Source organism: Anoplopoma fimbria, chromosome 10 (genome assembly GCF_027596085.1).
Source record: "Anoplopoma fimbria isolate UVic2021 breed Golden Eagle Sablefish chromosome 10, Afim_UVic_2022, whole genome shotgun sequence".
NCBI lineage: Eukaryota > Metazoa > Chordata > Actinopteri > Perciformes > Anoplopomatidae > Anoplopoma > Anoplopoma fimbria.
Genome location: NC_072458.1, coordinates 3763682 through 3835770, shown reverse-complemented (window position 1 = coordinate 3835770; position 72089 = coordinate 3763682). Strand labels below are relative to the sequence as shown.

The 72089-nt window shown below is 41.6% G+C and overlaps 4 protein-coding genes across 6 annotated transcripts in view; 1 reads left to right on the top strand and 3 right to left on the bottom strand.

Moving 5' to 3' along the window:
• The window catches only part of elmo1 (engulfment and cell motility 1 (ced-12 homolog, C. elegans)), a 101240-nt gene extending 83631 nt beyond the window's left edge, over nucleotides 1-17609 (bottom strand). Inside the window, exons 1-2 of one of the 2 annotated variants that reach the window (XM_054605820.1) lie at nucleotides 17568-17599; nucleotides 17435-17459 (exon numbers count right to left, since the gene is read on the bottom strand). The gene's annotated coding sequence lies outside the window, so the exon portion shown is untranslated. Of the gene's footprint in view, nucleotides 1-17434; nucleotides 17460-17567 lie in introns of both variants that reach the window. The other variant, XM_054605821.1, reaches the window with a different exon arrangement.
• Nucleotides 17610-20966: 3357 nt separating this feature from the next.
• On the bottom strand, nucleotides 20967-28622 carry rp9 (RP9 pre-mRNA splicing factor). The gene is made up of 6 exons (XM_054606160.1): nucleotides 28283-28622; nucleotides 28042-28072; nucleotides 27143-27272; nucleotides 24948-25039; nucleotides 24379-24440; nucleotides 20967-22016 (listed from the first exon to the last, which is right to left on the bottom strand). The coding sequence occupies exons 1-6, from the start codon at nucleotides 28426-28428 to the stop codon at nucleotides 21827-21829; spliced, it is 651 nt and encodes a 216-aa protein (XP_054462135.1). The 5' UTR covers nucleotides 28429-28622; the 3' UTR covers nucleotides 20967-21826.
• A 1824-nt stretch (nucleotides 28623-30446) lies between these two features.
• Nucleotides 30447-49644, bottom strand: c10h18orf21 (chromosome 10 C18orf21 homolog). 2 transcript variants are annotated; one of them, XM_054606359.1, is made up of 6 exons: nucleotides 49584-49644; nucleotides 49358-49481; nucleotides 43772-43794; nucleotides 43230-43450; nucleotides 31903-32096; nucleotides 30447-31576 (listed from the first exon to the last, which is right to left on the bottom strand). In XM_054606359.1, exons 2-6 carry the CDS (start codon nucleotides 49450-49452, stop codon nucleotides 31411-31413), a joined length of 699 nt encoding a protein of 232 aa, XP_054462334.1. In that variant the 5' UTR covers nucleotides 49453-49481; nucleotides 49584-49644; the 3' UTR covers nucleotides 30447-31410. The 2 variants fall into 2 exon arrangements, with proteins under 2 accessions (XP_054462334.1, XP_054462335.1); XM_054606360.1 differs by having other exon boundaries at nucleotides 49569-49604.
• A 20675-nt stretch (nucleotides 49645-70319) lies between these two features.
• The window catches only part of poc1bl (POC1 centriolar protein homolog B (Chlamydomonas), like), a 16904-nt gene continuing 15134 nt past the window's right edge, over nucleotides 70320-72089 (top strand). The window contains exon 1 of the mRNA XM_054605909.1: nucleotides 70320-70414. The gene's annotated coding sequence lies outside the window, so the exon portion shown is untranslated. The remainder of the gene's footprint in view (nucleotides 70415-72089) is intronic.

Genomic DNA, 72089 nt, shown 5'->3' with positions numbered 1-72089 from the left:
CAATTTGGATTTTTATTCTAATGGATCTGGTGTTTACAGCATCCAACATCAGATTTACAAAATACTAAAAAGTGAGCAGACAAACATGAGGATACATTGTTCACAAATAAGGTTCCCCACTGCTCCCTGATCAATCAACTCGTGATATTTTGGGATATTTAAGTGCTTATGAAACATTACCTGCAACATTAAAAATACCCCGGTGTGTATATTTTAATCCTCTGCACTCAACAGCCGGTGCATTCAAGAGTGTTATGTAAGGTGACCATTACACATGTTGTTTTTCCTCCATTGCCTCCCTGACTGGAAACACAATAGGCTATGTGCTCTGTTCAAACACAATCTCCTTTCTCTTTAGATTTAAAAATAACAAGCCATCCTCCCCCATTACATAACTCAATATCAGTCAGCATCAAGGTCGGCGGTGAGAGCTTAAAAACAGAAAAGAGGAGCACAATTAGGTGTTTACCCTGGAAGCCTTTTCACTGCCAGTAAGGAAAATAAAAAAAAGAGTGTGTGTGTGTGTGTGTGTGTGTGTGTGTGTGTGTGTGTGTGTGTGTGTGTGTGTGTGTGTGTGTGTGTGTGTGTGTGTGTGTGAGCCCACAGGCTGAGAGAGTCACTGACAGTGTGACCTTCTGCTCTCGGGCTTCTCAGTCCTGTTGAAAGCAGCCTATCCAGTCAAACACTCACTCTCCACAGTGTATTTTGATCTCTTTCTTGAATCTTAATTTCCTTCCAAACTGCCAGATATAAAAAATATTGAGTTACAGAAATACTGCCTAATTCAATGAGGTCTTCAAACCTCGATTGCAACTTAGAGAGTTTTCTGCAGCAGCGGGAGACATTGCAGGGATTGTTGGATTCTAGCTGTGATGAGAGCAACCGATGTACCATATTGTGAACATGCTGACTTGTGCAATCAGCAAAGAGACATTAGTGTCTATTTTAGTTGTTAGCGGGCTGGGATCCTTAGAAAATGGACTTGAAAAATCACAAATAATACGGCTAGAGTTACCATGATGGACACCACACCATAGACTTCCTCCCAATAAATTCTGCGCACTCAACCACTTGTCCATTCTGATCTTCACCAGAAGGCTTTTATGGACCTCGGTTTAAATTCTCAGGCTGATAACAGTGGTCTCTAAACCTTAATTACCTCAGCTGGAGATGTGGGTTTGGTAGATAAAAATGTCTGATAGGTTATGTGTGTCCCTGAAAGACTCCACAGTGGCTGGTCTGGCTGCAGGCCCCTGGGGTCTTTGGTGTAATCATCTTACATAGCTGGACCATTAGGAGGAAGCTGGAGAGGAGAGCCTGGATGCCTGAAGGAATAATACTAAAAGCAGCAGCAGTTTATATGAATAGAAACACCATGCAGACTATGGAGGGGATTCAACTAAATGTTTATTGTGGTATAAATTTACTCCAGGAATGACACTGGTACCATTAAAGTGTTGTATTACAGATGCATTTCTTATAAAAGATAAGAAAATCTCAAGGTAATCCAGAGAATGATAATGCTCCAGGCTGACTTTTATTATAGTGTAGTATCTCTAGCAGATAGATCGATACTCTCATATCAGTCTGATCAAAGCTGACTGAGCAAAATTGACTGGAAATAGGGGGATCAGTTGGTTCTGTCAAAAGGTAACAAAAACCCACCTACCAGCATCTCTTAAACCCACTAATTAACAAGTTATATCTCAGTTGTATAAGGTGAAAAAAGTGACAAGATGCCAGGAAATCACATCACAGTTTAAGGGGTGATGGTAGGTGGATTCTGTTACTTCTGGACGTTTGTATGCTAAGCTAAGTTAACCTGCTGATGCCTGAAGCCTTATATTAAACACACAGATATGAGAGGGGTATCGATCTTCTCATCTGACTCTCGACAAGGAAGTCCTTAACATTATATTTTTATTCAGTCAAAGCTCAGTCTAATAAATGCGACATATTCTAATAATATGCAACAAAGTATTCAAATCTTTGTAAATTAACAAAATATGTTGGAGTTATGGGCAATACAAATTATATATTTTATATTTATATTCTTAAATTAATATTGTTTATTCATAAACTATTTTAAAATAAAACCAAAGAACTATCTTCTCAATAATACCACATGTTAGATAAAAAAAGATTGATGAACATTAATAAAGACATTTCCCAACTGTGGGTTCAACTTTCCCGTCTTTGTCATCAAAATCGAAGCTTAAGTAAATTTTTGCGATATCACGAAATAGCAAGCGACTGCTAAAGAGAAACACAACAAACGTGCCCCTTGTTTCTAAAGACACAACGCTTTGTGAAGTAGAAAAATCACGCTGCATCAAAGTGAAATTCTTCAAAAGCAGCAGAGAGTGGGGGGAGAGACGAGGAACGGTTTGACCAGAGCTTCACCATGACTGATCACGGCGGACAACAGTGATTAGAGCCTCTGGGGCCACGCTTCAAGGAACAAGCCCTCCTGAAAAAGTTCACTGGACCCCTCTGTGTGTGGTTGTGTGTGTGTGTGTAAGAATGTATAGAGGGGATGGGTAGGGACCACACAAAAACCCTGCCAGGTCATGTGACCAAGGCGGGGATGAATGGTGCTTTTTGGTTGGTCGGAGAGGGAAGTCATGGAAACAGGTCTATAGTCCCATTGTCTAACCGTGAAGCCTGTAAGTATGCGTATGCGTGTGTGTGTGTGTGTGTGTGTGTGTGTGTGTGTGTGTGTGTGTGTGTGTGTGTGTGTGACTGTGTGCGCTGGAGAAGGCGGGAGGCGTTGTAGCATCAAGAGGGACCAGCACTGCATTCTTCATTCACAAGCAGAAAAACGCCTCCATCATAAAGTGACCTTGACTACTCTAACAGAACAGTAAGCACATCGGAGCATCTCTCTCTCTCTCTCTCTCTCTCTCTCTCTCACTCACCACATCTTATTCCAAGTGGGTGCATTTCAGAGAAGGCGAACAACAGCATAAACATAAACTAGCTTTTGTCTATAAAAAAACACTGACAGTTCATGTTATGAAGCTGGGCCCTCATTGAAAAAAACAGACATCAAGTTATGACCAGGTCCAGTTTCCACATTGTGTAACTAAATCAAACTACGTTACCGCGGGGCAGATCAATAACTCTTCTCCAACACAGTGTCATCATAGACATTTTTTTACCACCACAGGCCTGCAAGTCTGGCTCATACAAATGCAGTTACAGAAATGAAAAAGAATCCTTACAAAAGCAGCAGTTGGAAAATCTAATTGCTTTACCCTCAGTTAAAAAAAATCCTTAAGAAAAAAATCCACTTATTCACCATGTTCTAACCAGCCCCTACCATTCAATTCAGCAGGGTCAAGCACAAGTGTTGACCAAGAGTTTAGAATTGAAAAAAGCTACAATCCCACTTCCTCAAAGTGCTAAAATTACACCCAAGACAGCAGCGGAGGGAAAAAAAGAACCAGACAAAAGGCGCTGATGGAATAGATGCTCACACAACCACAAGTGTATACACAAGCAATGGACAAAAGACGTAAACTCCCCACTGCGAGGCTTCTCATTCATAAAACACAGACAGTGGTTATCACATCCCAGCTAACTGTATACAGCTCTTGAGGGATCTTCCGTCCTTTAACTGGATTAGCGCTGTTCATGAGGAAGATAATAATGGCACATCTCATGTGTGCTAATTGAAAAACCAAACGGGCAGGTGCTTCGGGAAGTTACTTGCGCACACACCCACAGAAAGAGCAGAGCACTCTGCCGACCAGGCATGAGCTGTGTGGAAGTCCCAGAATAGAGCAGCGAGGATTATGCAAGAACAATACTGTAGCTAAAGGCTCAGTTTCACTCGATTTGGAGAGAAAGGAGAACTTTTCTATGGCAGAGTGCGGTAATTACTGTAAGTGTTAGGCCGCATATGTTATGGTGTCAGTCTTGTTAAACATGTCTCTTTTCTAAATGTATGAACACAGATGCGAGGGATGGTAACCAGGGGGGAAATGCGGGGCCTCATCCATACCACTTTATGAGTGCCTTTATCTCCTTGTCTTTCTTTTTTAACATATTTAATTTCCAGACCAAGATAGGAAATTCATCAGAAAATTGCATAAAAACAAGAAAAAATGATGTATGATATTTAAACATGAAGTCTCCGTAGGCACTTTGCTTCAGCTTCACTCCCCTACAAACTTATAAAATACTCTGCTTGGTAGTGATATCGTACGTACACTTCTTAAACTGAGATTTATAGTTTGCAAAAGATAAATGTTAAAACAGACTTGTCAAACTCTGCAGTTACATTACTCTGCACAGTGAAAGTCAAACACCTAAGAAAAAGATAATCAAAACACATTTTTGAGTTGAGAGGAACTTTATATTTAATTGGGAAATAGTGTTTTACTGTAAATGAAGTAAACACCAATTTATTTTTTTTTTTATAGATGAATTATGTTGCATGGTTAAGTTTTGGAGTCTGGGGAGACAGTTTATGTTTCAATTTGGCAAATCTACAACTTTGTAAAAAATACAAAGACTACTTGATACACTGAGTATTTTATGTGCCAAAAGTACTACAAAAAGCATTACAGTTATAACTACAGTGTAAGTGAGGTTTAAAGCTAAAAGGCTCCTGGTTCGTGATGGCGAGAAAGCTCTTTCAGACCTGCTTTGTTACATTATAGGAGCTTAACTCTGCTCACAGTGCTGGCAGGGCTGGCATGTGCTCCATCGGGTTAAATGGGATGTGAAGGATTGGGCATCCCGGGTCAGGGAATTTCCATTGCAAATGATTGCTGAGCCGCCAAGGCCAGGCTTTCAGTTTGTCCAGCGTTTAGACAAACATACACAATCAGGATTGCCTTCAGACGATTTGGTATCGGGGAAAGTCGTCCACACAGGATGGTGGTGTGGATTCTGCTACCACCAGCATTGCATTGCAGTGCAGGTTTTTTCAATGAAACTCAAATAAACAGAGAGTTTCTGATACGTTTAGTGCCTTGCAAATACAGGGTCACCTCAGTATGATTAGGTCTAAACAAGCACTGAACACTGCTGCTATAGCAGTACTTCAGCATCTCTCATGATTCTTAGTAACGTTGTCAGTTATGGTCATGATTGGATCCAATTATCAATGTTTGCGGTTACTTGATTGTATAAACATTCAGTGTTAATCTGCTTTGCTGCAATTATGGCAAAACGTTTTTAATGTCATTTTTCATCTTTGAATCCAAAGTTCAAGACGACCCATTTTCTGGTACGAGCATGTTTTGTTTAGAAATGAAGTTGGTCTTCCAGTTACTCTTCCTAAAAGACACACACACATGCACACACACACTTTATGTTTCTGATCATTCTGCCTGGGCCACACATGTTTGTCACGCAACAACAGTTTCAGTCTTTTGGTAATTTCGCCTCTGGTGGAAATTAGATGTGCTTGTTTTGATGGGATGGTGCTCCATGCAAATACTGCACCATCATTTTCATGTAAGAACGAGACGGCACAAAGTTATTAATAGAAATAGAAATAAATAAACCACCCTGGCCTCGTGTGTTCAGTTCTATCATTATTATAAGTGCTAAAGCAACGTTAATATCACGTTTTTAAAGTGAGCTTCAGGCCTTTTAGCATTCTCATGTGTGAATATTAGTGGTGATGTGATTTTTTTTTTTTTTTTTTTACACAAAGTTGGGATTAAAAATGATGATACACATTGTATTTGATGGGAACAACAGCACATTCTTTAATTAAAAAATCCTAAATGTTTGAAAAAGTTTGGCTTTTTTAAACATGCTTATAGTTAAGCAGGAAGAAAAATGGTTTGAATGCACCCTACATAAATACATCATCTGAAAATCCATGATTGCTCTTAGCCCGCCTGCTGATGAAAACACGGAGCTCCTTAGCCCTGCAGGTCTTTCTGTTCCATCCCGCTTGTGCAATCACACAACATTTTACAGTATGTGACATTTTTGCACAATCGATAATTTGATCTGCTGTGAACTCCTGCTGCAGCGCTGAACACGTCACATACATCTCTTAATGGAAACATGGTCTCCACTTAGCTAAATTCAACAGCTCAGAGGATTACCATCTCTGCTGAAGCATGTAATAACCAAAAGGTCATATCATCATAACTCAACAAACCATAATCCGCCTCTGCCTCTTTAATGGCTTTTAAAGTGTGTCAAGGCCCAAATCACTGCTACTAGTCACATTTTTTAATGAACATGCCCTCCTCCAAAGTGCCAGTCTGCCAGTCACTCTGCCCGGCTCTGAATGCCGTGTCACTCTATCCCCTGTTGGGTTACGCTAGCCTAGATCGAGATGTGCGAAAAGCCTGAGAACATTTGAGATTGATTTGTGGCTATTTTTACATGTCCTACTTGAACTAAATGGTTCAGATACTCACAGGAAGAAGTCAGGAGCTGAAAAAGCTTATTGAACTCCTGAAAAAAAAGAAATAACTGGAAAGCTAAATGGTGGCAAGAGTGGATGCTTTAGTGTAGAGCGTTCAGAGAGGAAAAAAGCACCTTTTAATAGCAGGGAGGAATAAGCGATGGATTACACCTTGTACCCATTGGTCTATTATTTAAAGGCTACTGGCATGAAGGATTGAAAATGTACGTGAGGAGAAAGATAAATGCCCATGTGAACGCGCACAACAGACAGGTTTAATAAAGGAAAAATGGAATAAGCTGTGACCTTGCACCTTGATAAACTTGATGCCCATAGAAGCAGCGTATCCTCCAGGAGGACCACTGCACACCATCACCATGCAAAAAAAGGAGTCCTCTTATTAAACCATAACTCAGGAGAGAACAGGGGCCCTGAACAACACTCATTACCTAAGCATATAGCAAACAGGCTCCTGTTCAATGTTGCTGGCGCTACAATTATGTTCGCACTGATGACTATCATCACAAGCGTAATAAGTGCTCCACCGGTGCACTGACATTATGGGAGATGGTTATGGGCTATCTTTTGGAAATCTCCTGCTGCCATCCCTAGCTCTCTGTGGTATAGAGTCACACGCACACACACAGACACACACACACACACACACACACACACACGCACTGAGGAGAGTGTTAGTGTAATGCTAGACTGTGTATCTGGTCTAGGTGCTGTGAAAGAATTCAGTCACTTCACAGATCAGCCATCTACTCGCTGCGACTGGCACAAGCGAGTGGGAACAAAGGAGTCACTGTGGCTGTCACACTCGCTCCTCGTTACACTCACCCTTTGCTCTGCCAGCTGTCCCCCCCCTCCCACAGACACCCCCTTTCCCTTTCCCAGCTGTGGCTATACATCAAGCTAACCCCTTAATTCCACGCATACAAACACACCCATCGCCACACATGTCTTGGGTGGCTTCACCAAAAAAAACAAAAAAACTCTTCCTCCCTGTCGGGTGCTCTTTGCCTATCCGCCATAGTGACTGAGAGCACTGTTAGAGGCACAATGTTATTCATCACCACCACCAGCGGCTCATCAGTATCACACCACTGCACGCAGACACAACACATGAGCTCATGCTTGCTACGAATATTAAACTGGCGCCGTTATTCAAAAGTATTCTCTCTTATTCTGTCTTTCTTGCCTTCTAGAGCACTGTCTCACAGATTCTTGTTATTGTTCTTTTGCTCAGTCCTGTTTACTGAGACTCTACTTCATGCATGCCACGCCCTGTCACCACAACACCCTCCCCTCTCTGACAGATGCCCCATGCCCAATCTTTGGGCTCACCCATTCATTTGCTAACCCCTAAACACTGCCCTCAGCCTTCCTATTATTTATTTAACCCCCGGGACTTCTTCTTTTTTTTTTTTTAAACCATATGCTACACCCATGCCCTCCCCTCCCTATGTTTACCCACTGTCAGGCTCCAGCTCTGCCTGTCTGGGCAGTCACGAGCCAGTGCCGATGCCAGCTCAGCCTCCACCCTAACAGTGTGGTGGCTGGCCGCGGGTAAAACACTTTCATCCCTCCTGCGTGCCTAGCCCGGTTCCTTTCGAAGCCATTCATTGAGGCTTTGCCTTATTATTGTCAAGTTATAGTAAAACTGTGGGTGGGGGCTTCGCTTGTGGTACAGAGGCAGCAACAAGAAATGTGGCTGAACTCGGGCTATTTATGGACTGGGGCATAGGATTCAAAGAACTTCCAAATGTTGCCTTTTATGGGTTAATTGCATGTAAACCACATTTATTTGAAACAGAGAGATGGGGAAAGAGGGGGGGGAAGAAAGGGGAAAAGAAAAACACAAGTGGAGGGCATTCCTCAGGCCAGGCTTTCATTGCTGTGGGTACGATGTCATTGGATGATGTAATCGGTGCATAGCAGCCCTCCATACATCTATTCACGAAGTACATGATACAGAAATCCGACATGACACTTTTCACTTGTCAGCCTGCCCTGTAATAGATACTGAAAAACATCAACAACTAACCACATTACAGCGGGTGGTGCCTGCACGTCTTGACCTTTCGCTTCACACTTTCTGTAAACAGGAAATGGGTCGCTTCACATGCAGATGTTGGCAGAAAGTGGCTCTGCTTCCACGTTTAGTTCAGAAGCGGCGGGTTCCGTTACTAAAATCTACTTCTGGAACCACCTACTTTGTATATATCACAAACTTTGTGATACGTTATGCATCCGGTAGCTGTCCCGTTGTTTTGAAAATGCCATTGGTATTTCCTGTGCCTTTCTTCCACGGCACTGTCTGGGCTGTAAAATGCTTCCAGACAAGTTGGACACACACACACAAATACATGCACACACAAAAATACAAACACAGAGTGTTAAGCTTCCCCTCCAGACAACAAAAGAACAGACACAGCAACAAGCCCTGAAGGCAACATTAAAACCCAGCTAGTCCGCCACTACAATACCCCTCTTCTCTCAATAGGGAGCCGTGCTAAACCCAGCTGAGCTGAGCTGTACCGTGTTATTCTTCAGTTTCTAGCTGGGGATAAGATAAGGGGCTAGGCACACTGACAACGTGTTACATCCACAGGAAATGGGAAAACACTGATGTCAGGCCAGCATGGACCAGCCGGGGTGACACAGGGTGAGGCAGGTGGTTTACAGATGGGGAATCTGCCTGGGCCAGAAAAAGCAACAGAATCTCGAGCTCAACACAATGGCACGGCTGAATCTCAGAGACAACAAAGCATTCCTTGATGTTTGGTCTCAGATGGTGGGGAAAACCTGTGTCTATAGAAACAACAACATAGCTGTCAGGAATGAGAAGAAGCTAAAAAAAAAAACACTGATAGGCACGAACAGGAGGAAGAAAACACAAACTGGATGTCCTATGGGTGTCTTCACAACAGAAAAAACTATTTACTACACAGCGTTAGTGTTGGAAAAGAGCAAACGGCCTCACAGGTTGTTGCCGTTACTCAGCTCCCAACCGCAAGCAGAAAAGAGACTGATGAATTGTCTGTATGCGTTTAGGAATGTCCATTCATACGTGTCTGGAAAATAAATAAAAAAAACTATTTTAAAACCTCCATTTTCAAACACTGTAGACACAAAACAGACACAAGGGCAAGTTGAAAGATCGCTCCTTGCACAGAGTGAAGAAAATAAGCGCCATTCCTTAGCTCTCTGGTCAAGCTTAACTCGTTTGAGGGCATCAACATCCCCCTTGAATCAGGATGTGGACGGCCGAAAAGAAGTCTTCCTCAAGCATCGGTTGTTTTCCAGATGAATTACAGCCTCAGATCACACCTTCTTGTTGCCAACAGGTGATGAAAGGCAGCGCCAGGGTGTGAGAGTGATTATGGCTTGTTTTTACTGGCTGGTTGGAGCCAACAGAAACACACTTCAGGCTGCTTACTGAGCTTAAAAGTAGCAGCAGGAGAGAGACGACCGCTGGAGCCTTGTGTCGGTCGATATATATTCCAGATGCCCTGTTGAACGCTGCTGCTGGTGGTTAACGTGTGGGGCAGCGAGGGTCAGGAACTGAGCAATACGTACATACAGAGTTGTTCTGATGAGAACATATAAGTGAAAGATGGAGGGGAGGCAGGAAAAGTGATAGCAGGATGGAGAATGCGAGACAAAAATGATAAATGAAAGAAAGACGCATCAGTTAGTGAAGTCGTACAAGGGAGACGAGAGAGAGAGAGAGAGAGAGAGAGAGAGAGGGAGATATCAACGTGTCGTGTTTCCGGATGCCCTTCTGTGTTGTGATGTATTCAGAGACTCAGAGGCAGCCCCCACATGAAGCAGCACACCTTCAATCCAAGGCTTGCGGTTCCCCAGCCAGAGAGAGCGAGCTGAGCTGAGCTGAGCTGAGCTGAGCTGGTGACCTTGGCGTGCTGCGAGAGGCCCTCCACTCCTCCTCAATCTCCTCTCTCTAGAGGAAGCCTTGAGTAGTCTCACGGAAAAAACGCTGCTGCGGCACGTTGACGTCGTGACAGAATGGGTTCAAATCCCTAATCTCAGCCCGTACATTAATAATGCAATACGTTAAAATACGTTATCGCACATCTCTCTTCAGTCTACCCTCGAGTATTCCTATTGGAAATAACTTGGAATGAGCAAGCTTGTTGCAGCCTTAAGCACACAAGTGCATGGGGACAGTATCTGAAAAGGAGGGGTTTTGTAGTGAAGCTTGCGAGGCAGCACCATCATCAACAATAGCAACGATTACACACACAGCTTCATATTTTGCCGGTGTCTTTTGTGTATTTTTGCTTTCCTTTCAGTCACAGCAAGGAATAAATCAAGCCTTAACAGAGTCATTTTCTAGCCAATACGCAAATCCAAGCAAATTGAGACTCCACAATAACACTTAGACTGACTCTTAAAAACAGAGGCGGAAAAGGAGAGCCGGGGAGCACAGGAACAAGGAAAAGAGAGAGATAGAGGCAAGAGAGTGCATGTTGGCAATTTAAGGACAAATAAGAAACAAACAAGTAAGTCTGTAGGGTTTCTTAGAAACAGTGTCAGCCCCCCCCCCCCACCACCACACACACAGAAAAACAACAGGCTAGTTTTATATCCGGTCCACCTCACTGAACCTCCAGTCATCCGTATGTGCTGTCCGCTCTCATCATGGGACGGCGTCGCTGACGAGATCAACATTGCGTGTGCACCTGTGAGACGCAGAGAGACAGCGTGGGGCCGACCTCTGATTGGAGCCTTTCTGGCTTCAACATGTGACTGAAAGCTCTCAAACACACAGGCACAAACATCTTTATCTATATACACTAGGGCCGGGCAATATGGAGAAAATCTAATATCACAATATGTTTGACCAAATTCCTGAAAATGGATATTGTGACAATACTGCAGAGATGACCAGTGCTGCTTTAACTAAATATTCACACAATGATGTTCTTGGTAAATAATCATCAGTGATATGGCTAAAACGATTAGGTTAGTAAAGGCAGATAATAGAACAGCTGGAGCAGTCTGATAAGTTCAGAACATGACATCACTTATATGTTGTGCAGCCTTAAAAATCAGGAAAAGACAACATCCAATATCATATCAACATATATCTATACATATGCCCTTATCTCTATATATCTATTTTTACATTGTAGTCTTAAAACCCAACCAATTCTGCCTCAGATTTAGCTCATCTCCTTCTGGAGCCACGAAACGCTTTATTTAACTTTATTCACATATGCAGTAGTACACACCAAGACACAGAAAATTGCTGGATTTCCCATCAATGAGTTTAGAAGATGAAGGTAAAAAGTGAACCTGCCAGCAATTGTAAGTTATCTTGATATGATGATGCCTGTCCCCTTCATGTGCACTCCACTTCACCTACCTTGTTACTTTAATGTAAGTGAAGCAGAGCAGTAAATCTAATTTCCCCAATTTGTTATTGTTATTCCAGGCTTTTTTCACTGTGTATATACTGCAGAATGTGATTCGTATTTTCTGTACTGCAAAAAATAAAAATAAAAAAATAAAATAAAAGAGAAAAGAAATTCTGTGACATTTGATTTCTTTTCACAGCAAGCAAGCATCATAAAGCACAACATAAATGCTGCGGGGGACATGACACCTCCTGTCTGCCCTTACAATCTGATACACATTATAAGTTAGTGTGAGCTGAACCGTAGGCTAACAGTTCATAAACTTTCTCTGCAACACAAAGTGTGAAAAACTATTAATAACACTGCGGCAATGTAGTGCAGTGAATAAGCACACACACACACACACACACACACGCACACACACACACACACACACACACACACACACACACACGCACACACGCACACGCACACACACACACACGCACACACAAAAAATCCCTCGCCAGCCCACATCAGACATCAAACAGAAAACTCATTACCACAGGAGACATAACCTTCGATGAACCAATAGTCCAACACAGATACCAAAAGTCAAGTGGACAGTTTTGGGAGAGCAGTGCGGAAAACTAGGGCACCTCCATTGACTCACACTCACTGAAGACAGTAGTGGACGAGGCTGTCGACGGAAACGCACATTGTAGGGCCAACATTGACTCAGACTCAAACCTCTGGTCTCTTAGAGATCACGGAGAGATTTAGCAATGATCCAGGAATCCACCTGATAGAGCATTGACAGACCACCTGATCATATTTTCAATTACGTGTAGAAAGAGGAAGAAAAAAAATGCAACGGATGTGTGGATGGAAGGATTCATGGATTCATGGATCAATACACACATAGATGTAGGAGTGATGGACAGCATCCATCCATGTACGAACAGAAACGGGGATCTTGCGATTACCAATAATATACACACCACCTAGAGGGCTGAGAGACACACATACATGAACACTAACACATACACATGCACAAGGGGGTAAGCTATAAATAGGTTGCAGATGAAAAAAAACAACAACTGTTTAGCACCTGGGTTGAATTAAAGCATCAGCATACAGCTACTGAGAGAATGATGCAGGCAAGCCTCGGAGAAAAATAACAACTGACACAGCAACACAGATGTCTGCAGCACATGTGCAAACATGCCATAAATCCTATACTGTATGATGGTAATGCCACTGACACATAAGCACAATCCAACTACAACCGCTGCAAACAGTCTTGTAACACCCGCACACCATCTTGACAATCCTCACAAAGTAACCACTTCTGAGAGTTAAGTCAGTTCAAGCCTCTCACGCAGCTGGCATGGGGACATACTGGTAACAACCGAGGGTCTACCTGACCGTTTATGCTACAGGGTCAGTAGTCTCTGAGGCTGAGACGCGAGAGAAAGAAATACCCACAAATGCACGGAGAGCAAGAGAGCCGTCTAACCTCTCACTCAATATTTACAGAGCTCTGCGGCAGCATCACAGCTGGAATGCAGCGGGCAGAGCGAACACGCACAGGGAACCATATCAGTTTCTGGGTCATCTAGGGCTGCTTCACTCCGCATAAAGTCTAGACTCGGACTGAAAAACACGCCTGCGGATGCTCCCCACTTAAACTGATTCATATTCCAAGAAAAGATGGACTGCGCGCGGGCAACAAAGCATATACATTTATAGAAGCACGGGGCATTCATGAGCGTATTCCCATGCGCAAGCGCTGCAAGATCGCGGTTCGTCATAAAGCAACAACTTCTTTCCATCAGTTTCTCTCATTTATGGTATTTTCTTTTAATAAGTGAAGAGCTGCTTGGCTTTGAATTCAGCCCAAGGCCATAATCAGTAAACTGAGGAGCAGAACATGGCAGGAGTACCTCTGAGATCTCTCTCACCCACCTATGTTTGTCTGGCTGTCTGGCACCTTCCCGTCGCACCTTCAGTACCTACCTGCTGTTTTAATTAACTTCGTACCACAGGGAGCAATTATGCAAGGCAACATTCATCTAATTTGGAACAGCAAATTAATCTAACCTGAAGCTGTTGATAGACAGGCGCAGCAGTTTGTACAGCAAACAAGAATACCAGTACTTTAAATTACGAGTCGTTTTTTTTCAAAAAGCAGTGGCTGTTAGCAGCAAAATTAAAGACATAAAGTGGCAGAGAGACGACAGGAAACTTTGGGCCCTGATTTTTTTCCTTTTGGTGTAACTTTAATGTTGCAATCCTGAGCTTTTAGGAAAATAAGGGGGGAAATGAGTTCATTAAGATGGACAGATAGCAGGCCGAGCATACATCGAGGAGAAAAACAATTTACATACCTCCGTTTCCCTCGGGGAGCAAGAACTGAGAGTGAGGAAGTAGATGTGAGAGTGTGCTGCAATGTGAGCGTGAGCAATTGAGGAAAAAGAAGTGCAAAGAGAGAGGGGGATAGAGAGAGAGATGCTGAAATGAGAGCGACAGTCAGATTGCATGTGTGAGAAAGCGAGTGTAAGAGAGTAAGCTAATGAGAGAAAGATAACAAGCTGCAACGGGAGGGAGGGATGGGAGGGGAGGGGGAGGGGAGGGGGAGGGAGCTCCGACAGGCAAGAGGAGACAGAAATTGGCAAGGTTGCTCTTCAGGAGGTGGTGAGAGGATGCCAAACAGTAGGAAGTGTCAAACAGATGCGATCGGGATCTCGTATGTGATGCAACTCAATGAGCGAGGGCAGACACTCATCCTCCACCAAGAAAAGCACTCGAATGCCTCGTGTCCATCTCTGCCTCTTTCCTCTAATCTGATTCCCTGGATTTTGTTTCACTATTTTAAACCAAAACATAAAAGCACTGAAGTTAAACTCCATCGGTTTATTCGGCCTTTGACTAATGGTGCAACTCGAGGCTGCTGTATTTTTACCATCTCACTTTTCATTTGCTCCCGTGCTGCAACGCTCCAATTCTATCTAGGATTTTTAAGACCCTGTAGGGATGAAGGAAATATTTATTTGGGAAAGCCAGCTAACAAGAAATGGTGTTATGCTGTGGCCAATAAAACTTGTTTTTGCATGTGTGTGTGCATTCCTTTTGACACGTAGGTCCCTCCAGTGGCTGTTAAACTGAAATATAGCGCCTCTGGCACGCTTACCGGACAGCTACCGACCGACGCTGTGCACACACTAAACTTCAAGTAACGGTTAAACGGGAGGGAGCACTTAAGCTAGCAGTTTGTTCCAAAGTATCAGTTGAAAATTGCCTTCTTTGACTGCTTGAGCTGCTCCAGACCTGGATGTAAAAAACTAAAACATCAATCTCTAACCGACTATCAACCACGATTACATAGACAGCATGCAAAATAGGCCAAAACCTCACAATGCAACACAGAATCTCTCAGTTGAAGTATGTCTCCCTTATAGAAACTCACATGAAATAACACTTCATATCCTCATGGAAACTACAAAAAGGAAGAACCAGACAATACGTTCTGTGCCAGAGAGGCACTTGAAACTGAAACCCCATACAGCCCTGTCATCAAGCTCTTGAGAGCTGCCCGTATATGTTCGTGTCAGAGACACGGCTGCACATGTGACCGTGCTTCCAGGCTAAGTTTGCATGTGCTTACTGTGGCGTTGACACGGTGATGCCGGCGAGCGTGCGGCTCCATCACTACAGGGACGTCTAACAGGGCGTGTAAGTGGGCTCTCGCTTCATCAGAAGCCGCCCGGAGGGGCAGAGAGGGACCCAGAGAGGATGTCAGCGTGAACCGATGATGAGAGCCACAGTCCAATGCTGCTGTGGTCTCTTACTGGATGCTGAGTGATCACAGAGGAAATATTGAGGAACTGTTCTCAATGCAGGGTCTACAAACAACCAGGGGGGGCCCTTTAAGGACCACTGTTGGACTAAAGGCATGAAGAAAAATAGTTGCATTTTCAAGTCAATATACAGCCCAATATCACAAATCACACATTTGTCATTCACAGCAGTGAACACCAGGAAATGTTTCAGTGGATGGGATGCCTTCATGAAATTGTTCAAAAGTATTTCACTACAGAGAAAACACAGTGGCTGTGCTGGAACAGTGGCTGCAAAAGGAATCCATAAATGACATAGTAATCCTGAAATTATTGATGTTTAGCCTCCGCTTCTCTTTTTCCCCCCAGTAGGTTTGGTCAAGCTTACATTTGTACTGCTACCTCACAAAGTGGCAGAATTTGAAACATTCAACCATTTGGTCATCACTCTAAGCTATCTATTTTGACCACATTTTGAAATACTTTAAATTGCAGCATGAACTGACTCAACTGGTTGGAGGGTAACCGGGTGTGTCATAGCTGTGAGGTTATTGTTGCCATAAATTTACTGTAATTCAGCATTACATCAATTTGTAAACTCATTTGCATGTTTATTTTCCTCCAAAACACAAGAATGCAGATAGTTTTCTTTCAAATCAAATCATTTTCTGTTACTAAATCAGTTGAGCTACTCCACAATGTTTTAATGAACTCCCCTGGTAAAAGCAGAAGCACCCCCTGCGGTACACCAACACCAACACATGGTTGGAAATAGCTGATGTACCATGTTAATATTTCTGTGATACTGTTAGAATAAGAATAAAATGTCCAAGAAGAGAGCTACTTAAGGTAATGTCTTTTTTTAAATGGAGGTGGTCTAATACAGTGGTTCCATACCGGAGAGTCAGGGGCTGCAGACTGATGCTGAGGGGTTAGTGCAACAATTAGTTCAGGATAACAGAGCAGCAACACAGTGAAGAAAAAACTTGCTTCAACCCCAAAGACTTATGCAACCATCTGTCTTTAAGGGGTCATGCTTTGATTTAAGGGGCTGCGAGCCACAAAAGTTTGCTTAACACTGATCTGACGCACATGAATCAGGGGCCACATGACAACTTCTGGGAGCCCCTGATGTACAGGTTAGAATAGAGAGAGTACTGGACCTCTGCTAAGTGGATGAACTGTTGCCAGATGTTAACGCATCTTGATATCTTCGGAGGACAGTACAGAGCTCAATGAAACAGTGGAGCTTTCTCTCCTGATCACAGGCCCACCGTGGCCATGCGAGCTGGGCTTAAAAGCAGATCTTTAATTAGCAGTGAAACGGAGCCATCTATAAAAAAAAAAAAAAATCTTCTGTTTTGCATCAAGTGAACAGCATGCGTTGAACAAACAAGCCTGAAGCAGCAGCAGCCTCGGCGTCTTGCACAAGTACAATCTGCCGCAAACACAACACAACTTGCAGCTTTAACAAAACATGATAATTTGCACTGCAGTTCAATGTGTGTGTGTCTCTGCATGTGTGTGTGTGTGTGTGTGTGTGTGTGTGTGTGTGTGTGTGTGTGTGGGCTGCTGCGACGCTTTTTAAAAATCAGACATGTCAATAGAAAAAAGAGCAGCGCCCAAAAGTAAAGACATGGAGAGAGAGAGGGGTGATAGAAAGGGTGAGAAAGGGTGAGATGAAACACCAGTATTGTCTCGCTGCCATGTAACAAGACGAAGCGAAACCCCCCCCCCCCCCCACACACACACACACACACATCGTGAATCCTCAACATTGAACGCAACACGCAAAGGAAGTAGAGCCTAAACACAACGCAGGAGAATAAGAAAGCGTGCTGACAAACCTGCCGGCCGAGGACTCTTCTTCCACTAAAAAAAAAAAAAAAAAAAAAAAAAAAAAAAAAAAAAAAGCGCTGATGTCCGGAGTTTGTGTGTGTGTGTGTGTGTGTTGAGAATGTGTGTTTGTGTGTCACTCACATTGGTGTTTCCTCCCTCTCTCTCTCTCTCTCTCTCTCTCTCTCCCTCCCTATAGAGAGATAGTGCTGATGTTTCCACTTCCTCTTCTCTTCTCTTCTCCTGCCGTCTGCTGGCTGCTCTGCTGCCCGACAGAGGATGCATGAAGCCCGGCTGCTCTCACTGAGTCACCGGGTGACGGAGTGAACGGTGACATTTTCACCCGATTTAAGTGAAGCAGTCCGGAGGTTTTGTTTTGTTTTTTAGCAGCTCTGAAGTCAGTCAAACTTCCAACCAGATCTGCTGTCTGGTGATAAGTGCGTTTGACAGCTTTTTCTCCATGAGCTGTGAGTAATGTGTAAAGTTATAACACCTTTTAAATCAGTTATAATAAAAAAAAACAAGGAAACAAGCGTGAGTGACGTCACCCAGCCCCCCTGAGGTTCAACCTGTAGGCTCATCCCTAAAATGTGTTTATTGTTATAATATTTCATGTTAAAAAATATTTAGATAAAATCTTCTAAATATGGCAAAAAAAAGAAATAAGAAAAATATATAAGACAAACATAAAATGTGACAGAGTTCACTAATTCAATTTGGGAGGTTACAATATTGACATTTCTCATTAATTCAAATCTATATATTATCTTAAACAAATATTAAACTTGAACTAAGTGTTCAATCAACACTGAGCCAGACTACTTCCCAACCACACCTCAGTTCTGCAGTGTGCATGAGGGAAAGCACTGTTTGGACCTGAACTGCTACTTAACCAAAAATCTAAGGATCATTTTTTAAAAACCGAATATCTATGCAATACTTTATATATATATTATATTCTGATCAGAGTAGCATTAAGGTTTCAAGAACATATAACAATATGTGTTCTCTGAGCTAACATACAAGGTAAATTATAAAGTGCATGTTCTGAAATGCAATTTGAACAATTTGCATAGAGAATAACATGTGCAGCTAAGTTTTTTAAAAGTTAGCTTTTTGTTGACGGGTTTCTGAGAATGAGGTAATATCAGAGACTGTATATAAGAAGGGTGATGTGTATTAAATGTTACAGCTGACCCTGAGCTCCCCTAGTGGATAGCAGCCTTGCCTACAATGTCTCAACAAAAGGAGACTTGAGAATAATAAATAGATAAATAAATGTACAATAAATTAAATTGGAATAAACCAAACAAACGATGATGACGCCACGTCTTTTCTCTCTGTGATGGGCGACACAAAGATGTGACTGCCTCCAATCTTGCAGCCAGGAGGCAAAGGCAAACAGGAACAATGACTTCAATAATTCATGGTTATTGAGCGCTCTCTAGCCTCCACACACAAACACAGAGAATTGTTTGCAGGGTAATAAAATGACCTTCTAATGGTCCATTATGTCTGGAACCGCTTTGATATAGCTCGACATTGGTCCTACACAGCATTATGATCCAGTTTCCATGGTTTTTTATTGTACGGGACAGGATATAGGACTATGTCACTGAGCCACGAGGCCACTTCCCTTTAATTTGGTCAGTGATTCTGATATTAAAACCTGAGTGTGTGCTTATGAGTGAAAAGAGAGAGTGATGAGTGTATAGGAGTCAGTCCTGCAGCCCATCTTTGTCTCCACCCAGCAGGAGCAGCAGGAGGAGGATTAATACAGGAGTCCTATCCCTCCTGATAAATAATCTGGGCAGAGATCTTTCTTTTTCTCTGTTTGCTCTTCTCTCTGTGAAAAACACAGGATACAAACCTCTGTCTATTCAAACGACAGCCTGTGTCCTCCTATTAAATAGTTAATTTGACAACGTACATGGGAAGTACAACGGAAGGCAAATTGATTATTTGACTCAGTGTGACAACAATTAATCGTAGGAAGCGATTTTGTTTGTTCTACCCCTAAGGGTCGCATTTGATTGGATGCTTTCAACATCCAAACAGTTCAAATTGTGCATAAATAATGTCTATATTAGGGAACATCAGCGAACAAACAAAACAAGATCATTACTTGAGTTATGCTGACTTTTGCTTCTCTGACTTCAGCTTCAGAGCGCTACATCAGAAGGCTTAAAGAGGATGTAACCTTTTTATCTGAGACTGCAAAGAGGCAGAGGAGTGGTTTTAAGCCAGCCCATATGGTCAGTTCATATGTTAAGTAGGCCTACTGCATGGTGCGTTCTATAAAGTGCAGACTCACAATGCAGCACGCTCTTACCTCTGCATCCAATAAAATGCAGTGTCACTCTTGTTTCTTGTATCTCGAAAAGTAAAATCTTCTTCCCTTATGCATGGACTTTAACCTGCTTGTGTAACTCACTTGGCTTTGATCACTCCTTGTTTCACAACCTCTGCACATCTGGTGTGAAGAAGAGATCACGTTACTAAAAAAAAAAGAGGAAACCTTGTTTCTGCATCTTTTCCGTTGGGCAAACATGTTTATTATTAACGAGTTAAGCACATTGCTCAAGTCTCACAAGACTTAGTTTTCTGCAAATATGTTGAGCCTCTAACACAATCTTCACAGCGAGTCTGGCCTGGCGCTCTATCTGACCTGTCCCTCGTCCAAGAAGACATAGTGTTTCAATAAAGACTCTCCGCTGACCAAATTCTCTCTACGTGGCGCAAACCTCCCTCTGAGCAGCTTGTGACTGAATCTCATCTGGGAGATTCATTGTTCTACTCAGAAGGAGAGAAGTCAATGTGGAACAGACTGTTTCAATGAGGCGGATTTATCTTAGGTTGTTGGTCAAAGCACCAAAAGAAAAAGGGGGGGGGATGGACAGAGCCGCAACGGAAAAAGATGAGAAAGAGGAGAGAGCTCTCAATCATCCGAGTAAAACGCTCTCGTGGCTGTATCATCCGTCATTCGCTGATGCAATTGTAAATTCCTCACAAACACATACACTCCCTACAGCACTTGAGCTACTTGGAAAGCTTAAGACACAAATCTAAATGGAAATCTGGTTGGCTTGTTCCCTGTAGGTCTGCTGTAATTGTCTCTCTAACAGGGTCATTAGAAAAAAGGGAACGCTTCAAGTTCATTTCCACAGGGATTTCTGTTCACAATGTGCTGCTTATGACAGAGAGGAGCACCAAACTCCATCAAATGTGGCCTTAAGGGTACGTCTTGTGCGAAGTAGCTACCTCGAGATGCTAGTCTGATTTGTTGATGGTAGCTCAGCGCAGAAAGTGGGCAAACGTTCTGATTGTCTAGGTTACAAACTGTGAGAAGATTCTTGAGAAGCACTCTGAAGTATCCTCAGATTGATAGCAGGACAAAATCAAAAGGAAAAAAAGTGTTTCTTCACCTCTCAGAAAGGTCACTGCAGTGCGGCGCCGTGCACTTTTTAACGTTCAGACTTCTGCGCGTTAAGTTCCAATGCATCGTCCTCAAAAGATTAAGTCGTCATAAATATTTTTTTCAAAAAAAAGAGTCTCGTACACATTAATTCAAGGCCAGCATAGTTAACATCTTTGTTTTTGCAGCCTTCAGCGGGGTAAACATTGGAGAAAGAGAGCCATCTTTATTCTCAGAATAAGGGGGCACATTCACATACTTTCCTTCCCATCTCTGTGGCTTTTTTTTTTTCTTTTTTTCCCCCAGAGCAAATAAGCATATTCCAACCTCAAATCATTCCAAATATTTATGTACAGTCACAAGCATTCAAACATTCAGGCTTGTGTGGAAGACAAACTATAACTGCACGAATTCAGGCTGTTCCCCCCAACCACCACCACCACCACCACCACCACCACATCTCTGCATTAAACGCACTCTACAATCAAAGTATTTAATACCAGCGAGATTGGCAGGGATTCAGAAGTATGGTGGAAAATACAATCTCTTAATAACACGCTGTATTTGCTGACATGCTATCTCATTGGACCCCGCAAAAGAACATTATCTCTCTCACCAGCGGGCTCATTTCATATCACTTAAGATTCATTAGGCATGCGGCTAATGCTTTTTGACACACGCATGCACAAACTTACTTAAGCAGCGCGGCCATATGGCACCGTGTTATACGATCCAACAGAGAGAGGATGCAAATGCGAGTCGTCACCCTGGAGAGAATTAAACGGCTGGGAGAAGTCACAGTGGACTTACAGTCTCAACCAGCAGAGAGAAGGCTTAAAGGGGTCGTCAGAGTGCAGTTCTTACTGAGGCCCTCTGCAGCACACACTTCACTACTGCGTATAATCTACCATTGCTGTTACTTCATGCAGTCTTGTCCTGTTTTCACAGCATGTGGTATAGAAGTACATGTAGCACATGTTCCAAACGCTCAATCGGAATCGGAGCAGTCAGAGGTTTTGGAGGACTTGTGCTTTCGTTTCCCTTTTCTCTTCTTGTCTTTCTTCTTTTTGTCCTTCCTCTTTTTCCTTTTCTTGCTGCGATGGTGGTCCGACGAGGAAGAGGAGCTGTCTGAACTGGAGGAAGTGGTGTCTTGAAGCATCTGCTGCAGCTGTTGGATCCTTGAAACAGGAAGGGGCAGAGAGGAGAGGAGAGGAGAAGAAGGATGTGGGATTAGCGTCAAGTACCAGGGATGAAAACTCAACCGATGCACACTCGGATGCACGAGTCTGGCAAGCTTCTGAAGTGTCCTTGAGCAGGGACACTGCCGTTGTCCTAGTACCGGCATTTCTGGACTGTTAGCCGAGTGCCTACTTCTGTTACATATTGCCAGTCATTTTCTCGACAGTGCCCAATTACCCGATAAAACTGCAGGTGTGTGGACAATTTTTAGAACACACTGGTTAATGAGGTCATCCTGTCGATGAAAAACACGGAACTCGAGCTCAGATAATATATTAGATAACTTAAGATAAGTAAGATAACTGAACCTGTATATTCTGCATAGTTTTGACTGGCCCGGAGAGAAGGTAGTTACTTGAATATCTGTTGAATATCTACAGCTAAATATGATTTAAGAAGGGTGAATCAAATCAACACAGAATGGGTGAGGAAGAACCACACTGCTCAGTGAAATGTGAAACATTTGTCAGAAAGAAAAGAAAGAGATGAACACTATTAGAGGCCACCGGAGAACATGACCTTTAATTAGTTTAGAGCAGTGCGCCGGCACACCGAGAGCGAAGATATCAGAAATGTACAAGTCATCCAGAAACTGTTAACTATTCAGCCATGAAAGTGTTTCTCTGAGAAAAGGTTGTCGTGCTCTTGTGAAGGGTCCATCATTCCTCATTACTGCGGCGTTGATCTCACGGAGCGGCGTGATCTCACGGAGCGGCGTGATCTCACGGAGCGGGATCTCATCAGAGCACTCGGGATGTCATGCTACTCTTTAAAGCGTCCCTCTGATCCTCAAAGTGAACTCTTCATAACCTAAAGTTAAATTATAAAAAGGTTTCTTCCCTCAGCCCAAACACTTTGGTTTCCTCAGATGCACATTTGAAAAAAAAATCCTGCAAACTGTCAGCAGTGAGTTTATCAGAGACTCAATGTTTCAGTCGCTGAACTTCGTCAGGCATCAAATTCATGATGTGCATAAACACATCTTAATACTATAACTGTAATAACCAACTCTCACACTATTACCACAAAGAGTATATATACAAATATGTGAAATACAAATGATAATAGTAGAAATAGAAAAGAAAGGTATAAAAGAATAAATGGACTATGCAAAATATGCCATTTTGAGAACACATATCATAAAATAACCAAGTCAAATATCCAACTGGGAATATCTTCATAACCTTAAAACAAGTGCCAAATGAATATAGATGCAAGTTATTCTGGTAGCTACCTCATTTCAACAATTTCATCATTAAATGTTTTCAAGGACAACTTAAGGCACAATGTGCAATTGGAAAGTGAGCTGGGAGAGGTTATGCCTGATTTATATTTCAGAGTAAAAGCTTTGCGTCGAGCCTCCGCAGTGTCGCAGAGATGTTTTGTGGAGCTCTCACAGAGCTGCAGAGACGCACCGTGCACCTCCTAATAAACGTGACTGTATACCAGGCACCTCGGACGCCACACAAGTTTGATTGGACATCAGAGCCGGAGGTGGGTTTCAGGGACAAGTACCTCAAATTCTGTTTCAACAACAACAACAACAACCACCGGATTTTCATTCGAGGAACAGGAGCTCCTCCTGATCATCCAAATCATGGAATTGTGTCTGGCCAAAGTTACATAGAAATTTTGAATCACACCTAACAAATAAATTAAAGATAACCTGACAAAGGATTTAAAAACCAAAAAAAGGAAACTACATTCTACACGCAATCCACATGTATGCCTGGCTTGCACAAGAGGTGCCTGCACCAGCCCTCACAGAACGCATAGACTCACAGCAGCACGAGTAGAAATCCGGCATTAGACCGGTTTTTTGCTTCCTTTTCAGAGATGATGCCAAAGTTAATGTGGCACAGACGCACAACTCAGACTTCAAAGCAACACTGGCCTTTGAATAACCTTTCTGTAATGAATGCATAAACACACACAAGCCTCTGCGTGCTACTGATCTGCATTCACACACACACACACACACACACACACACACACACACACACACACACACACACACACACACACACACACACACACACACACACACACACACACACACACACACACACACACACACACCTCAAATTCAAACACCCTGACATCAAACACTATTTGCTAGAAACCGGCACAGAGAACCAGCCACCATGAGAGAGTTTCCTGGTCATCTGAGATTGTCCCACTGCGCTGTGGTCAGTTGTCTGTCCTTTCAAAATTTAAGGTTAAAAGTCTGACTCCTATTCAGGGAAATTGTTGCAACAGATACAAACAACATGCATGATTTCAAAACTTTTGTATGTGTACCTGGTTTCTTTTTCATTCCTTTTGTTTTCCCGAATGATGTCGTACATCGGGTCTTCATGAGCCTAAAGAAAAATTCAAAATGCAGTCTGACATTACCTACTATGAAGAAAGAGTAAAAATCATACCTAGTTAAAATAAGAGTGGCTACTATTCACATTACATACAGCAAATTATCCCCTCAACACATTCCTACTATTGTACTGATTCTAGTGTTATGTGTGAGCATTTTTTTTAAAAACCTCCCTATGACAATATGAGGTATGAAAATATGACACAGTTGCATTTATGGTAATCATTGCAGAGGCTGTGTTTTCCTGCAGACGGCTTTGCTCCATTACAGGCTCATTGGAGTAGGCTGGGTGAAGAAGTCTGCTACCCACATGTTCCTCAGTGTAAACTTAATATGATCCAAATCTATTTGTAACCTCAGCACAGCTCCCAGACACAAACATCTGTCTCTGTCACAGCTCCTTGACCTCGCCTCAACCCATTCTACCCCTTCATTCTTTGATACCTTCAGTAAACAACTATGGGTGGGCTCTTTTCTTGTAAGCAGGTAACAGACTCACCACTCTGAACTGCTCTAGTTTCTGGTTGCCTTTGATGAAGAACGGACACTCCCTGTCTCCCGTCCTGTGGCCGTAGCGCTTACATCTCCAACCTGCGGCAAAGGAAACAAATAAAAATCTGTAAAGTTGGGAAAAAATGAATTGACAGTGACGGGAACATCATTGTTATAAGAAATATGGGCATGGAGGTACATAATAGACCTTGGGAACAGTAGTTTAAAGAATAATCTTGAAAGGTTTTGACAACACACAGAGAGGGAGAGCGACTTCATTCTCTGCTCAGGTAGACACTTATCCTATTTATCTTTATACAGTAAATAGATGTTTGCTGCTACTTTAAAACGCACTGAATTTCAAATTTAGCATATTTAATTCAAGCATCCCTACAAGCTCTTTCTTGAGCTTCTAACCACAATTAACAGCTGTCATCTGCAAACAGAGTGAGCTCAGTTGTTGAGGGGTAAGTTCAGTTGTTGCATACAACCATACATACACAAACAAACACATACACATATATATATATATATATACATATATATATATATATATATATATATATATAAACCCACACACACAAAATGTCACATGACTTAAGGGCTATACTTGCTGAGAGCTGAACCAACCCAATGACAATTGAGGAAACTCTGTTCAGTGATAAAGGCTCGGATTTGCAGTTGAAAGTATGTGACCCCTGGGTTGAGATTGTATTAACTGTAGTTTAGTTCTTAACTTCCCTCCTTCACAGGAGCATACAGGTTAATAGAAAAAAAGACATTTATTTTGGGGAGTAATTCAAAAAGCCAAAGGAATCTTTACAAAATGTTTGCCTCACTAAAAAAAGAAAGACCTTCTTCAACAAATCATAATTCGTCACTTGAGGCTTCATTGAAAAGTAAAGAATTTGAGTCAAAATGAAACAATCTTAGTGACTTAAGAGACTATAAAGTGAGACGATGAAGTCTCCGTTTATCCTCTAAAAGGTACTTTTGTTTTCATGTCCCTATCAGTCACTCTGATGTCTCTCCTTTTCTTAAAACAGGATGATATGTTCAAACATTCTCTCAAAGGATTAAGCAGAGTGAGCGATGCTCGGATTCTGCAGAACAAATGCCAACTTGTGTACAGGGCCTGTGTGTATGTGCGCCGACTCCCTGAGTCCCTGGCTGTTCATGCAGCATGAAAATGAGTGGGACGAAGGAATGAATGGACACTGACAATAAGGAAAGTCTTTGTCTAATCAAAAAGACAGAAGGTAATCTCCACCAACACCAGTATTAATCTCTAGCTACAGACAAAACAACAGACGTGGTTTTAATTGTTAAGTTCTTGTGGTTACATTTGTCACTCTGAAAGGTTACTCATATCTACAGTTGCTGTTACTTCTACAGCTGATATGAACTTTGTTTATATACAGGGTGCCTCCACAATCTATCAGCACAGGTTGAGACCTTTCAACAGCTAGGTGTTACTGGTTTTTTTTTTTTTTGTCCAGTTAGAAAGGAGCTTTAGAGGATTAAAAACTGCATTCAAAACCATATAACCACTTAACCACGACACTGTCGGAAAGAATTTTAAGATGAGAGATGTTAAGAATTAAAAGGAATTTAAGTTCAAAGGACCAAAGAAAAAGAGGCATCAAGTTCACAGCGCTGTATCATAAGACAGATCACCGTCTCTTTTCAAATTGTAGAATTAAAGATAAGCTTCCAACTGTGACACTCAACCCTTTACTTCTGTGTCGAGTGTCCCTGGAGTTTCTGGAAAGTACAGTTACGAACTTAATCTTTGCAGATGCAACATTAAAACGTCACATGTATTCAGAGTCGCTGCCCATCTTTCGGCGCAGGCTGAAAACTCACCTCTTCAAGAAGTACTACCCTGAGCCTTCCACTTAGCACTGACTGTATTCGTATTAGTTTGTTGCACTTATTGTATTCGTATTAGTTTGTTGCACTTATTGTATTCGTATTAGTTTGTTTCTGCACTGTACTTTTGCTCTGGTTTATGCTCTTAGATGCTTGTTTAAGAAAGGAGATGCACTTATGACTTCTGGTGACTAGTAGTTCTCTTGAATACCTATGTTGAATACACTTGTTATAAGTCGCTTTGGATAAAAGCTAAATGACTGTAATGTAATGTATTCCTCTCATAGCAAACCCCAGCTGTTAATGCTGAAGGAGTGTTACTGTACTCACACTGCATCACCTTCACCTCCTTCCCCAGAGGCATCCACAGACCCCTGGTGGGGGCGCTTGCCAGGAAGGTCCTTGCTTCTTCATTTCCTGGTTCAGCAGGAATACAGTCCTCTGGTTTGTCCTCGTGCTCCTGCAAAGGCAACTGTCACCACTGAGCAAGTCTTTTGAGGAAATAATGACTGCACGTGTCAAGTCCCCCAAAAACAGACCTGTTTCTTTATATGCTGCTTGGCATGCACTAAATGTAATCTATCTTTATTTTGTTGTATAGTATGTGTATTTATTGTCTGTGTCTGTGTAGTTGTATAGTAGTTGTGTATGTGTATTTATTGTTTGTGTAGTTGTATAGTATGTGTATTTATTGTCTGTGTAGTTGTATAGTATGTGTATTTATTGTCTGTGTAGTTGTATAGTATGTGTATTTATTGTCTGTGTAGTTGTCTGTATTTATTGTCTGTGTGTATAGTATGTGTATTTATTGTCTGTGTAGTTGTATAGTATGTGTATTTATTGTCTGTGTAGTTGTATAGTATGTGTATTTATTGTCTGTGTAGTTGTATAGTATGTGTATTTATTGTCTGTGTAGTTGTATAGTATGTGTATTTATTGTCTGTGTAGTTGTATAGTATGTGTATTTATTGTCTGTGTAGTTGTATAGTATGTGTATTTACTGTCTGTGTAGTTGTATAGTATGTGTATTTATTGTCTGTGTAGTTGTATAGTATGTGTATTTATTGTCTGTGTAGTTGTATAGTATGTGTATTTATTGTCTGTGTAGTTGTATAGTATGTGTATTTATTGTCTGTGTAGTTGTATAGTATGTGTATTTATTGTCTGTGTAGTTGAGCTGCTGCAACACTTCCATGGGGATCAATAAAGGAATATAAATGTAACGTTACCTTTATGAGCCCTGGTGGAGGCTTCTCATAGCTGCACGACAGAAAGACAATACTGACGTTAATCCTTACGTAAAGGCAGAATGAACTGTTTCAAACTAAGCCACAAGTAAATCTCGCGTTAACTGCTGAAACATGCATCAGTATACAATAAGTCAGAGTGTAAGAATAGTTCAAATCACGAGAGGATTAATGGTGAATTAGTTCCAGTTCATGCATTGCTTTTTGCAGAAATATAACTCACAACGTCTCGACGTGTTTCAGCTGCTGGACTTCTTGGTTGAGTTTTTTGGTGTGTGTTTTGAGTTTCTCCAGATCCTGTTTGGAGGACTTGTGCCTCTTGTGTTCTCGTCGGTCGTCCTTCTCTCTTCTTCGCTTTTTGTCCGACATTGTCCTGATATTGACCCCGGAAAAAGCATTAACTTATAAATAATGCTGCATTGGAGATTTTAATTTGTTGGCTTTAAGGAAGGCGTCGGCCAAACGTGCTAACCAGCAGCTAACTAGCAGACATTTCTCTGGTGCTGCTGTACTTCCTGTGCAGCCGGATTGGTTAATTAAAGTCCAGCGCCACCTGCAGGACGCGGGCGGTGCTACACGTGAAGTGCTGCTGGGTTGATGGCTGACTGGTCACGTTTCAGTGTCTCTAAATATGAGAAAGATCACACTTATTTCCAGTCATCATATACAGTACCGGTCAAAAGTTTGGACACACCTTCTCATTCAACTACTTTGAAGAATGTAAAATATAAAACATATTCTGGTTTGTTGAGCATTTGTTTGTTTACCACATAATTCCATATGTGTTCCTTCATAGTTTGGATGTCTTCAATATTAATCTACAATGTGGAAAAAAATAAAAAATAAAGAAAAAACATTGAATGAGAAGGTGTGTCCAAACTTGACTGGTACTGTAATATATGTATATATATATATTAATATATACCTATTATAGTACCAGTCAAAAGTTTGGACACACCTTCTCATTCAACTACTTTGAATGTAAAATATAAAACATATTCTGGTTTGTTGAGCATTTGTTTGTTACCACATAATTCCATATGTGTTCCTTCATAGTTTGGATGTCTTCAATATTAATCTACAATGTGGAAAAAAATAAAAAATAAAGAAAAACCATTGAATGAGAAGGTGTGTCCAAACTTTTGACTGGTACTGTAATTACGTTAAGTACTTAATTGCACCTTTCTGTTATCTTTAACACGCTCTCATCCATGCTGTGGTGAAAGGTAACTTTACTCTAGCAGTGAATGTACACTTTTGAGGTACTTTATTTCCATTTTCTGCAACTTCATAGCTCTACTGTACTACATTTTAGAGGCAAATGTACTCTTTACTCCACTACATTTATTTGATCATTTAAGGTTATTTGCAGACTAATTCTATTATGGTGTATTTAGTGGATAACAATGAGACTTTATTGATTCATTGGTGAAAGTCTCGAGCTACCTCGCAGGATATATGTCAATAATAAGACCAACCTTTACCAGATGCAACATTAAAGTGTCTTCAATAGATATTCACTAATACATTATTTTGAAATAGGCCATTCTCCATAACTTTTATAGCAGTATGTTTTGGTGCTAATACTTTTTTACTTTTACTGAAGTAACATTTTAAATACATGACTTTCACTGTGGTATTGCAAAGTAGAATATCTGAGGATTTCTTCCATCCCAGCATTCATGCTTTGCACCGTCATTTTTTTATTTCTTTACATGGAATTTGTTCTATTTTATTTGACTATGTATATAATTTCAATTTAACATTACATTACATTACAGTCATTTAGCAGACGCTTTTATCCAAAGCGACTTACAGGAAGTGTATTCAACATAGGTATTCAAGAGAACTACTAGTCACCAGAAGTCATAAGTGCATCTCCTTTCTTAAACAAGCATCTTAAAGCATAAGCCAGAGCAAAAGTATAGTGCAGAGGCAAATTACTACGAAAACAATAATTGCAACAGACTAATACGAATATAATAAGTGCTACAAACTACTACGAATAGGATAAGTGCAGTAAACAAATACGAATTCAATAAGTGCAGCGAACTGATACGAATACAGTAAGTGCAACAACTAATACGAATGCAATAAGTGCTACGAGGAAGGCTCAGGGTAGTACTTCTTGAAGAGGTGAGTTTTCAGCCTGCGCCTAAAGATGGGCAGCGACTCTGCTGTCCTGACGTCAGTGGGGAGTTCATTCCACCACTGAGGGGCCAGGACAGAAAAAAGCTGTGACCGGGTGGATCGGCCGCAGGGACCTCTGAGCGACGGGGCAACCAGTCGCCCCGAGGCAGCAGAGCAAATATTTTCTGTATGTCTCAGGTCTATCTTAAGTGTATAGAAAGCAGCTGTATTTAAGAATTAACAGAACAGTTTTGCAGACTGAAAAGGTTTTATTTCAGAGAATCACAGTGTTGGTGGAATACAAATAGGTGAGGTATTTCTGGATTCAAACACATAATGTACATTGAACAGCTAATGAAAACAGGTAGGTAATCAGGCAGTAAAAAAAACAATCAGTAAATATATTCAAATTCATGTTCTTAACAAAAAGATGAAACAACCTTAACCTTTCAAAAACCTATGGCCAAAAAAGTGTATTAAAAGAAAATGTACAGCCTTAACAACATTGAAGTCTATCTGCACAGGGTTTAGGCAGATTTGCCTATTTTTTGTAAACAGCAACTGGTGAGTCTCATTTTAGATGATAATTACAAATATCTTCACTGATGGCTATGCACGGTTTAAAAATCATTTGCATGCAGTTACAAAAATCCAATGACGTATTGGATTTGTCAATCTGGTCACGTTTAGCCAACCTCATACCAAATGAATTCACACAAACACATCTCCCCACTGGAGAGAGCCAAAAAATAAAGTAAATAAATTAAAATACAAAAGTTTTGACATCAAGTAATATGAATACAAAAAAGCTTTCTATATTTGTATCATATACATGTATACTTGTAACAAGTAAGTAAACCAGCTTGTCATGCCACAGACGCCACCGCAGAACACCGATGGGTTTGCTGCGCTGTCTCAGTTATTTGATAAACACTGAATAATTCCTCAATCCTTCCTCTTAAAATAACGTCCACAGTTAAGGAGATTAAAAGAAGCATGTGCTAAATTTAACAAAGAAGCATTTTCCTCCAACTGGCTCAGCAGAAGATGCAGTAGTGCCATTCCAAACAGCCCAGCAATAGCTTTGTTGGTGGGCAAGATGTAACCCTTCCCACACCGGCTCGGAAACCAAAGTTCCCCCTTAGCCTTTGGTATTACCAGGTTACACATTCGGGTCTGACCCCTTGTTTTTAAGAGTTTACATAAAGACAAGGAGGATACTCAAAGTGAGGAAAGAAAATCTTTCAAGCCCCCCTTCTTGCTCTGGTGGTCCTCTCGCATTAGTAGCTTGCTGAGACGCTGGACGACCCAATTTTTAGCTTTGGAGGGAGTCTTGGAGGAAGATGAGCCTGAGCCTGAGCCTGAGCCTGAAGTGGTAGAGGAGGACCTGGAGAGAGAGAAAGTTGGGAAGAAACGGAAAAAGTAGGAGGGATGAAAAGTTAAGATAGGGAAATTTAAGATTTTGTTGGTTGGCAGGAAATGTTAAAAGTGTGCTGTCAACAAGGTTATGACCTGGCATGCATGGGTACCAACACCTTCCACCCGTACAGCTAGCTGCAGTTCTCTTAATGAAATGTAATCATTCAAATTCTGACAGGCTTGACACATTATCCGCTCGGATGTCTGTGACACCGACCAAGTTTAGTTGACGGAGGTTATTTGTTGAACTGTAGCTCAGCGGATATTAATACCTGACACCTTAAAATAACTTACCTAGGAGTATGAGCAGGAGTCTTGTCTTTGCCAGGAGCCTTGGGGGTTGTCATGTTGGCTCTGTGGGTTGACTGCGGGGTCTTGTGTTTGCCGGCGCTCCCCGGTGTGCTGTGGCTCTTAGCGAGGGTAGCTATGAACTCCCTGTTCATTCCTTTGTGTCTGGATGTCTTACTGCAGGTGTGGCAGGTGGCCATCTGGGATAAGGAGAGGAAAGGAACATATTCATTAACATTGCATGGCCCCGCATCTGAATTCCCCTCATACATAATGAGGTTTTGAGGTGAAGGCCTACAAGGCACACAAAAAAAGAAAAAAAATAATCTGAAAGTTTTCTTCAAGGTCCTTCAAAGGCAGTAAAACCAGAGCGGTCTGACTTTCTCAGGGGCACACAGGAGTTTGGTTGTGACTCTAGATCGATTGCAGTGACAGAATGCCTCCAGGGATGCTGGAAACAGGACTTGCAGCAGTTGTGGTCAGGAAAGGGGGGGCTGAAATGAGAAGTGCCCAGATGCCCTGTGGGACACGGTCCAGCCCAAAGCCTAACACATGTCAGACACATCTATGGCTGAGGAATAGTTCACAATGGAGTGCAGGAAGCAAATTCATGAGAGGAGACGAACCACTTGACAGCTGAGGCTTTTCCCATTGGCGCTTCCAAAGATCCCCTTCAATGTTTGTACAGATTTGAAAATATCTGGATTAGTTAAAGCGGAATGGGAAACATTGAGTTAGCCTATGAGAGGCCAAGGGGGGGGGGCTGTTGCCATGCAGTTTCACCCATTCAGGGTACGGGTGCTATAAGAGCCGTCAGACAACTTTTTCAGTTAATCTCTATGAACCTTTTTCTTTTTTTTTAAGCAGCAACTACTTTCTTTAGTCAAGTTTACCCTTTACTTCACTTTACATAATGAATTTCAAACAACTTCCTGACACAGATTACACAAGAGCCTATATTAGGTAATGAACACAGACACTTGTGAGAGTGACGAGACGCAGCTGCTGCTTTACGAGATCCTCATTCTTCAAGACAACAGTTAGCCTCCAAGATCTTGTGTCCCAATAAAAAGGTGTAGTGCATGTGAGTAGACACTGACTGGGATACACTAAGGTGCCATCTGTCACGGGGTTAATGACAGACATTATGCTGCAACCCCAAAAAGATGAAGAACGAAAACAGCAGCAACAAACTCACTCTTCACATCCATAACATTTGAGCCATGATCTTATGCAATTGCTGTCCAGTATTCACAACAAAGACACAACTATAAGCTCAAGTGATGACAAAAAATTGGAGACAATCACATCATCTCAGAGATGAGTGTACATGCAAGACAAGCTACATGGCTACATTCTGGCTACAGAATCCCATTAATTACATAAGCCATCCAGAGTTGCACAATGTTGAAACTGGTCAGAACAGACCACCAGTTCAGGTGTCAGCAAGTCTGAGCCGAGCTGCTGACAGTCCAGAATGCTGATGAGATGGAAAACTCACCGACACGAAGGCAGCCATTTCAGATTCTGACAGGTGTCTATTGGTGGCGGAGAGTTGGGTTTCGATGCACCGGGAGTACAGAGTTCCTCTTTCTTCCTACGGGACTGCGTATGAAATGTTTACTACATTGTCCAGCTTTATACAAACCAAGCCCAGCAAGTGACCCGCCCATCTTTGCATAGGGGTGTGGCTGAAAGGAGCAACCAATGCAACGGGGTCGACTTCTCTGCGGGACAGCCAGCACTCTGCTGCTGATTTGTCAAACTAAGCTGGACTCATTTAGACACATCGTTGTTTGCAAACTGATTTAAACCACATGGGGAAAAAAAAAAAGTCAGACCCTCACTAAGCTTCTCCAAACACAGGCAGTATGGTTGAAAGGTATTGTTGGAATCCAGAAAGATAAAAAAAAGAAAAAAGAAAATCCATGTAGAATATGTCATGAAATTGTTTCTTTATCAAAAAAACAATTGGACAGAATTCAAGAAGGATATATTATGCTATTTATAATGCAGCACACAAACAAAAGATTGGATGAAAAGCTGTGAGAAAATACTATACAAGCCACTGTCATAGTCATCAGAGAGGTGTGATGGTTCTGCCTTGTATATATTGTTAAGGTGTAGCTGAATAGAGAAGTCATTACAAACAGAGGCCAGTGTGGTGATTTGATTTTCAACACCGCCCATCCAAAAGAACTGATTGCCTAATACATTTCAGCCCAAAAAGATTGCACTGATTATAAACAACAACGTTTGGCGCCATCATTTCCAAATGAATGCAGCAAGGTGTTTTATTGTCTAAACATCTAATCATCTTCTCTATGGATAAGGTATATTCCATGTTCTGTTTCCTGTATGGTTCCTGACCTATCTGGATAATTTAAGTGGTAGAATCACTTTCTAACTCCTAAATAGGCAAGCCTCAATTTCAGCAGATGATGCATCACACTGAAGAGAACGGTCAACAGAAAAAGCCTTCTTGTTATCTCTCCTGACCTCGAAATAACTGGCACACGGTTAAACTTAGCAAAGCTCAAACGAATTGTGATCACAATCGTTGTTTAAAAAAAGTCTTAACAACTCAAAGCAACTATGTTGAAGATGCAGATAAAGCTGGAGCAGCTGGTTTTAATCCATAAAGGATGAATTTAGCTGGAGATCGTAAAGCTGTTCAAACGTATCGTTCAGGGACACACTGTGTCTAATGGGGCTTAACATTGCAAAGACATGGCAGAGGATGTCATATGAGCGCCACTTTTTGGTTATCTAGAGGTATTTCAGAGAAACAGACCTATAGAGAGTCAAGTGGCACTACCCTGGATGATCTGGGTTCACGTGTATAGGAGTAAGTATCTATCCTGCTGTAGTGTCCTCAAGCCCAATATTGAATTTCTAATGATTCACTTTAGCATTAATACTACACAACTGAATCACAGTTAAAATAACATTTGCAAGTCACAGACCACAGTCAATTTTGGAATTTCTTGCATTTAGAAAATCTCCAATTGAGTTCCTACATGCATTAACTTGAAGAGTTTGAACTTAACTGCCTGTTATATTCTTCTGCAACTGCTAAATGTCCTCCTTTAGATCATTAAAGTGTCATCCAATCAAATCTTATCAGAATAATACTTAACAGGACCTTTTTGTTCCCCGGGCTATGAATGCTGCTATACCCGCAATTGAAACACATACTGTAGGTGATCAGGGCTGTGGACATTTAGGTGACTCTAACATAGATAGACAGCTGGCTGCAGATGGATGTTTAGGACTATAGTGACCTGCTGCTGTTTATCCCAATGCTTTATCCTCCAGTTACCGCTATCGGCCCCACTATCATCACTAAAAAGACAGGCTCTAAGAAAGGAGATGTTGTGCGCGCGTAAAAGCTCAGTGGAGAGACAAAGTGTCACTGTCCATTCCGAAACAACGATGATGGTGTGGCAACTGTATGGTGGCGACAATTCGTGAAAACCCAGAATGAAATCGCCACCCATCACGTGTCGCCGCGTAATTTACACTAATCCTTTGACGTGTAAACTCTTGGAGGGACCGGTGCCACAAACAGATGTGATTTCTTGTCTGTTGATCCTGGGAGCAGACACAGTGGCCAGTCAAGCATATGGCAAGAGACGAGCTGGAGCTTCTGGGTAGGAAGAGGATAAACAACCACCAAAACACAGCCGGGGGAATATTAAGGACAGCTGCTTTTGGCAGAATGTCTGTTGCTGATAAATATCGGTTCATCATATGGTCAGAAGAAAAAAGCGTGACTTGTTACTATGATATTAAAACAAAATCCACCATACAGGAAACCAGTGAATAGCAATTAAATATTGCCTCTAGCCTGCGTATACAGTATATATTCTAAAGAGGAGCATTATGCGTGCTTGTGTTTATGAACCGACGCAGACAGCCACAGTAACAGACAGACTTAACTTTGATCACTTACATATACATCTCGTTTATTTGGTTCTGGAAAATGCACAGTGCATAGAATATCAGCTCGTGCCGTTTATCCTGCAAATCATAAAAAAGATCAAACGTAAACACCTCACTAACAGCCCACTTCAACATTCTTAAGAGAAAATAAACCATTCTGTTAATTCTTATGGTGTCTGTGCACTGAAGGGGTTTAAAGGCAAAGAGTGCTTGCCAGCGTGCCGACAAATCACCATCAAGGCTTTAATCTACGAGCTTTGACCTAAGACATGCACTCTGTGTAAGTGTACACTAATGTACAGAGATACAAGGATGGTGTTTCAGCAAAATAGTGCAAGATAACTCCAAACACAACAACTCTCTTTGAGGCTCCTGCAGCTCCGTGTTATGCAACTGGAGCGGTGCCCAGTTGCCCACAATGAAACCCAATATTGTGGCAAATAAGAAGACTGGAGTCACGAGTTAAACACAGCAGAGCTTGTCTTGTCTGAACCTAATCAACACAGAAATCATCGCCTCTGCTGTCCTGGACCTGCCGGGTCTTTTGTAACGAACCCTCACACATCTTTATTACTGCCACCATTCGATCACTCACACATGCAACATTGGATGTGAGAATTAAAAAGGAAAAAAATGCATGTGAAACACACATACACAGACACACAAACCCACATAAATCAATTCTACAGATGGACTCTTTCTTCTATTAATAGCCCCTGCTCCATAAATACCTCCCTTCCTGCTGCTAGAGGTCAGCCAGGGTTGATTCATTTGACCTAGGCCGACTGACACCACCCAAGAGGGGAGAGATGAGCAGAGTTACAGGAGGAGTGACATAATTAGGTGCCAACAAGAATCTTTGAATAGATCAAAAAGCATAAAAAAAAGTTTGAAACTGTTGAATGTTAATTAAGTGCAGCTTTCAGAATGCCAAAAGCACAAATATCTGCGTGCACTCTGCGCGGCACTGATCCGAGAACACATCGATACGACACAATAAAGTGGAAAGCAGAAGAGCAACTGGGGGATCAATACGAGGCCGGCTGTGATGTTGCAGCCAGCCACTTAGTCACACTGTCACACAGAGACACCCGATCTGAATGCAGAGCCGCAACACACTGCCATTTAAAAATATAAGACTGTCATATCAGTTTCTCTCTTTGTTTTGGTCTCTGTTGGTGATAAAGGTCACATTTCATCCAGCATCACACCAGCAGGTTTGGCTCAAAACAAACCAGAGCAAAGGCTGCAGGAAATATCTCAACATTTTAAATGATTGTTTATATCGCATAGTAACTCAGTGTTTGCTAAGCTTAACTTACCTGGCCCCGCCGAGCCTGCAAGCTCCTCCCCAGCCCCACCCTCCCGTCCAAATATGGTTACTTTTGGCTCCAAAGAAACAAGATGGCGGCAGACAAAATGCCAAACTCAAGGCTTCGAAACAGTAGTCCATAAACCAATGGGTGAAGTCCCAGTGGCTACGTCCACTTCTATTATACATTCCATGGTTTATCCCCTTGTCAGCATTTGGGGCCTCACTATCATCAGCTGGCAAAACACTGAAGCAATGATATGATAGGCTCAAAAAAAAAAACACCAACTTTACTCAATGAAGGTGTGTGCGTGTGCCTTTTCACGTAAAAGCACAAAAAGAGATCATAGACCATATATTAGAAGCGGACGTAGTCACCGTGACGGCACACAGTGGTTTAACTGCCATTTTGAAGCTTCAATTTGTCATTTTAGATGTCGCCATCTTGTTTTTTTGCAACCAGAGGTGACACAAGAGAGTGGAGCAATTGAACGCTGAATACAAATTTAGGCAACCAAAAATGTTAAAAATGAACTTTCATGAACTGTAAACCTACTGTGAAATGGATACATTTGTTGCTGACAACGCCGTAAAACGCCCTAAAGCATACCATGCTTTATCGTCCATACCACTTGAAATGGGACCATCATTTTCTAATGAAGTCATTCTGTATTGAAGAAGACCTGAAAATAGTGATTGTCACCATAAACTCACGTTGAAAATTGTTTACTGAGGTAATAAATCCAGAGAGCAGTAGGGTCATTGTCTCATAGACTTGCCAATAGAGATAATGCAGGTTTAACGCACTTTTGCATTGGTTTCATTATTCAGACCAGGAGTTTGCCGCCTGTAAGACAGACTCAACAATATGTCACTGTACAATCCAAAACCTCTTGATGGTATGGCTGCTGTAAAGTGACAAGTCATGACAACATGAAATCAAATCCTAACCGTCACGTGTATCTAATTTAGGCTTACGCTAATCCTTTGACATGTAGTGTATGAACTTGGAAGAACACGTGAGCAGGTGCCAAAGAGAGATTTGATTTCTGTTCTGTCAAGTAGGATTTATCCAAGTCAACTAGATCATATAAAATAATGATGAATGAACGCCTGGAAGGCAATAAATCAGCAATATCACACAGTGAAAAGACGCTTCATAAGGTTCCTTTAGATATAACATCAAAAACATCCTACCAAAAACAATGATAACAAATGGTTCTTATATCATCTGTGGAAGCGTCCTCCAGGACATGCTGTCAAGGTTTGGTTTGAATCTGGAAATGTGCCCAAGACCTTAAAGGCCTTGTGTATTTGCATTCATGACACTTTGAAATGTAAAATTAAATGTTTCCATCGTGCGCAAACCAAAGAGTCTTTGACATTGTCACAAAGAGACAAATGTCACCTGTGGGTGATATGATGAGGTGGACCTGAACTATAAGGTGACTTTAACTTAAAGTATTACATTGTGGGAATAGAAGTTCCCCAATGATTAAGATTTAGAAAACAGAACCTTGCGTATGGTGCCTTTATAAGTCTGACAATAATCATAAATAATATAGTTTTAGCTATGAATCTACACACAGTTTTATGCACCTGGCCCCTGGATGGACCAGCTGTACTTCTCTGAGGCAGAGTCCTGGGGTTTGAGGAGAAAAAAATACAACTCAGAGACAGATCTAGATTTAGAGCTCCTCTGTGGCCATTATACTGTAAAAGCAAACTAATGGCACATGTGTGTCTTTATGACAGATTTGCGATGTATGCCATTAATGCGAATGTCTGCTGTCAGAATCGGCTACAGGAGCGATATACTGCAAATGCTGGTGAGTGGAGGATCCAAAAACTGAACCATGACACCAATGCCAACTTACAACTGATCCTTCAGAGGGGATTACCAAGTTCCAGAATAGGAAAACAGTGGTGAGGAAACAGAGCTAATTGACAGATGACGAGCTGTTATAGAGCAGCATCAAGTTCTCTATGGGGGGTTTTATGTGACATGCTGGGCCACAAACATGTTGACAGCTGAGAGAAAGCAGTGTTCATCGTGTGTGTCGGTGTTAAACAAACCAATGTGCATGCATTCTGAATATGTGTGTTTTCAAGTGTGTATAAATGACTTTCTATGACTGCTGTACTGTTTGTATATTTTCTAAGGAACTTGCTTCAAGTACTTCAGATCACACAAATTCCGTACACACGTGAGACACGAGGGAACCACTCCAGCAAGTCTTCTGTGTTTGTATCTAAAGAAGCTCACTGTTGCTGTTTCAGACTCCCTCCTGGTCTTTGTCTTCCCAAACACGTCCCCCTCTTGTCATCCTGCCCGACCTCGAGGTGCCGAAGATTCCTGTTCCCTGAGAGCAAACAGCATCAAGACATCTATGTGTCCTGTTTCCTGTCATCTCCTTAAGAGGAACATTCCCAAACGACATTACTCCAGTAAAAGACAAACATGACAGAGGGATGTGGTGAAGAGATGGCCAAGAATGGAGGGAGGAGAGAAGAAAGATGAGGATGATATGAGGGGGACGGGGGGACGGGGGGGCGGTCAGTTAGGAGAGATGAGGTAAAATGCAAGAGAAGAAGAAGGAGGGGAGGGATTGAGGGGTGCAAGAAGAAAAAAACCCCCCCAGAAGAATAGGGGATGAGATGTGGCTAGTGAGGTCAAGAAGAAGTGGTGACATAAATTATAACAAGAGGCTGGCCTCATGTCAGAAAGAGATGGCCCTTCTGAGAAAAGGAAAAGATAATTTCAACCACTTATGTTCTGTTTTTTCAGGCCTGGTTCATCTGTCATTCTGAACGCAAGTGTTGTTTTCAGAGTGAAAAACAGGTGTTGTGTAATAGCAGCATTGTGACTGCGCATTCAGTAAACGTGCCTATCCACCTGTCTCGGGAAAAATATGCTATTCTTCTGGTGAACTACCAGGCAAAAAAAACAAAACTATACTTTGTTGCTTGTAACAAACAACTCGGCTGGGAAGCATATAAATCTAGGGCTCCAGGAGGAAGAACAGAAGAACGGAGGAGGAGGAGGAGAAAGTGCTATCTTTCACTCCATTTAGGGACTGTGCTTCTCTGGCGGTGCTACAATCCAACTTATTTCCATATCGTGAATAAACACGCCTGATTTATAATAGCCCAAAGACACAGCTTCACAGAGCTGATGGAAGCATATCATGCGCTGGCATCCACCCAGAGAGAGAACCATCGATTCATCCTGAAGGGAGACGATGGACAGAAATGACTGGGATTTACATCCTGGAGTACAAATACTGCACACCATCCACATGTATGAGTGTGGATAACTCCTGGTAATGTGTATGCTTTTAAATATATATTTTTTTGGTTTTCATTATTAATCAACACATATTTGTTGTTAACAAGTTAACTACTGCTACTGTTAACAAGGAACAGTAGAAAAAAAATGACTTTGTTTGGAAGACCAAATATTTCACTAACAACAGCCAGAAAGACTTCAATGTTCAATGTGGTCTGGAGAAACAACTTAGACTAATCAACATACAATATTTAAAAAAAACAGTCTCTAAAATAAACTAGCTCTTCAAAGAACACCGGAACACCGCTCATCCAGAGCAACATCCCAGAATAGTTTTGACACCTGGAAGAAGACTGAGAACACAAGCGTCTGCAGATACTCACACCTTGTTATGTATAAACGTCTGCCTCGGCCTGAACAATACATTTATACGACAGCATGTTCGGATTGTTTCATCGATAAATCTTTGCACATTTTCTTGCGAGTGTCACATGACTAACGGTAAGAAGAGCAGAACATTGTGTACACAGCCGGAGCACTGTCTGTGGAAACAAAATCAACAGCAGCTTCTTGTGAAAAAGCCAAAAAAAACTGGCACCTCTATTACATCAGATTTTCTGTTTATCCAAACCACCACATGCTTCTATCTCTAAAGAGGAGATGAGTGGATGCTGAGCTCATTATATTCAGGCTCTCTTCGTGCTGCGTTCTGTTCATCAACAGCAAAGCAGCCGACATGCCTCCTCTTATCTCACCACTCCACCACGCTGCATTTTAAGGGCATCGCTGCTTTACTTGTTGCCCCTTGAACTGCCGGTATACGACGGGCCGGTGACCTTTCAAACAGAGGGGTAAAAATACCTCGGAGGATCTGCTCGGGGTTGTATTGTTTTAATAGGAAGTCTCGTGATGAGCCAGCGTCAACATTCTCCACCGTGACCAAACCACTGGTGATGAACGGGTGAGAGGCGAGGTGCACAGTCACGGCTGAGTGTCTGTAAGAGAGGCCTTCAGGGTACGACACACCACATAGTTATGTTTGACTGAAGGTGTGTTTGAGGAGCCACGCAGGTTTAGGTTTATGGATGTGAAGTCCAGGATTGGGTTCCACCGGTTATTCATAAATCCATCAGCAGGTTTGTGTGTCAAGTCCTGCCTCAGGTCTTAGAAGCTACTATGTAGTTATAAACTGAGAGGGGCGTCTTCTGAAAGTCCATGTGAAATGACTCTGCACAACTATATATTTATTATTAATAACAATTGAGGGTTGATAACATTTCTGATGTAATCAAATTTCACAATTAAATCAAGATTCACAAAATCCGTGTTGGTGCGGCTTTGAGGCCGGTTCAGATGCAGTGAATTATTGCTACTATCGGTCAGATTGATGCTATATTTTATTTCATATATTTTAGAATAATTTGGTAATATTTTGGTATATTATTTCGTTATTATATAAAAGATTCTCTCAAAACACCGTCTCTCGATGACTCCCCCAGCAGACCCTGGATCTGACCTTCACCACAGTCCACAGAACAAGAACAGGAAGGAACAAAAAGCCACCGATTCACACAAATTCATGTAACAAGACGACACCTTTTTCTCTCGCAGTCTATCATTTCACTTCTGTTCGCCTGTCTAATCCATCTTCCTTTCCTCTCTCTTGCTTTGATTCCCTTTTTCTGTTTCACTCTCTTATTCTCCTCCGCTTCTCTCACGACTACATTTTATTGCGGCTCCCTCTCTCCATCTCTGTCTTCCCTCTCTGACCTCAGAGTCAACTGATTTATAGTGCAGAGTGGGTTCAGAGTGCCTCGCGGTGAACACCTGCATATTAAATGAACCTGACCGGATTTTAATGAGGCAGCAGCATTTCCACTCGAGCTGTCTTCGTTAGGGCTGATGTCTGATCACCGGAGGGGCTCTTCAGAAGTTCTCTCCCGTCGCTGCTCTCTCTGATGCAGGGGAAACTGACTCTAACGCCACGAACACCGGTTTCATTAGAGCGGGAAGGTAAAAACGAGCTTTGCACTCCGTCTGCGCCGGGTGCCATCCACAGAGAGGACAGTCAAAAAGGACAACTACATCACTTTAGGGGGCTGTGGGAGGGAACAGGGTGAGCGTTCACAAAGCACTGTCTGGCAAAATGAGTTCTCTTACAGGTAAGTTTAATGGAACCACTGCAAAGACTGTGCCATAAGGAAACCAGGCACCTTCTGAGGAATTAATATAAATGACTTCATAAATATAAATGGCAACAAAGGCTGGAGGCAATACACTAAGAGACAATGCAGGGGCTTGTTGAGTTATAATAAATAATGATGTGATACATCTTTGAACATCCCTCGGATATTATTTTGTGCCTCTCCTCCATAGGTCAGAGGTCAACACTAGCTAAAGAATAAGTGTTCAGCTCAAAGACTGAAAGTGGCTGATAAATACGTGTTGATGACCAGTAGAGCACAACCGATACTTCAGAGGAACAATATATAATCACCCAACGGAGGCTAATCACAGGAATGACCAACAAAATACGTAAATATTCAAATAAAATTGAGATAATCTGCTAAAATGTTTGTTGTAAATTAGACAATTACTTTTCCACCAGGTATTATTCCTAAATACTAACATCAGCATATATCAGTCGGCCCCTTCCCTTATTTTTGCACCACTTAAATAAGGGACACATTTCAGGCATATGCTCCTGGTGTTTTTTCTGCCATGACAATATGCTGCAGTGCAATGCAATACAACTCTCTGTGGTGTCGTAGTGTTTTGTCTTCTCACCAGTACTGAGGAGGACCTTTGGAAGCGTTGCAGCAGATTTCTCTGCACCAGACTGAGCCGTTTTCCCCTGGCCTTCCTGAGCAGGACACTCTGCTCCCACGCTGATGGACGCCGCTTGGGCCGCAGCCGCATCCGGTGATTGTCAGGCTGCAGCCACTGATAACAGTACGGACACACAGAGGTGCTCTGCAGCAGCCTGGAGGATTTCTGCTTCGCTGGTGCTGAGAAGAGGAGAGAAAAAGATCCTGAACACTAAATGGCAAAACTCCCTATTGATGAGGTTTTGTTTGACATGGACCCGTGTTTGGTTCTGTGTGTTTGGTCCAAACAGGCCGTCTGCTACAGAGAGCAGGCTGACTCAGTGTGTCCGGCCGTTTAGTGACATTTATCAACCTTGACGAGTCTGTGACAAGGTCTGACTTACTACTGCATTCAGCTCTCTGTGGCTATTACATTCTGGAGCTTCACTGATGAAATGTGCAAAAATTCTAATTGTTATTAAAAAGTAAGATTTGCAAGGATGTGCAGGTGTCTTAACTTACCCTTAGCCTTCATAGGCCACTGCCTAGAGAGGGGAAAAAGGAGACAAGTTCAGACATTTTGAAGAGATACTTAAAAAACATTAGTACGAGATAACTATGAAGTAATAATTACAGCGTCTCTTAAATAGATAATATTGTTGGTTCTCTATAATACTGTTAAGTAGTTGAACGTGCATATCATTATTTCAAAATGCCCTTTGAATTAAAAAAAAAAAAAAAAAAGCAGTTGGTGAAAAATACTGGCAGTTACAACGTTAAAATACATGCAAATAAACACATTACTAGATGGAAAGACCAGTTTGGTAAGTAACAGTTTGTCACGGACAGCCTGTCTGTTCCCATTATGCGTACTGGAAAACATGCAACCAGAAAAGTAATCCCACACACACACACACACACACACACACACACACACACACACACACACACACACACACACACACACACACACACACACACACACACACACACACACACACACACACACACACACACACACACACACACACACACACACACACACACACACACACACACAGGGCTACCTCTGTAACCACTAGGACGCCTCCAACTTTGGAACGCTCATAATGAGATATTTGTGAAAACATTTTCACTAAGCCACCGCTAAGTCCCACTAAAATTAGCCCCCGGCTTAAATCAATAGAGGGAAATTTGCTGTCCAGCTGCACGTGTGACAGAGAGAGGCGGCGACGGGTCTGGCTCTTTATGGCGATGAGGAGGGGGCGAGGGGGGGGCGGCTTTTATCTGGAAGTGACCCGCTGGCAGTTTGTTGACACTCTCCACTTGCATTCTCAACCACCCCGTGTGTGAGACGGTGCATAATATTGCTGGATGGATGACGTCGTCTGTAGCGCAGGGTGGAGAGAGATTTGCGACATAACTGCCATCACTCATCCCACAGCCTGAGTCACTGTCCCTTGATCCCCCCACCCCCATCTCAATTTAATAATCAGTGGCTGGATTTAACTGTCAGATTATATAAAGTACTCTCATAAAATACTGGAAATCTGATATAAAACGCCAATATAAAAGTCAGCAGGTTTTGGATACATTACTGATAGTTATAATAACCTTTCTAGAAAACACTGATCATTAGGGTGCACTTAACACCACTGACAAATACATTCTGGCTACATAAAACGATACATTCTTCATCGCTTTGCAGTACTGAAAAAGCTAATTATCTGACAAAGCTATGAACAGACTCCAGTGTAGAGAAACTGGATTCTTGGGAATTTGGTTTCCCCGCTGCACCACCGATTAGCCAACTCTCAGAAACTGCACACCGCAAATACCTCTTCCACCGCACTGATCTTATTATCATACTTGTCGTGCATCTCCTTTCGAGAGCACACTTAGTTGTGGTGATGAACACTGACGAAGCGGGCCGTCCACATGAACTGCTGACAACTGGGAGATGCAATCAAGAGAGCCATAAAAAGATGCAACGCTTTGGAGGGTAATTGGGGGGGGGGCTGCTGTGTTGGCTTCGATGTAATAATGTAATTAAAGACAGAAGTGCTGGCTGAGGCAAAGAGCATGATGGACATTTCATTGCTACCATCAGGGAAAACAGTGCTATTGCTGGGATAGTCTGAAAAATCCTTCACTGATCGCTTGTAACTCATAGATATTTAGACACAGCAGTCGGGCTCTGTTGGTGGTGTGGTCAGCGACAATTAGTGACTACTCTAGATACTGTGTCCTTCTAGAGCGTAGACTGGCAATGGTTCCCATTTATCAGCTGGATGTGACAGAGAAAGAGGCCAGCAGCTGCCTCCCAGTCTAGAGCTCACATGTAAGGTTGGTGACGTCTGCTGGCTCCTGCTGAGAGCGGCCGTAAGACGAGAGATACAGTGAGAGGGTGAAAGGTGAAAGTAGTTTGTAAGGGGGGGAGACAAAGAGCTCTCAAAAGATGTTGCAAGTGGGACGGAAAAATGTAGTGAAAGATTTCGACAAATATCAAAAGGTCATGACTTTCCCCTTAAGGATGAATGTTAAAAACGTTGGCGATCCCCTGACATTTAATTCAGCTCCAACATCAGGTCAGAATGTGACTCCTTTGTCCTTTGTACTTTGTGTTTGGGGCTAGAAACTAGCATGCTTACATGCTAAACTAAGATGGTACACATGGTAAACATTTTACCCGCTAGTTCTGTTCTGATTCTCATTATTATTATGCGCAGCCCCACGGATCTGCTAGCATGTATTTGGGATAAAACAGGCAATTTAAACATGGCAGCTTGGGAAATCATAACGGTAAATTGTCACTTTTTCCCTGACATTTTATTAATTTTTCACCAAAGTTCTTCATTAAATGAGAAAATACTCAGTCCTTCCTATTGTCAAACAAGAGTATACAAAACCATGTGGTTATTTTATATAGACAATTTTTTTATTGAATTACCAGAAAACATGCTATATTGTGATCGAAATAAGAAATGACGTATATGGTGAGAATATTTTGGCCATATCGCCCAGCCGTACTGTAACTACCCTACCCTGCTTTAATCTGCACTCATTCATCACAGCTCCAAAGCCTTTGGATATTGGATTATTACTGATATATATCCGTATCAATGTAGATAATACACTCGTCTCTATGAAAAAACAAGACAAGAGCATTCCAGGCTAATTAAAAGAAGAGTCACTGTGACATTGTTCGTCCAGCAGACATCCTACATATTTCGGTTATCAGCTATGAGCTCCAGTTACCAAACGCACAACTATGATTATTAACTTACTGGAAAGCAGCTTCACTAGTCCGGCAACAGGAGTCACAATAAAGTGACATCAGCTCATATACAAGGACATAAACTCACACATGAAACACGCCGTCACGTTCACTGAATACAATCCTAGACACACACAAATACACAAAAAAATCCAACTAAAATAATTTGTGAAAGCCTTTACTAAAAGTCGTTATTGATACATTTGATCTTAAACCAAAAAATTATGCAAACATACACACAGACCCATTCAGTCATCATCGGCCTGACAGAAGGTGAAGACAGTGGCAGAAGGCCGTAACACGATCTCCAACAAATATGTGTAGTAGTGTGTGTGTGTGTGTGTGTGTGTGTGTGTGTGTGTGTGTGTGTGTGTGTGTGTGTGTGTGTGTGTGTGTGTGTGTGTGAGTACAGACAGGCACCCACGACACAAACACTCTGGTGACGCATGACCAAAACCTGAACTGGAGTAAGAGAAGACACTGGAAACCCCCAGAGGAACACAGAGGCAGTTGTGGTTCATTAGAACTAAAAACATCCTCAACACACAGAGAGAGAGAGAGATGTATGCCAGCTATTTGAGTGGATGCGGAACAAAAACATTTTAATTTCCCTTCAGTTAACTGATCAACTGTGGCCAGGACCTCTATCTGAAAGGTTCATTCAGGCATTTTTTTTTAAATGTATGCAGTGATTTCCCTCCTGACATACCATCCAAATTACTACTCAGGCTGAGGATCAAACTCAGTAGTAAATTAGCTCATCATACTTAGGGTGAGTTTTAGCTATGGCTGAGGACCGTGTCTTCTCTGCCAGGCACTTTGGCATGAAACCAAGTCGTTCTTGCAGCCATATTGGTCCAAAACATTCAGACTCATGTCTTGCCTGAAGGACAGCTGGTTACAGTTAAATGTGGTCAAAATGTTCTATAAAACCACGGCTCATCATAGCCAGGGAATCTGTGGAACAGATCATTGTAATAAAGTAGCAGTGGGCTCACACACATCCGTAAAAAAATAATCCCTGACTTGCGGTGCCACTATTAAAACCTCTGTTTTTGTTGCCATTCACGGTTCTGCCCGCAGAATTCCTGGCCCGGGTGAAAGTGAAACCAAGACGGAGGATACAGGAACATGGCAGGAACCCAACTCAAACAGGAGCCACAAGAGTCCACACACACACTTTTACACACTTCACTGGCATTAATACCCATATAAACTATGATAGAGCTCATTCACAATAAGAGAGACCAAGTGTTAAGAGTTCTCCTGAAAATGACTTTACTATCGACACAATAAGGCAATCGCCACTGTGTGGGATAAGCCATCAGAGGAAAATGGTATAAATTCCTATGTTTGCAAAAGCAACAAAACTGAGGCAATGAACTGTAAAGTGATGACGCAAATTAGAAACTGGCATTCATTACTTTTGTGTTTCATTCTTATAGGGATGAAAAGACTTGACTTGTAGAGGTAAAGGCCGTTGGGAAACACTTGACAACCTTCTAAAAGACACAAGAGATGAGGTCTAGTTCACATACTGATAAAAGGGATAGTCTTTGCTGGCAGCACTTTATTTTCACCGTGTTGTTCTCATTTTATGCTTGTTAGTCAGGTGCCGAGACCTCACCAATGAAATCTACTTCACTTTGCAAATGCGCGACACTGAATGACAGCGAAGTTAAATTGAATTTATCAGTTTCAATAGCTCACATATACAGCACAAACTCATTCACTACAACTGCACTACTCACTTCACTACTCCTTTCTCTAAAAGGAAATAGCCACTGGAAGTACACAAACAGTCAACAAGAAGCACTATTCACCGTTTAAACAAACAAACAATATCTTGATTGCAGCGTCACTAAAGAAAAAAGTAAGCAAAGGCCAAATCTTACTCATAGACTTGTGGAGGTACAAACCGGTGATAAACCAAGCTGTGAATATAATCAGTCACTGATGATCTGTCAACACGATGGATGTGACACAAAAGGAGTGAAAAATATGAGCATTCTAAAACAATTGTGCATGTTAAACTATTTGAGCAGTGGTTAAATGTTAATAGAACAACCACAGCATAGTCCCACCAACAAAGTTCCCAGCTATCCCGTGCAAAGTGATTGACAGGTCTTTTAGATGGTCAGCCATCATCGGCTGTCAGGTTGCACAACCAGCTCTGCTCCCAGTAGACCACATGACACTAAAAACCTGTGCCATACAAATACACTGTGCAATACAATAGTTATAATAGTTTCTGTCTGTATATATAATATTTCAGTTACTGTGGATTCTTTACTGTTTTTTATTGCTTATTTATAATACTTATTTTTTATCTTTTTTGTTTGCACTATCCTCTATGCTGCTGTAATCCTGACTAATAAAGGATTATATTATCTCATCTTATCTTAATACATTGTGCACCAGACACCAATTCAATCTATTACAGATGTTAGACGTTTAGAGACTATTAACAGTCATTATTAATTGTTAACATGACAGTAAAGCCAGCCTGTTGGCCTGCTGATTTTTCATTTCTATGTCAAACTAGTCAGTTTAATGTGTAAGTAGTTCTATAATATGTGGATGTGTCATCTACTGTGTGTCCCTCGATTTTTCTTGTATTTCACCACTAGCTCTCATATCATTCCTCTTGGACAAAAGTCAATAAAGGCATCAGTTCTAACGTTGCCATCAGTCCATAAACACAGTGATCACTGGTAGAGCTCCTCCACCTAGCGCCGACAGGCCGCTACTACAACAATAAAGGAGGGACAGTTAGGAGCACAGAGGTGGAAGTGACATCTCAGGTAGTCATTTAAACACAGTGTTCTTACAGGAGGAACCGTGACAGCTCCGGACATGTGTCTTTATACAGCAGGGAGGCGTCCAACAGGAACATGGATGATGCTTCTTCACCAATAGTCTTCATGTCGATGCAGGGTGTAGTTCAGGTTACTACTGCGACACGTGGAGAAGAAAAAAAAACTGGAACTTCTTAAAACTTCTTCTGAAAACTATCAATGGTGGAAATGGAGGTTAACATACAGTTCTCACACATACTAGTTGGAGCTGTACCGCCCGGATGTGCTGAATAGGTCTAAATAGTTCATCCAGATGAAGCTGTAGAAAGGCTGCTGTGCAGGTTTCTGCAAATCCACGCTGTGTCGCAAGATAATGACGCTGCTCTCGCCGCGGTGCATTGTGGGAGATTGAGTAAATCAGCGAACGGAGTCTTCTCTATCTAACTGGTGTTTAGACTAACAGATCATTCTCTATAACTTTGTGGCTAGTTCTTAAAAAAAATACACTTAAATGAACCTTTATCCTACTAACTGGATTTCCGGCCATCAGAGGGAGATTTTTTTTTGTCATCTAACATTAAATCATTCACATTTTGCATAACTTTGTTAAACACTTTGTTCCTAATGACTCCATATAATTGTTTTCAGTAAAAGATGTATTTAGTGTTTCTTTAATATGTGGGGTTCTGGTGGGCCCACTCAAAGTACCCAATTGTGCCAATGCAGTGTTAATGATGGAACAATTGATTTAGTGGGTTCTAATTTAAAGTACCAGACTATCAAGGAGCAGGGCCTTACTACTCCTTTTCTCTATTTCCTCTTTACTCAACATGGAAATCATTATTAGATTATTTTTTCATTGTTAATTTATGTTTATTTTTTGTCTGTCATCCTATGTGATCATTTATAAAACAGTGTTGTTAGGCCAAAGTTAAATATGCTATTCAACAGACTAACTCATGACTGCATTTCTGAGATCATTTACCGCAACCTGGCTCTATTGAACAGATACCCTTTGATGTCACCAATCCTTAGATCTTATTGGACAGTAAGACTTGCCAATGTTAGACGACAGTGGGCTATATTGACATCATTATTGCTGTATCCTGCGCACTAACAAGCCAGGAACACATATTCTGCCATCCGACTACAAAACTCCTGCAGGATCAGTGAAGATATTGCACAGGTCTAAAAGGGAGGAAAAAGAGCTACAATGTCAAATTGTATATCTTGAAGCAGCAGCAGAAGAGGAGGGAGAGCCTGCTGAATGGATACCCTCTGGGCTGCGGATATCAGATGAAGCAACCCGGTGGAGAGGAGACGTGAGATGACAAGGCATGAGTTCCACACAGGGTTTGTTTCATTCAGCACCAGCTTCACCACGCTCCTGCTGTGCTCGTTCCCAAGGACTGGTCGCCTTTTACGCACATCTTTCCCCGGAATATCCACCCTGCTGAACGGTAGGTTTTATTTATGGCAAATGCTCAAAGACAATTAAGCGTTATCAATGTTATCCTTATATAATTGATCATGTTCCCACGTGAACATGAGTAAATATCCTCGGACAGCACTGCTAAGCGATCAATTTCTACCCATTTTGTACCTTTTGGAACTTTGGCATGCTATAAACTATATACCATGGGACATTAGGATTAGGCTGCAATAAAAAACGCACAGTAAGTCCATTTTAATAGTGAGTTTATTATTTCATGCTTATCTATATACCTATATGGCAGTTCATATTTTTACATGTAACATTTCGGAGGCTAAAGTATGACAAATATTTGTTCTTTACAGGTTATAATTATTCATTGTTATATATATATATGTGTGTGTGTGTGTGTGTGTGTGTGTGTGTGTGTGTTTATGGAGGGGTGGGGGGATGCCACCAGACACTGAAGAGATATTAAATCACCGGGCACAGAACCTGATGGAGTAAGCCAAAGTGTGAGGGATTGCTCCCCACTTTGTCCCCGAGTAAATCTTCACTTTATCAGGCGCTGCCAGGCACAAGCTTCCTCACAAGATTGAAATAGCCGAGCGGTGCAGCTCCTCCTCAGTGGAGTCCGAGGAAAAACGGATTTTCCTTCACTACCAAGGGCAAAATTGACTTGCGATTCCCAGGCAGAGAGGGACAGACAGACAGACAGACAGACAGACAGACAGACAGACAGACAGGCAGACAGACAGACATAGAGGTTGATATTGTGCGACCACATCCTCATCCCGTCTTCACTGCTGAAAGGAAGAGGAGCCAGGACAGTGATGGAGAGGTAGGCGGACTATTATTCCCTGATTCTGAGGTCTCGCAGTAAATTGGTACAACCGATTGTTGTAGTGATGAGATGATGAAATTGCATGATCAAAGACTTGTAGAATACTTCTCCACTGATCTGTGCAGTTATAAATGAACCCATTTTTTTGTTTTTCATGTTTTTGCAGGGCACAGGAACCCTGAAAGCCCGTGTAGATCAATCCTTTAACTGTCACGCAGTATTGTAGTGTTAAGAAATGTATTTAAACACAAAAAAAACATTAGAAATCCAACGAATGCTTTTGCTTTTGAGTCCACAGTTGTGCACATTTTTAGAATCCTTTTCACCAGTGGGACCCTAAAATTGCAGTGCACTGCACTGACTCACAGATGATGGAACCTGCAGACCTTGCTGTATTAATGCACCACTCAAATCCATGTAGGGCCACACTTGTCTCCATTGTGCTGTGGGGAGACAGTTCTGGTGCCAGCGGGACTCTTCTTTCAACCATGGAGGAACAGGGGAGCAGTGACATCCCAAAATGTCATGTCAGCATCTGCGGGGAAAAGCCGCTCCCAGCAGCCACCGAGCCCGCTATCCCCTTCTGAAACGCAACACCAACTCCAATAGTGCTGAGAAAGCTCAGGAGGAAAAAAAGGCACAATATGCTGTAATGCTGCGTGTGTGTGTGTGTGTGTGTGTGTGTGTGTGTGTGCTTAAGTGCATGATTACAGTCAGTTGTGTGTGTTGGACATCTTTGTGATGACTCCTCTCTGTCATCCAGCTGTAACAACTCGAGGGTCCACTTCAATCAGTTTTCTCCTGCATACTGATGTGAATCGCAGATATGCATTTGTCTGCCTCTGTTATCTGAGGTCATTCCCCCTGCAGAACTCCATGACTTCACGCATCTGCGGCTGGAACATAGCTGAGTTTAATAGTCTATACTCTGTAATGAGTGTGATCACCCACTTGAATTAATAATTAATAGCGATAAGGTCATGCAGTGAGTCGTTTTTTATGCTGCGTCCTGATAAATGTCGGCATTTGCTGTAGTCCTTTAGCGTCTTGTTATTGCAGTCTTGCTGATCCTGAGCTTATTTACTACTTTTCACCAGCTAGTGCTCCCGACTCTCCTCCTGTATCTTAGCGTGTGCGTCCATTCATGTTTGTATTCCACACCTCTGCTTCTGGAGGCATTTATAATTTTAATGCATCATTTAGAGAGTATAAGCACTCTTCAAGCACCCCCTGCTCGTGATGCATTTATCACAGCCTTTCTTTGAATCACAGTGCGGATGAATGGTCTGATGAAGAAAAAACAGAGTAAGAGGAGACCAAGGTCACACAGCATCACTTTTATTTTCTGTGTGCAGGTTGGAAGTTGTCTTAATGTTGCCTCTTTGTCTTTGGGACTTCACACACAGTCATATAAAGATTACTTCAAGGACTTCACATTCTGCTTTATTCGCCCATCAGCCACTGTGTGACATAAATATGATTTAATATTCAATATTGGAAGTGATCACCCCTCCGTGGAGATTATTTGTGAAGACGGCTACGTCACTCCACTCTTACTGGAAGCTGCACATGTGCAGGCCTTCATTTTCCTCTTACACTATTTTCAACAAAAATCTTCCTGCACTGTACTTCTTAATGGAGATGTGAAAACTCAAATAGCAGGAGATCTGGTTATTCGACCTGATGACATTCTTCCTTTATAACTGCTCTTTTTAAACCAGTGTCGTCAATCATAATTCTTCATAGATCTCACTATAAAAGTCCAATTTTTAAGGCTATGATAGTATGTGTGTTTGTGTGTCCCTGAACAAGGCAGAGCCAGCATGTGAGCATTCCGATGTGAACATACGCGCTGCCTGTTGTGTATGCTTGGGAAGCAGAGCTGCTGGTACAGAACACTTTGCTACACCATGCATAATCAGGTTGAGGAGAACAAAGATGTTGGTTCTACAAACAGTGTTTGTTCGGACCAGGATGATCCTAGCATCCAGAACCAAGGAGAACAGTGGCTCTTTCACTAGAAACCCAGGGAAGGGACCCAGTGGAGGGGCGAGCTAAGGTCTTTGTAAAAGGTTGTGTATCCCTGGAGAATAACAAGGAGAGGAATAGTGAAGAATAGTAAAGCCTTCCTCCGTTATGTGCTTTTCATAACAAAATGATAGAGGGTTGGTGTTCAAAGACATGCCCTGAAAGGCATTGAAACGCTGTATGTGAGTACACAACTTTCACGGTAAGGTGACTAGTAAGCCCGTTAGCTGCTGTGTTTGACAGATACCAAACAGTTTACTCTGTTTACCTAAATGCCCATGATCTGATTTATGCAATGGTTGTCATTAAAAAGTCATCGTTAAAAGTTGCAAGTTGGATGTCTGGCTTCAAAGGGAAAATTCATGTGTACAATATTGTGTAGAAAAGACGAGGCTGCTTGTTTATTTGTTCGCTCCCTGCGGCCTTGCTTAAAAAGTAAATGAATGGGCACAGAGCCTCACACCCTAAGTGGCTGCCAGACAAGACTTTTCTTTTCTCACTTAAATCCTAGACAACTGAGGGACTGTTGCAGAGCCAATCTGCAAGGCTCAAAGACCTCAAGCATAAAGACAGCAATTGAATGTACATGTATGGATTCACATGCAAATGATGATGCATGTGTGTGCAGAGTTTTGTTAAATTGAAGATGGACCCATCGATCTGTTTATCCTTTTGTGATAATGAACAGCCTGAGTAATTGCCATGAGTAATATTATTTTTCACTGAGGCCTTTGGTTCTTGAGACTGTCTCATATGAACATGTTTACACAGCAGTCATATTAATAAACATAAAGTCGGGGCAAGATAAGGGGGCTGGCATTATGTAAATTTGTACCTGATTTTCTTTTCTTTCCTCAAGCAATTTCCTCGTGAATGTAGGAATCATACTATCCTCTCTTTATGATCTGCCAGTAAACTAAAATCCCAAATTGATCAGAGGAGCCACACCATTGTTACAGCCGGCACAATGCACCATTGTTGAGTCGTCCATTGTGTGAGTCTTTGAATGGGGAAGGATCGTTTTAAATGATTAAGTTTCGGTTAAAGGAATGCACGGCACGTATCCATGACACTCTGTGTGATCATTGTCCTGATTATGGATAATAAGTGGGACTTATTTCTAAACACCAATATTTTAATTATAAGTCGCGTTAATTGCACACTGTGTCTGTGGTAATTTTCGTCTGTCAAAGTCATTACAGTCCTGACAAAACCCCATTTTTGCCGCGGTAATGAAAGGCAATTCAAGAAAAACGATTAAATGTAAAAATCTGGGTGGCCTATTTCTCACCACAGCCAAGATGCCTGGAGCAGTTTCCAGTAGTATGCCATCCATTATTAGTCACTGTTTTTGTCAAATGTCCTATATTAAAGGAGAGATGCACTGTGACTTCTGTGATTACAAAAGGAGCCAACGTGCGGGATTGCCTCATGCACTTGAAGTAGGAAATCAGCTATTCCTGACAGATTCCTGACTTCAAAAGCATCATTCCCAAGTGTTGGGCAGGCTTTCTCTCTCTCCTTTCTGATAACATATCTGTGCAGTTCTATCTGACATTATTTTAAAGCATCCTAAGACTTCACCCTTACCCAAAACCTAATCAAAATCACAACTGTATTTTTTATTTTCTTCAAATACTACTCTCTTTCAAAAGCTTTTTTTTAAAACTAAGAATAGGAAAAAAGAAAAAAGTGTTAAATCAATCGAAATTTTTCCCCGGCTCTCTTCTTCTTCCTTTTTCTTTTTTTCTTTTTGCGTTGTTTCGTCCTTCAGCTCCTTTCATGTGTCCTCTGAGTTCATATCCCTGAAGTCTCAAATGTAGGTTGGACCCATTTTCATACAAGGAATTAGGCGAGAGAAAGATAGTCATGTAATTTCCTAACCGTACTGTATCACAAAAGCAGAAGCCTGGTTTAACCAGTGAGGCTGATGCAAGCATCTCAGAGAGGACTGGGGGATCGGAGAACAATCCTGACTGGATGCACCACATCAGCAATTTGGGCTAAATGTCACAGAAAGAAGGGTGGTTGCTTATCTTTGTTGTTTTGTCTGTTGATGTTGATGTTGCTCCTGCGGATGTGAGGACATATCTGTGAAACCATGACATTTTCAGACCTCTGTTCGTGATACAAGCAACTTTGAGTTTGCTCAGCTTTGACCTTTTAATGCCAGTTACATGGCAGACTACCCGAGAGAGCCGAGCAGAAGGCGAGAGAGAATAACTTGCAGGTGGTTTGGGAATTGATTACGTGCCCTCCGCCTCTTTGATGATGAACTGCTTCCCCATGAGAACCATAGACAGCCATTTGCTTGCATCCATTTCAGATTTTTACACCCAAATCACCCCCAACAGATCTGATTTATTTTCAATACGCGATGCACAGCCATAATAATGATTGCATCTATTCCCAATGACACACTCCAAATCTGCCACAGGGCTTCTATATGAGGACATTTCAGACAGACCTTTTTTTCTGTGGACCCAGGGCACAAGTAGTCATTAACTTTCTAGTCAGGCAATTTGGGCCAGAGGATCCTTTTTTTTCCTCTGTGTGTCGAGCAAGGTGTCTGTGAGATGTAGCTGTGAAGGCCAGCCCCCTCTTTGCAAGGTGAAAAAGACTATTTCATTGGCCAGGTGATGAATGTGGTGTCTGCGGAGGTGCATCACCCTTTTGGCGCTCTCTTTCCCGTTCTCATTCGCTCCCCATTAGTATTTTCCTGCATTCTATTACGCTGCTCGTTCATTTTCCTCTCCGCTCCCCGTCTCATTCTCTGGTCCCACCACATTCTCTGTCACTTTTTCTCCTCTCATTTTCTCTCGTCTGCTCCCTCCGCCCCTCACACAGGAATCTATTGTAATTGACTTTATCTCCCCCCTCATTTCCTTCCTCTTTGTCTCCCTGTCTTCCTTTTCACAGTGGATCAGCTGACGCCGGCTCCGAGCTGAAGGTGACCTGTTGGCTGGGCCAGGGGCTGCAACACAGGACATGGGTCCAGCTTCCCTCTCCGCTCGTGTCTTGTGTTGCAGCCAGTGGAGCAGCCTGTCTTCCTCCCTGCAGGTCTGTCTGCCCATCGCTGATGGACGGAGCTCCCAGAACAGATGGATCCCAAATAACCGCGGACCTGCCGACCCTGCTCCTCTCTTTACAGCTAGCTTATGCTTTATCGTTGTCATTCTAAGTGTAGTTTTCAAGGTTGAAATATATTGTACTTTCTCACAGTTTAAAGTCAATAAAGCACTTCAGAGAAAAAAAAACTTTACTCCTGTTCTATTTGTAATGACTGTGTGATTCAAGGATTATTTGTTTTGGACTATAATGGATTTTGCTCAGTGTTCCCACTTGTGAGTCAATACTTGTTTCAGGTCCTGTCTTATCAAGCGTATAGCTGCAGTCCTACGCGAACAACTCCCCGGTGACATTTACTCTGCGACATTTAAAGCGTAGTTACCACCATTGAGGATTTTTTATTCTTTTGAAACTATAAACACAAGGTGAGCCATATGGGGGTTTTAATGAGCCTTGCCTTCCGACTTTCCCAGGTAGCAAACATCATGGTGAAGTAATAGCTCCTGACAAGGTCAACAGTGATGTACCTCTGGGCGAGGCAGGCAGGTGCTGTGGAGGCACGCGTGGGCTGTCTGAGCCCGTTTTAAATGCCTCCTCGACTCCCCTCAGGTCCAAAACGGACAGCAGAGAGGAAGAGGTTGGAGCGTGACATGAGATAGCCTTTGTCTTTGTTCTCATTTCAATAGCAAGAGGAGAGATAAGGGAAGTAGAAGAGGACAGAGATGCCGTACAATGCTTTGTCTACTAGATGTGGCTTGGCCAGAAATCTGTGTGTGTGTGTGTGTGTGTGTGTGTGTGTGTGTGTGTGTGTGTGTGTGTGTGTGTGTGTGTGTGTGTGTGTGTGTGTGTGTGTGTGTGTGTGTGTGTGTGTGTGTGTGTGTGTGTGTGTGGGGGGGAGACAGACAAAAGTAGAGAGATGGTGAGGTGAGTAGAATTGCCTGTAGCCTGTTTGTGCACACCAGGTCTGCTTTTTTTTTTTTTTCTATGTGTAATGTGTGTGTGTGTGTGTGTGTGTGTGTGTGTGTGTGTGTGTGTGTGTGTGTGTGTGTGTGTGTGTGTGTGTGTGTGTGTGTGTGTGTGTGTGTGTGTGTAGTGAAGAAAATGAAGCCATTTTCTGACAGGGGTGTCACTTGATTGGAATGTAAATCCGGGTGCGGGTGCTTGCTGTTTTCAATCTCACCCAACCAAGATTGTTTACCAGAGGAATTGAAAGGAGGCTGTGTTCTGAATGCTGTGTGAGCTGGTATTGGGTTGCTGTTTACCCCGTGTTGGTGCAGATGTCTCAGAAGCAATATTATTTATTTACCAGCGTATAGCCCAGAGCGCCACCAAATATTTTTGTGACATATATAGAGTATTAAGCTGATCTAAAGGAAGGCTTTCAATAACTCTGAAATGGCATGTTATGATCGGTGTACTACATCTTTTCTGCAAGATTAACCACTTCAGGACATCTTCTCTCCAGATTAAAGCTTCCTCTTCCACTTGGTCTGGGTGTTAACAGATGACATTTTGAATGCAAAGGATCGCTGTGGTTTCCTTTTGGTTTGAACTAAATAAAAGGAATGGTTTGACATTCTTTAAAATACACATATTAGTTTTTTGCCTGGAGTTAGAACAGAAATTTGATACCACTCTCATGTCTGTTCTAATCAGTTATTTTGGTTTTAGTCGACTAAGACCCCTTTAGTGGATTACTCGTTCTTTATGCTTTTTAATACTGAATTACTTCTTCATAAGAAACCCATGAGCACATAACTGGTAAACACAAGATGCAAAGTGGTGCTTTTGTTTGATTATTTGTGGAGAAACACAGTTTTATAGATCTGTCGATAAAATCAATTAATTAATTAGACGACTAGGAATTGGTTAGGTCAAGGACAGCCCTACTGCGTTCATGTATAAGCAGAGGTGCTGGTAAACAGGATTTATTTGCTAGGCTAATCAGATGATTTGACTAGCTTTAGGCTATAGCCTACCATACACACACAAGACTGTGATATAATCACAGATTTTACAAAGTAAATTGTTAATAAGTTAGCTTTAGAGATGCTTGTAGGCTAATTTTCTTAGATTTGAAAAGAGCCAGGCTAGCTGTTTCCTCTTGTTTCCAGTCTTTATGCTAAGCTAAGCTAGGCTAACCTGCTGCTGCCACTAGCTTTTGCTACCTTACAATCTTCTCATCTAACTCTCGGCAGGAGCACACAGAGAGGTGAGCAGGGCAGATCAGTCTGAGATCTAACAGAGTGCTGGGTCTTAACAAGGATTTGCAGTGCTGCATATTTTTCCACACCAGTGCTCTTTGTGTCTGCAATCAGCAGTAACATATTGAGCAGGGGAGAGGGTGAGAGCTATCTCCCTTGCTACTGCAGTTTGAACCCCCACCCACGGCCTAGTTCGTATGGTAATGCTACAGCAAAAATTTCAGTCAAGGAATTTATTTAGTTCACAGCGGGGTGGATGAAGACAGAGATTGAAGGCGAGGTCGGGAGTGGGTAGGCGCCAAGAGCGAAGTCCTCGTGTTACAGGTGTCTCATCACTTTGTGTTAGATTTGATATGTGTGCAGAGCACGACATGGCAGGCACCCCGGGGCTGAATGTCACCCACCAGGTTAAAAAGACTGCTGTTTGTTTGATAATGACATGGGGTGATATATCGGCAGTGTTGTGCTCTGAATAAGAGAAAATAAAATTAGAGAGCGAGAGGTAAAGTGAGAAAAAGTTAAGCTTATATCACAAATCTCCCATCCCACAATTATTATTCAGTTGCAGTCATTTATGCTGCAGTGAGGGTGTAGACAAAAGTATAAACGATCTGGATGCTCATAATCAATTACAGCATATTAAATGTAGACGAAGACGAAGAGTGGACACCAAGGCCTCATAAAGTCAAGCTTGCTTACTGTGATCACAGTATTGCCAACATACATAATTTACGAGATGGAGTATATGGCAGCGTAGTCAATCCCGCAATCATTCGAATGGCAGTATATCCATTCACACTCATATATATATATATATACACACATATAATGTGTTCTAGGACCTCTTATAGAGGGTGAATGGCCTAAGGTGAAGGGACTGGGAGCATAGCGACAATAAGAGCAGAGAAAAAGAGGAGAGAGTGCATGAGAGACGTCCATTAATTATACCATTCCTCTGCAATCACTTTGCGAAAGTGAGGAACCGACAGTACCTGATTTCATCCAAAGACCCGGAGCTTTTTAGAACAAGCTCTATGTACCAACCACTCTCAGAGGAGATGACAGAGGAAGTGGCTCTGAACAACGTAACAATGATAAGAGCTTCTAAAGAGAGACCGGAAACGAGAAAGAGAGAGAGAGAGAGCGAAGGGGAAGAATTGAAGCGGGGGAATTAGAGAGAGGGACGAAGAGATTGGCAGCTGGGAGAGATAAAGACAGACAGGCAGAAAGGGGAAAGTAAAGGGAGGGAAAGAGAACAGAGATAGACTGACAAGGAGGGAGAGGCAGCGGGCTTAGATAAGTAGTGAAAGGGACGAAGCTGGAGAGGCTGGGGATGGAGACTGAGAGAGTGACGGGATGATTTATCAAAACTGAGCAAGGCTGCACTTCAGTGACAGCTGCCACTTTTCACAGACTTTCAGACAGGGTGAGTGACAGTGACACATCAGTCAGTAGAAACACAAACTTTGCTCAAAGTGTCCAGCATAAAAAAGTTTTGAAAAATCTGGCTGTGGAGTTCACTGAGATTGCAGATATCCAGAAAACAAGACATTCCAAAAATCTTTAAATGTCCTCAGCATTTCTGTTTTCTTTTTGTTCATGTAGTTTTGCCCATCTGAATCTGTTTACCTGCAACAGAGCAAACACACACTGAATGCATGCTCTGACAGGAAGAATGAATAAGAGACATTTTCACACAAACAAACCGCTACCAGCGTTATAATAATGTGTGCACAGACAGACAATATAAAATTATAATGGGAACAAATAGTAACTTCAATGAGAATTACAAACGCCACAGTACATAGGCAGGTCGTATGAGGTTCAATGCCAGCATTTGTCAGCTTTAAAAGCAGTCCGCACACTTTGATGTGAGATTTCAAAGCAATACGAGATGAGTTAGAGAGCTTGAAAGAAAGCAACTCATCCCCAATTTACAGCTGCATTAATATGCCAAGATGAACCTTCATGGATCTTATTAGAACATATGCCAAACACAAACTGCATTGCCGGTCTGGCTGTGTTGACATGCTTCCTTATATGATCCACCTTCATCCACCAGTGTAATAAGGGTATGGTTTCTTCAAATTGAATGTGATTTCTCATTAAATATTTGCACATAATGCGTCTGTGTGTCCATTTGTGTGTGTATGTGCATGTGTGTGCATGTGTGTGTTGGGTCCTTGTACTGAGTGATGTCCTTGAAAGGTTCATTGAGTTGATGGAGAAATTCGGATCACAGATTTTGTGTAAAACCCAGCGAGCCGTGTCGCAGGAACAGGCAGTCAGACATTTTGTGATGCCCCTTGAAGCGCTGGCGAGCTGCTGAAGTGTGACTTTGATAATACAAACGTCAACATATGCTAAGCCTCAACGGGCTGATGGCCTGTAGTTGGGAATTTGCTTTTGATTTTAATGAAATCCCTTATTTCATCACTGTGTTGACACCTGAGTTTGTAATCGATTCTACGCTCCCTTTAGTTATGGGTAAGAGATTAAAAATCACGCCGCTTTTGAGGGGATGTCTCTTTGCAGAGAAAATAAATTGACTTGAACTTCATTACCCAAGCTGAAGCAATTTAGGCAGAGTCTAAGCTTGTCTTCTGGATCTCATATTCGCCGCTGTCTGGCATCCACTGATGGGAGGAAACTGGATCAGAGGAAAATCTCCAGTGTTGGATTGGATGACCACCGTCTCTCTCCATGTCAGCTCCCATGAGCAGCACTGTTCAGCTCCGGCTCATGTTGTGCAGGGTGAGGAGGAGTGGGTGTATAAAGACAGAGAGAGGCAGACAGACAGACAGATGAAGAGACAGACAAGGAAAGGCTTTCAATCTACCTACAAGTGAGGGGGGAGAAAAATAAGAGCTAAACTTAATATATGTCTTAATATAAAACCTATATGTCTATATAAAAACAGACAAATGGAAATGTATCGTTCAGAGACAACCGGGGAGAGAGAATAAATAATATAACAAAACAAAGCATGTGTGTTTGTTAGAGAGAAACAAAGAAGAAGATGGATGAAGTAAGAAAATAAAGCAAAGGAGAAAAAGAGGTAAGAGGTTGAAGTGTGAAAAAGAGACAAAAATTTCCAGAGGTAGCCAATATGATAGATGCAGAGGGAGGGAGACGCAGGGACAGATGAGGAGAAACAGAGGACAGAGGGAGGCATACACTCTTCAAAAGATGAGAAATTAATCTCCAGCTGACAGCAGATATGGGTCAGTCATGATAAGTGTCCCCCTCTCCATCCTCAGTGGGAGTATAGTCCAGTGCTGAGTTATCAGCTGCCAGTACCCTTGCTCAGGTCCTACAGACACAAGGTGACCTTCTGTGTATCAGATGATCTGAGCCAGGAAGCTGCAGACTGCTGACAGTGACAGGTGTTCACTTTCAGCTCACAGCTCCGTGCCAGCACACTGTCATTATGGTTTATTCATTCATTCTGAATGCCAACTAAACTTTAAAGGGTAAAAGGGTCCCCTGCAGGGCGGATATGAATCAAGCATTATTGCACATACACTAATCCTTGATTTGTTGAAGAGAAGAAGAAAAAAAGGGCTGCAATGTAGATTCAATGAGGGAAATCACACCAGATGGGACGGGGAATGTGTAGATGTTGACACCCTGTCAGATTCAGTCAGGAATGATGAGAGGCCAATTATGAGGGAGTTCCTTAAAGGGCCAGAGCTTTAAAACAGGTTAAGAAGACAAAAGTGATGAATGGCTGCATTTTCCTGACTGCCGGGGATAATGTGTTTTCAACAGAGCCTGCTTTACCAATAAAAGTGATAACGATTGTAATACATCAGTGAAATGTGAATTTAATGTGCTGTAATTCCAAAAAGATCTGGTGGGTGAAAGTAAGGGTTTTCTTTTAATTTACTGTCAAGACACACTTTTCCATTCCATTATCAACACATTTCTCAGTTTATCACCAGGCTCATGAAAGATATCCACTCCACAGTAATGCAACCTTGCAGAAAAATAAATGATCTGAACTCATCCTGATGGAAATAATGCACAAGTGTCTTTTAAAAAGTGTGCTAGACAAAGGAAAAAGATATTTTCAGGTGCAGTGAGATGACAGTCACAACCAGGGCGTAAAGGAGGAAATTAAAAGCCCTCAATCATGCGCTGGCAGTCGACAGTCGCTCATTTGGTAGAAGGACTCCAGCAGCCGCTGATGAAACATTATTTGCTGCTGGTGGGCCGAGGCAGTTTTTTTTTGAGTCCAATGGCCGTGAAAGCACCAGTGTGGGGACCAGTGCTGAACAATTGTATTGTCCCAGTGCTTTTGATTAATGTGAAGGGTGGCTAAGGAACAATTACAGCTGCGTTATCTGGAGCAAACAGAGGGAGACAAGGGGCCCTCAAGCTCAGCAGGAGCCCCATCAGTGGGTCCCTGTGCCGCATAGCTGTGATTCATACAGCTGGATTGATAGCGTCTGATGTGGGTTGTGTTTTTGTTTACCTACGTCTGCATGTGTGTATGTGTGTGTGTGTGTGTGTGAGTGTGTCTGTGCTCATAGATGGGATGGAGGGAATTGTAACTGTGTTTACCCAGCGATTGAAAATATCTCTTCCTCTGCACTTAACTGCTGATTGGTTTGACCTTGCAGACACGATCCATTTGTTTTACCCACCACCTTCTGAAAAACAACTTCCATCGTTGCTGCATTTCACAGCTAAACCGATGATGTAAATAATCTGAACTGAAATAAAGATGATCAGATTCTTATTTGCCAGATGTCGGAGTGTTTCTTTGAAGGCTAAGAAAAAGCAAATACCATCGTTATTTAAAGTCTTAACATGCACTTTTATCTCCGGCAGCTGTGCGATAATCCCCCACGATGATTATCTGTCTTGCTTCTGATTACAAATATTATACTGTTTCCCTACAAATGAGGCTTGAACAGCTCACTCTACCAATCCTTCGGGGGTTTGGTACCAAAATGATGTCCCGAATGAAAAAGAGATTCTTTATCACAAACCCCCTCCCTGGAAGAAACCATCCGCAGCTGTCGCGCTCATTTAAGAAGAAGCCAATTATAGCTATTCGACAGTTGTGCTCATTTTTATTTTTTTAACAGAACCCGTTTCAAAGCGGGCTCAGAACTTTGTGGCTGTTCTGGAGAAGCAGCTTCCTTTGCATGCCATCCTCACTCTCCTCCGTTTTTCTCTCTCTCTCCCCCCCCCCCCCCTCAATCCCCTTCAACTGTGAATGAGAAGTGAAACAAACAAGTTAGACGCTCACTGGACTGAATGTGATGCGTTGCCTCGACGACGGAGGGACAGGCCTGTGGAGTCTAGTGCTTGATGAGAGATTGGATAAAAGTGAGGAGGTGGATGTATGTGTGTGTGTGTGTGTGTGTGTGTGTGTGTGTGTGTGTGTGTGTGTGTGTGTGTGTGTGTGTGTGTGTGTGTGTGTGTGTGTGTGTGTGTGTGTGCGTGTGTCTTTTACACACTCCCATTGGGCCTCCTGGCTGGCGAGGAATGACTGCTGAGTGGGCTGACTGGCACATAGACAACACGCCCCCCCTAAACCTTCTCCTCCCTCTCACCCTCACCCCTTCTCCCGCTCATCTCCCCTCTCGTCTTCCTCCTCCCTCGCTCTATAATGCTGATGATACGTTTGGCTCCGGGTCTACTTCAGCTGCATGAGCAAGTGGATGGCGCTTTGTCCTGCAACCTTGGCAATGGTCGTCCAACATACACACTACAACAAAAAAAGGAAAGCACACACACAGTCAGCCTTGGTTGGCAACCACTTGATAGAACAACCCACAATGATCTGACTCTTCTTCCAGCACAATTAGCATGCAGGGAGAATGCAGCTAAGCACACTGGCCTTAAAAACCTTTAAACTTTAAAGCAGAAAGCCCAGAATCACACAAAAGGAAGAAAAAAACATTTCTCTAGTGGTGTCTTTTTTTTTTACTGCTTTGAGGACAATCCACCTTGATATATTACATTGTAGAAGATCTTTTTTGCATCATACTGTCTGGCTTCTCATTGACTTCTAGAAAGAGCACAGTCATCATGACAGTGTGTCGGAGAGCCAGCATGAACACTGCTAACAAAGCCGAGGTGCTAATTGTCTGCCACAGAACATCTGTCAAACTGCATTTTATTGTCATTAGACAACTAATAGCACTACAGAAAGACCAAATCACTGCGACAGCAATGAAGAACATTGATCACTATAGTTGAAACCTACTCAAAGTTATTTGAGTCATCTTTGTGGCAGTGCTTGCAATAGCCACTGGTGACTCAGTAACTTTAAATCATTTTAGTTTGATGAATTGTTTGTATTAGAATAATATAACACAACTGCTTTTTCCTATTTATGAAAATGATCTATTTCTTTATTCACTGAGCTTGAGGAAAACATACTTTGTCTGTCTGCCTCCTACTATGAGCGACAAGATCCTACATGAGCACAACATGTTTTTGCCAAAGTCAGAGATTTATATCTGTGTTTTTTGTGTGGGTATTTCTGAGTGGTTTGAAGTGGGCGGGGCTCATTTGTAAAAGCCAATGTCGAGTATTTCTGTCCAATTTCAGTATCTGATCACAGTTGTGCTTAAAAGCCAATTTTTTTAATGGCTTTAAGCAACATTTATTCTTTAGCTAATTTCTGTAAATACAACAAATTCCAAAACTGTGCTGCAAAAAGAACCACAAGCTCAGAGTGATTGAAATGTCACTCTCTCTCTCTCTCTCTCTCACACACAAACACACACACACACACACACACACACACACACACACACACACACACACACACACACACACACACACACACACACACACACACACACACACACACACACACACACACACACACACACAAACTTCTTTACTTGTGGGACACAACATTCATTTCCTGACGCTTACCCTAACCCCTAACACTAACCAGTACTTGGCTAAACCTAATCCTAGCCAAGGATCCAAAAATCAGCCTGTTCCTAAATTGGGAATAGGCCTCAAAGTGGACAAACTGTCAGCAATTAACTTGTCTTTAGTCTAAAAAGTTATGAACACACACAGACAAACACGCAGCAGCAGCATGTCTCTGTCACAGAATCAAAAGGGGCGTGCCAATCGTCTTATCTGCGACCGTTCAACACACAGCGAATGCACAACTCTCCTTACAAGGTTTAAAGTTTTTATCGATCATGCCTTTTTGGTCAAAAAACATTTTTTTCTTGTTAATCCAGAACATTTTCCTTGTCCCTTTCTCTCTCCCTGTGTGTGTCACTGCCTAAACCACTCATGTATTCCAAAAAATACAGACTGCAGTCTTGCCAACCTCTCTGAGGGATAAAATGTAAAATATTAACTAGCACTGTGAGCATAATGCACATCTGTTAGTATAGGGACACGTAGTTCAATGAGTGAGATCTGACTGGTCTATGTAATAAAAGGACATTCACTCACATTGTGACCAAGGTCATAAAAGAGGCCTATCAGAATCACTAATTGATAACCATATTCAGGCCTTCTTGATGAAGGTCATTGCGTTATTGGCTCTATGGGGAGCTAATAAGCTAAGGGAGAGTGTGGGCCAGAATCCATCTCCATTAAATTAAAGGAGCCTGGACCCACAATGTGACCTCTATTCGCTATGATTTATTGCACGACCTGAGTAAATGAACATCAAGCACAAAGGACAACCGGCTAATGAAATCATTGGCCCTTAAGCCAGTTCAGATGTGAATAGAGCTGTAATTGAATAGAGATATAGCGAAGACACACACTCCCATTGCATCACCTTGTTGCAAATTTGCCTCAGGAGCTTTACAATCTGAATAAATATAACATTCTCTGTCCAAATACCTTGCAGCTGTTAAGGAAAAACTTAACCAACTGGCAGTTTATTAGTGGTTTGACAAACTCAGCATGCATGACAGCTCTGTGCTTCTAATTTTAGAGATTCCATGATTTACTCAAATAAACCGGCATTCATCAGCGCGACACAAATAACATAAAACGTCTCACAAATTGGTGCATCAATCTTACAGGTGTTTTCCAGCCCAAGATATAAACCCTTCATCCAAATATTTCAGAGGACCCTGAGTTATTGTCCACTAAAATAGGTATAGATGTTTTGCTTATCGTTGGTATTTCATTTGTTATCTTATATTGGAGGAGAGTGGCAAGGAAGACTTAGGTGACTCAGGACAGAGAGCAATTTTGCCCGTGAGTTTCAGTCCAAATTGGCTCCAGAGGGATTTAGCTGCTGTGCTATTTTGGGGCACCACCCCTTTGTGTTTGTTCACTTCAGCAACCAGGCTGGATCTGATTGTTTTTTTCTCTATTTAAATGGTAAGTCATGACTCAAATGCTGGGTGAGGTGTAATTAAATAGGATGTATTCCATGCAGGCACTAGGTGGTGCTCTTTACTTGAACTGTTTTCATCTGATCTACTGCTCATGGCACCGGGTCAAATACTGACTGACTCATGTTCTTCAAAATCCATCCAATGAGAGAGATCTCAATCATAAGAGTCCAACTGGGGATTATCATAAGAAACAGTAATAGTCTTGGTTGGCCACTGACCTAAATTTCAAGATCCACTACATAACAGTCAAAAACACTGGAATTGCTCTGGATTTCATAAGACCTCTTACTTGACTTTTGTTTTTAAAGCAACTAAGTTTTTTTGCCTAAGTGGTTAAGCTTTATAGCTTTTAGCAACATGTACTGTAGGTTCGTAGAAAAGCTTTTTAATGCACAAATCTTCTGTTCCCTCACAATGGAGAGAGTAAACCAACACTAGATTTTAAATTGATTAAATATGGTTTGCCACCAATGAATGAAGAGCAAACAGCGCATGTTGCATCTGTTCACTTATTAACAGTTTTAATGGGGGGGGGAAGAGAGGTTGAAATGCAAGACCTGTACAAAAGCTCCCCCTTGTAGATGTGAAAGCTCCAGATCCCTATCAGGGAAATGGGACTCTTTTTTAGTTCCGGATGGGGGCACATCAGCCTCACAGAGAGAGGTGTCAATTTGTTTCAACTGGGGAGAGGAAAAAGGAGGAGGAAAGAGAGGGAGGAATAAAACACGTTGGCAAGCTACCAAGAGGTGCAGGTGTCTGCCTAACAACAGGCTGCACCAGTGCACTGCTGTGGTCCGGTGTGAGCAGGACATAGAGACTATGAGAAAACAAACCAAGCTTATGAAGGCAAACACACACACACAGAAGGATGGTCTGTTTGCGTGTGTGTGTGGCACATTGTTCATTCATGCAGTCAACGAATAGATCCTTTCAACATTCTTGTGAACATCAAGACAGGATTTAAGACACTTTGTGACCTTCAATTTGATCAAATCTATCCCAACTCCAAGTAAAGCTACATGGTGTAACCGCACTCCCTAAATAATATATTGTGAAAGCTGAAATATCTGAAACTCATCCAAACAAGCCTCATCCAAATCCAAGTTTGTATTCTTAAAAGAAAAGAAATGTCTCATGCTTAATTTACCTGATGTATCACATACATCAATCTACTGCATAAACTTAAATCCTTCTTTAAAGCTTTTGATCCCAGTTAAAGTGATTTATGTTCTGTAAAAAACACATTTAGGATTGTGCCTAATGTGATGCAATGTGAGCACATATGAGAAAAATAAATAAACACATTTTTAAAAGGTGTTTACTGCACACATGCATAACGTTATATTGTGGTAAATGTGTTGACAATCTAGCTGTCACCCTTTACACACAGACTAAAGGAGGATCAGTACATGAATATGCTACAGATGTTGCAGTTTATAGCTCTATCATTTTATAAAGTACAGATCGTTTTAGAAATTATATAAATCTCTTTTAAATTAAAGGATGAACTTTAACTAGTAAGGAGAGCTATGGACAAAACATGAGGCACACAAACACACACCCTGTTTCAAAGGATTTAAAACACAAGCTCAGAGTTGAGTTAAGTTAAGTTAAGTTAAGTTAAGTTAAGTTAAGTTAAGTTAAGTTAAGTTAAGTTAAGTTACACCACACACAAGCTTACGTCACTCTGAATAACAGTGGTCAGCAATGCGCTGCGTCAAGCTGATTGAAGAGGATGCGACGAATACCGGAAATAAGGTACAATTCTTTTTTTATTCTGTTTTTGTATGTTGAAGTTAGTGTGAGGAAACAGTAAGAGGAAGTAGTACCAATGTACACGAAACACTACATCTTACTCTTTATACTTCCTTTTAATGTTATATATATATATATATATATATATATATATATATATATATATATACACATATATTATATTATTCATATATATATATACAAATATATAATGTAAATACTTGTTTAGTGCAACATGTTGTTTTTATGGCTTCATCTTCAAACATGTAACAGTGCAGCCAAGTCCTAATAAAATGTAAAATAAAGAATCAATAAGATAATAACTCAACTTCCAAGGAACAATTATTTTTTTATTTTTTTTTGTATGTGGAAGTTAGTGTGAGGAACTAACAGTAAGAGGAAGTAGTACCAATGCACTACACCTTACTCTTTATACTTCCTTTTAATGTTATATATATATACACATATATTATATTATTCATATATATATATATATGAATTCATCTTTACGTGTAAATTAATTATATTATTCATATATATATATATATGAATAATATAATTATACAAAAAAAGAAGAAAAAAAGAATTGTTCCATTATAATATTGAGTTATTATCTTATTGATTCTTTATTTTATATTTTATTATATTTATGCAATTACATGTTTGAAGATGAAATAAAAACAACATGTTGCATAAATAATATTTATATTACATACTATGATGAATATATATATATATATATATATATATATATGAATTCATCTTTACGTGTAAATTAATTTGTGTATAAGGTACATCATCAATGTAAAGGACTATGAGATCCTATGAAAATTAAATATATATATAAATAATTATATATTATATATATATGGATATATATATATATATATATATATATATATATATATGAATTCATCTTTACGTGTAAATTAATTATATTATTCTTTACGTGTATTATATTATTATAATATATATATATATATATATATATATATATATATATATATGAATTCATCTTTACGTGTAAATTAATTATATTATAATATTATTTATATTTATATTAATTATTATTATATTATATTAATTATTATTATTATTTATATTTATATTATTATATTATTATATTATATTATTATTATTATTATTATATATATATATATATATATATATATATATATATATATATAGGTAGTGTCCATCAAACCTCAAGCGACCCCCTCCGTGCTCTTATTGTGAAAGGCCGTCCCGGAACACGTGTTGTTCGTGCGGCCGCTTGAACGCAGGTCAGCAGCCCAACAACGTGGAGAAGAGGATGTGGGTCTGCTGACATCTGCAAGCCAGAGGTTGGACTGCAGGACGACCGCAGTCAGCCCGACAGACACAGGACCAGAACTCCGCGACATGAAGGTAACGTAAACCCTGACACGCTGACGTTAACCTCACACTTTTCTTTAAAGAGCAAATGTGCTTTTGTGACGTTAACTGTCGCGTTACGTTACCTTCAAAGTGTGGTTTGTCTGTTGACTTGACTTCCTTTCTTGCGTGTCAGTGAAGTCACGCAGTTGGTGTGTGCTGTGGTTTGTCAATGAAGTGAATGCTGACGTTATTGTATCCAGCGTTGGCGTTTTATTTTGTAGCATTGTGACCCCCTTTTTGAAAAGTTGATGTGTGATTCTTCTTCCAATCATTGGTTGACTCTGATTTGACAGAACAGCCGACCTGTTGCTGAACTGGTTGTTTGGACTGCAGCTGTACTTGTGACAGGGACTCAGTGAGTTTCTTCTTTTCCTCCTCACACCTGAACCCTGAAGATCATATAAAAGCTAAAAAAACAAACAAATCACCAGGCCATAAAGAGCCATAGGCTGACATTTCATTCACTCACTTTTGCTTTAAAGTGGAGCATTTCTTTCAAGTGAGGAGGAGATGAGATCATTTGTCAAAGCTCTCTGTTTTTATAGCACAGCTCAAGTCTGTTTGGATGTATTTGGATGTGTGTCAGAGACCTTTGGGATGCAAAAAAAAAAACAAAACTCTATCCAGCTTTTAAATTAGGGCCCCTGTCATTCCACATCACAGCTTGGCTCCTTTGAAACACGTCGCTGTCAGTGCTGTATACACATAATGTAAGCAGCAAAGACATGTTTGTGTTGCTGAGAGGAGTCAGTGATCCTGTTTTACGGCTCCTTTACAAAATGAAAAGGGCCAACCGGTTAGTTGAGGACATGAGTGCGACCTGTTCCACTGGATGTTTGTCTGAGGAAATGAGCCACGCGTCGTACAGTGTAGTGTTCATTCCAGATTAACCATCCAGAGCACTGGAGTCCCTCTCATGTGAGACATAGTTAACCTATCATCTACGAATCAAGCGCCTCCAACATCAAGCCTGGTATGTTTCCTTTTTTATAACTGTACCATAGATTGTCGACCCATCTTTTTCCATCACTCTCTCTTTTTAAAGTCCTCTTAGCGTCACAGGGTTAAACATGCATCACAGATTGCAGCTTGGGAGGGCAAATACGAATCTTATCCCTTGCCCCATTTTTTTTTTTTTTTTTTTTTTTTTTTGTTTTGTTTCATTCTCTCTTAGCCAAAAGAAGTTGAGCAGGATTTAAGCTGAGTCGTAGGCCTCTGTACCCTACGGCTCGTTCCAAACGGCTCCCCAGTAAGGCTATCAGATTCAGAGAGAGGGGAAGGTGTGATGGATAGCCAATAAAAGGAGGTTTTGTCCTCCGGCGTCTCCATTTTGTAAACTCAGGAGGACTCCTGAGTCGTCTGGCCAGGGCCCAGGCTGGAGTGAAAGGGCTGTGCATGCCGCCTTGAAGGACTCGCAGCGGTAACTGAGTCTCCCTCTGACTCTGTACCGTAGATCTGTAGACCTCCACACAGCACTTTGCACGCGCACCTTTTTATTTGAGTGTTTTCTCTAAAGCTGCACCAAAGCCTCACTGTTTCCAGAATTAACCATTGTTTTGCTGAGTTAGGCAATCATTGTGCTCTGCATGGTGCGAGGAAGGGAAAGCACTGTGTGTGTGTGTGTGTGTGTGTGTGTGTGTGTGTGTGTGTGTGTGTGTGTGTGTGT

Coding starts and splice junctions, on each gene's coding strand:
- rp9 (XM_054606160.1), bottom strand. CDS start 28,428: ATGTCGGACAAAAAGCGAAGAAGAGAGAAGGACGACCGACGAGAACAC. Junction 28,073..28,282: donor CTGAAACACGTCGAGACGTT/GTGAGTTATATT, acceptor TCTGTCGTGCAG/CTATGAGAAGCCTCCACCAG. Junction 25,040..27,142: donor GGAGGTGAAGGTGATGCAGT/GTGAGTACAGTA, acceptor CCTTTGCCGCAG/GTTGGAGATGTAAGCGCTAC.
- c10h18orf21 (XM_054606359.1), bottom strand. CDS start 49,452: ATGAAGACTATTGGTGAAGAAGCATCATCCATGTTCCTGTTGGACGCC. Junction 43,451..43,771: donor GTGGCCTATGAAGGCTAAGG/GTAAGTTAAGAC, acceptor TCCTCTTCTCAG/CACCAGCGAAGCAGAAATCC. Junction 31,577..31,902: donor ACTCCTGCTCATACTCCTAG/GTAAGTTATTTT, acceptor CTCTCTCTCCAG/GTCCTCCTCTACCACTTCAG.